The sequence below is a fragment of the Neovison vison genome, chromosome 2, assembly GCF_020171115.1.
Source record: "Neovison vison isolate M4711 chromosome 2, ASM_NN_V1, whole genome shotgun sequence".
Lineage (NCBI taxonomy): Eukaryota > Metazoa > Chordata > Mammalia > Carnivora > Mustelidae > Neogale > Neogale vison.
The window spans coordinates 19,531,825-19,601,527 of record NC_058092.1 but is presented as its reverse complement, the minus strand read 5'-3'; the positions used below and the strand labels follow the sequence as shown (position 1 = coordinate 19,601,527).

Here is a 69,703-nt window from a genome sequence, read left to right as displayed (position 1 = left end):
GGAGAAGAGGCCGCTACATCTTCCCCAGCACAATAGCGGTGGGAGGGCCCACGGCTTTTCAAAGGCTCCCAAATTCTAAAAGACAATGACCCAACCCCCCGCGGGCAGCCCCCTCCCCTCCCCTCCCTCTTCTTTCCCCTCCCTTTCCCTCTGGCTCCAGCTCCGGCCCTCCCCCATCGTTGTGGTCTCTGACACCTCTGGGGTGTCTCTTCTCTGAACCTTGAGGTTTGACACCCCCTCCCCACACACACATCTGGAGATGGGGGCCGTCAGCCCTAGAAGTCTTGAGTACCCCGGAATTTGTTATCCTGCACTTTAACGACTTAGTGGGGGCCCCCCAAAGCAGCATACAGGTGGGGGGCTTATGGAGGGGAGTAGTTCCAAAACCATGTGACTGCTCCCACACACACTCACACACCACCCCCACCCCCCGCGCAGATAATTATACATTCCAGAGAGTTGGGGGAGGGAGGTGTGAGCCTGGCAGCCCTGGCCAATCAGAGACTCAAACCACCTGTCAAGGGAGAAATGGATGAGCCCTCCCCCTCCCCCAGCTCTTGAGCGCCCCTCCCCCTCCCTTCCCCTTCAGGCCTCCGAGCTGACCCGGCTGCTTGGCGCTGACCCGCTCTCACCCCCCACCCCCGTGTGCTTAGATAGACCTGGAGTTCAGGACATTAGGAAGCCTGGGATGGGGAAGGGGGGGGGGAGGCTGGAGACGCAGCAGGGCTGATCTCCAGTCCTGACCAAGGCGCTTCCTCGAAAGGGGCTGTCTCTGACTCACTGAATGTCTCTGCCTCCCTGAGTTACGACTGTTTCTCTAGATCTCTCAAAGTGCTCCTAATTGATTCTGTGTAAAAAATCCTTTCCTTCCAAATCTGTGTCTAAAACTGACTCCACGTGGTGCTTCCTGGGCGAGCAGGAGAAATCCAAAAAGTGTTCCTCCCTCATCCAGCTGTCCTCATCCTGTCTCCATCCCAAACGCGTCCCTATCCGCGGGAGAGGGACTAGGTGGGTAGGTGGATGGAGGCATTTCGTGCAGTACTCCGGACACTCCTGGGTTCCCAGACCCTCGTCTTTTCAGAGTCCCACCTCAAAGTGCGCTTCCCTCCCCAAGGAGTGGGGTTGGTGGGAGAACTGAAGTATAGGATTTCCTTACTCGAAGAGGTAGCCTCCCTTTCTAAGAAATAAAGAGGGTTGGTCAAGGGGGTGGCTAGTGCCCTGGTCGGAGATGGACAATGGCCGGGGGCTCAGTGCACGGCCCTGGCCCTGCCCCTTCACTTCCGGTGCTCAGTTCAAACTGGACAATGCCAGCTCCGGCCAGTTCCCCTCCCCCACTGCTACAACCCATTTAAAGAGACAGAGCCTGCTTTCGGGGGCATCCGCTTGCTCGGAATTCAGTCTTCTCCACCAAGTGTGCAGAACCTCTCGCGCTTCTCACCCTGAGCCTGGGTGTGTTTGTGTGTGTGTGTGTGTGTGTGCGCTCGCGCGCGCGTGCGCCCCCACATGTGTATTTGAGAAAGAGAGGGAATGAGTGGGGGTAGGGAACGGAAAGAAGAGCAAGGAGCTGTGGAGAGATTATTTTTTCTCTTTTCTACATGGAATGCTCTTCAAGAGACTAAAACTTGAGTGTAAGGGATGGTGAATTGGACTTTGGGTGATAAAGAGGACAACCGCGGCCTTTTGCTACTCCGCCTAAAAAATACATATGATTAACAAATGTCATTAGCAGTGCCCCACTCCCAACTGAGAACCTTACATCAGCCAAAGCCATTTGTATTTATATAATCCTCCCCACCTCAGAATCTTATCTCCCCTCGTTACTAGCGCCTTTAAAATATAATGCACTCCCTGCATCTCTGTCCTTAAGATCCAAGAGCAGGTGACTGAGGTCTGGCTGAAAAGATGGAAAAAAGAGTTTAGCGGTTTGGTTTCACTTGGTCCGTTCCCTAATCAGAGTTGTTTCCTTGGCAAAGGCGACTAGCCTCTCTGTCCAAGGTCCTGAGAGTGTCAGGAGCCCTGTCCACGGTGCTGAATAAGGCCAAGCAAGCTTCTCCTAGCTCCTAGCTCCTAGCTCCCAGCTCCCAGCTTTGAAAATGCCTTCTTGACTTCCCACCTCCAAGTCCTTCCCAGAAAACCCAATTCTTCTCAACCCTTCAGTGATGCTGACGCACTTGAAACAAGTGAAGGGATTCTCTTGAATGCCAAAAAGAGGGCATTTCCAGCAATACGACTCTGTGAGAGCAGAGCAAGTATCTCAAGCTCCCTTTCAAAAAAATGGATATAACTATTCATTTGGCCACAGAAGATGAGGAAAGAGGAGATGATATTTTCTGATTCAAAGGAAACCAGAGTAGGGGCACCTGGCTGGCTCAGTGAGTAAAGCATCCAACTGTTTATCTCCGGGTTGTGAGTACCAGGCCCACATTGGGTGTAGAGATAACTTAAAAATAAAAGATATTTTTTAAAAAATAAAATCTCTGGGGTGCTTGGGTAGCTCAGACATTAAATGTCTGCCTTTGGCTCAGGTCATGATCCCAGGGTCCAGGGATAGAGCCCCCTGTCAATACCCGCATGGGGTTCCCCGCTCAGTGAGAGGCCTGCTTCTCCCTCTTCCATTCTGTCTGCCTGTGTTCCCTTTCTTGTTGTGTCTCCCTCTCAAATAAATAGATAAAATCTTTTTAAAAATTATGTCTTAAAAAATAAAATAAAATATTTTTTAAAAAAGAAACTAGAGCAGGAAAAAAAAAAAAGAAAACCAAAGTAGAAGAGAGACTAACCTTTGTTTTCTATTTATTTTCCTAATTAATAAGAAAATAGAAGCACAGGTGTTGGAATCAACTTGCCCATGTTTGAATGTCGAGTCTACTTTCACAACTCTGTGAAGTGGGGCAAATTTTTTAACCTCTCTACACCTCAGTTTCCTTCTCTGTCCAATGGAGATAATGAGAATATCTAACTCTTACAGTTATTATGAGGATAAAGTTAGATCATACTTGTAAAGCTTTTAAAATATGTCTGGGGTGCCTGGGTGGCTCAGTGGGTTAAAGCCTCTCCCTTTGGCTGAGGTCATGATCCCAGGGTCTTGGGATTGAGCCCCACATTGGGCTCTCTGCTTCAGCTGGGAGCCTGCTTTCCCCCTACCCCCGCCTGCTTCTCTGCCTACTTGTGATCTCTGTCTGTGAAATACATAAAAATAAATAAATAAATAAAAATAAAACAGTGTCTGTGATGGCTTTTAATAATATAAACTATGGGGGCGCCTGGGTGGCTCAGTGGATTAAGCCTCTGCCTTCGGCTCGGGTCATGATCCCAGGGTCCTGGGATGGAGCCCCGCATTGGGCTCTCTGCTCAGCAGGGAGCCTGCTTCCTCCTCTCTCTCTGCCTGCCTCTCTGCCTACTTGTGATCTCTCTCTCTGTCAAATAAATAAATAAAATCTTTAAAAATATATATAAACTATGACTATTTTTTAAAATTTTATTTATTTATTTGACAGAGAGAAAGATCACAAGTAGGCAGAGAGGCAGGCAGAGAAAGAGGGGGAAGCAGGCTCCCCGCCAAGCAGAGAGCCAGATGTGAGGCTCGATCCCAGGACCCTGGGATCATGACCCGAGCCCAAGGCAGCAGCTTAACCCACTGAGCCACCCAGGCACCCCAAACTGTGACTATAATTATAGCTACTGTACATATGATTGTCTCTATGAGCCAGAACCTGCTGGGTCACTTACTTCTTAGGACTAGGGCCCTTCATGTGTTCTTTCTTTCTGCATTGTCTCCCACATCCTTACCAGTACCCAGCACAGTGCCTGGCTCATAGAATACTCTCAAGAAGAGTGTCCTGAATAAGCTTTAATTGACTTTAATGGTATTGACAATTAATAATTAATTGATAATTAATAATTTAATAGTAATAATAATTAAATTAAATAATAATTTAATAGTAAACATCGTTATAATACTCCTAATATTTATTCCCCTGGATTATCTCGCTCAACTCTAAACAGTGCAGCACAGGAGGTGCTAGGATCTCATAAAGTTGCATATGTAGAGGCAGAGGATGCTTTAGCAAGGGACATATGGCTCTCAACATAATTGGCTCTTCATCCCCAGTGGGTTGATTCTATGTGGAGATGAGAACTCCTGACCAAACCCTTCTTCTCTTGGGTCCTTAACTCAGTGAAAACTTATTAGATATCTACTGTGATCTGGTCAATGTGTTAACTCACAAGTTCAGTGGAAGAATCAGATAAGTAATATGCACTAAGTAATAAGATGAACAAAAATGTACCCCCAAAATGTAAACCAGAAACATGCCCACAACACCCAGCTGTTTCAGTTGGTAGAGCATGTGGCTTTTGAGCTTGGGATCCTAAGTTCAAGTTCCATGTTGAGAGCAGAGTTTATTTTTAAAAAGAAGAAGAAGAAAGAGGAGGAGGAGGAGGAAGAGGAGGAAGAGGAGGAGGACGAGGAGGAGAAGGATGAGGAGGAGGAGAAAGAAGAAGAAAGAAAGATTGATTCTCTGTGTTCCAAGTTACAGTCTGATTAGGGAGACAAGACATCATATAGCTAAGTATTACAAGTTTCTTGTGTTTTTCTGGGAATGATAATATCTAGGCAAGAAGAAAAAGGGTTTTTTATTTTTTTAAGATTTTATTTATTTATTTGAGAGAGAGAGAAGGAGAAGCAGGCTCCCCACTGAGCAGAGAGCCCAGTGTGGGGCTTGATCCCAGGACCCTGGGATCCTGACCTGAACCAAAGGTAGATACTCAACCAACTGAGCCACCCAGGTGCCCCCAAAGGGCTCTTTGGACAAAGGTATTACAGTAACACAAAAAACATCTAAAGTATTTTGTCCAGTTTCTCTTGTATAGGTTCATATCTTCATAAAAGGAAGCGCTGGAAGAAGTCTAAGTAACAACTCACTCAACATTTTAAAAATATTTATTGAGTACTCCCATGAGGCAGGCATTGTTCTAAGTGTTGGGAATACATCAATAAACAATAGGAACAAAAATGCTGCCTTTGTGGAGCTTATATTCTGACAGGCAGTAATAACAACTATTATTTATCAAGAATAAAGGGGGGTACCTGGGTAGCTCAGTGGGTTAAAGCCTCTGCTTTTGGCTCAGGTCATGATCTCGGGGTCCTGGATGGAACCCCATATTGGGCTCTCTGCTCAGCAGGGGGCCCTGCTTCCCCCTCCATCTCTGCCTGCCTCTCTGCCTACCTGTGATCTCTCTCTCTGTGTCAGATAAATAAATGAAATATTTAAAAAATAAATACAGGCACAGGGGCACCTGGGTGGTTAAGTGGGTTAAAGCCTCTGCCTTCGGCTCAGGTCATGATCTCAGGGTCCTGGGATGGAGCCCCACATTGGGCTCTCTGCTCAGTGGGGAGCCTGCTTCCCCCTCTCTCTCTGCCTGCCTTTCTGCTTACTTGTGATCTCTCTCCCTCTCTCTCTCTCTCTGTCAAATAAATAAATAAAATCTTAAAAAAAAATACAGGCACATTTTTTCACCATATTGCACATCTGAAACTCACATAACATTGTATGCTAACTAAATGGAGTTAAAATAAAAAATTAAAAACAAAAAAAATATAAAAAGAAAAAGAAGAAACGCATGTTTCTTATCTCATTGAAGCCTGTCAGTAACTCTGAGTAATAGGTATGAATATTCTCACTTTGTAGGAGAGGAAACTGAAACTCAATGAATCAATATAACCTGCCTAATGTAGTTCAGCTAATATGGCAGAAGCAAATTTAAATTCACATGTTTGACTCCAAAGCTCATATTCTTTCCATAGTCCTAGCAAGGTGTGACTGGTGCTGTCCCCATTTTATCAATAAGGAACAAGATATGTATAAGAAAAAGTCTGTGGAGCAAGACTACATATTCAATATGATTAATACATATGACCCAATTGTGATTCCTTTTCCCTGAGCCACAGCTCCTCTGTCATTTTTATTTATCAACACCCCAAAAGTCCTTGGCTTTGTAAATCAAAGAGCTGGCCAGAGCCAAAGCAGGTCTTTTTTGGGCAGTCATCTACATCCAACCCCCATTTCTGAAGCGTTCTGAGAACTCTGTGGTAAGGTCCAGGGTGGTGATTTGGAGTTAAAACCCTGACCATCTGCTAACATGTGTGCATTTGAGAAAAGCACTTCCCTCAATATGTCCATCAGGAAACTAGTTCCATGGGATGATTAATACATCCTACTATTTTTTTTAAAGTTTCCATAGTGAAATATTTGGAAGATGGTATGTTAACTAGATTTCCTATGCAGGACTTTTCAAAGCCTTTAGTATGACTCATCAGAAAGGGAATATGATGCGTGCAGTGTTCCCATTCATCTACTCAACCACCTAACAAATATTTATTGAGCATCTATTATTTGTCAGGTGGTACTGTTTATTTATTTATTTATTTATTTATTTTTAAAGATTTCATTTATTTATTTGACAGACAGAGATCACAAGTAGGCAGAGAGCAGGCAGAGAGAGAGGGGGAAGCAGGATCCCTGCTGAGTGAGCAGAGAGCCTGATGTGGGGCTCCATCCTAGGATCCCGGGATCATGACCTGAGCCAAAGGCAGAGGTGTCTTTAACCCACTGAGCCACCCAGGTGCCCCATGGTGGCACTGTTTAAAGTGCTGATATGTCAGTGAGTAAAGCAGATGAAATTCCTACCCTCATTGAGCTTACATTCTAGAGGAGAGGGACAGACAATAAAGAAGCAATTAAGTAAAATGTATAGTATATAGAGTTCAAAGTTGTTAATTTGCTCTGTTACCTCAAGAAAGGCACCCTTGTTTTACCCTTTAAGGGTAAAATGAGGGGGTGGATTAGTTGTTAGACAAATGTTTCTTCCAGTTCTGACCTTCTAAAGTGTTATTTGCATGGGATGTGTGTGTGTGTGAGAGAGAGAGAGAGAGAGACAGGGACAGAGAGAGACATTCCTAATTGCAGAGAGAAGCAATCTGTTTTCACCCATGCTGTCATCTTCTTCCCACTCTAGGGACTAGGGCTTCCTACATCAAGTGGGATTGTGTACCTCTCACCTCCTACGCCTGTTGAATTGGCAGAAGGAGGATGAGCCAAGGGAGTCCCCTTCCTTCTTTCAGTCCTGCTCCCCATGCGGGCCTTGCTTCACAGAGCAGGACGCCAGGCACTTGCTTTCACCAATAATGGCTTCATTACATTGAAAGGAGACAAGAGTGACCTCAGTGAAATAGACTTCCTGACCCCAGCTGACCTCTGACCCTCACCCTGACAGCCTCTAAATCTTTTCCTTCTGACACATCCCCCACAAGGTACAAGCAAGAGGAGGAAATGATGAGCCTGCTTTAGCTCCCTGTGCAGTGACTGTAACTCACCAGATATCCTGTTGCATGGAACTTGCCGTGGCCAACCATAATTTACTCCATGGCTGCTGATCAAAACTTTCAGTGATCTTCACTGTGACTCTAGTCTGGCCCATGGGTCCCAACTCATACAACTGTCATTCACCTGGTATCCGTTTGTATGTGCCCAATGATTGTCATGTGTCATGGAGGTAGGAGGCAAGGTATCTAACCAAATGCTGTCATTTCCTAATACTACTTCAGCCTCGGCCTTTAACCTACCCTTTCCTGACTCTGTAGGTACTGTTTATTGAGAGCTGATTATATGCCAGGCGTGCACTAAGTGCTTTGCGTGTATTGTCTCTTTCTGTCCTCAACCATCCTAATCTGATCCCCCATTTCCCTGGAGAGGAAACTGAGACTTCGTGAGTAGAGTTAGGTGATTTGCCTTGACTCACAAATCACAAAGGGTGCACCCCAAATCTATCTCACTCCAATAGTCCACATTTTTTTAAAAACAGTTAAAATAATGCACGTGGTTTAAAAAAATCAATTAGTATTGAAAGAATTATTATGAAAAATAATAATCCCCAGACTACCCTACCCCTTCTGCTCCCATAAAGCAACCACTCTTTGAGTCCTTTTTTTCTGGAGGATATTTCCATATCTCTAAATAATATGCCTGCCCTTCTATTCCTTGATTTATCAATTTTAAATATTATGGATTTCTTATTATAGTAGATGAGGATTTACCTCTCTTATAAGACTTGCCTCCCCTTTCCCTTCTTCCTAGTACAGTTAAATCACTACTTTCTCTTTTTTAAAAGACTTTATTTATTTATTTGACAGAGAGAGGGAGAGAGATCACAAGTACGCAGAGAGGCAGGCAGAGAGAGAGGGGGAAGCAGGCTCCCTACTGAGCAGAGAGCCTAATGTGGGGCTCGATCCCAGGACCCTGAGATCATGACCTGAGCTGAAAGCAGATACTTAACCCACAGAACCACCCAGGCACCCCTAAATCACAACTTTCAACCAAACTGTTAACCAATGTTTATATTGTTATGATTATGGATGGAAATGTTCAGCATATTACTAAGTTGTATACTAAGTAGGAAAAAGTTTCTTTTCTTTACTACATTTTATTTTTCCTAGGCTCTCTAACCACCTTTCTTTCTTTCCTGCAATAGTTGTTACTAAAATATCCTCAATTATTTTCAAGGGATCCATCACATTATCTTTTCCACTTAGCCCTCATTTTTCCCAGAGCCTCTCTCTTGAGGCCTTCCTTCCTGGTTGTTCTCTGGGCATGCTTCTCTGGACAGATTGTCACTCTCTCACCTTCATCACAGTGGTTAGAGCTGCTGATTGTTGGACCCCATGTCAATCTCTTTCTTGGTCACACTTAAGGAACACATTCTCAAGTAACTGCCTATGAAAAGGTCCATGGGAGAGAAATTTTCTGGACCTTGCAAGTCTAAGTGTGTTGTTTTTTTACCTTTGTCTTTTTTTAAAATATATTTTTAAGGATTTCATTTATTTATTTGACAGACAGATCACAAATAGGCAGAGAGCAAGCAGAGAGAGAGGGGGAAGCAGGATCCCTGCTGAGTGAGCAGAGAGCCTGATGTGGGGCTCCATCCTAGGATCCCGGGATCATAATCTGAGCCAAAGGCAGAGGTGGCTTTAACCCACTGAGCCACCCAGGCGCCCCCCCCTTTTTTTAAGATTTTATTTATTTATTTGACAGACAGATATCACAAGTAGGCAGTGAGTCCGGCAGAGAGAGGAGGTGAAAGCAGGCTCCCTGCGGAGCAGAGAGCCCAATGCAGGGCTCAATCCCAGGACCTTGAGATCAAAGTAGAGGCTTAACCCACTGAGCCACCCAGGTGGGGTACCTTTACCTTTTTGATGTTAACAAAGCCATACTTTTGCTTCTCTGCTATGCTGACCCCTAGCAAAATGAGAAAGATACTTGGCTTGCTTTGAGGACATTGAATTTGATGATGACTTTTCTAGATTCTGAGGTTGTGAACCCAGTTATCAGTGGAATAAAAATTATAATAGTTAATGCTAATTTTGAACGTTCACTATGTGCCGGACAATTGATGAGTGGTTTACATAAATTATCTCATTTAACCTTCTCACCAAAGTCAGAAGATAGGTATGGTTATTGTTCACATTTTTTTTTACGATTTTATTTATTTGACAGAGACAGAGAAATCACAAGTAGGCAGAGAGAGAGAGGGGAGGAAGCAGGCTCCCTGCGGAGCAGAGAGCCCGATGTGGGGCTCCATCCCAGGACCCTGGGATCATGACCCAAGCCGAAGGCAGAGGCTTTAACCCACTGAGCCACCCAGGCGCCCCTACTGTTCACATTTAAAGATGAAGCTGAGCACAGAAGGGTTAAAGTAACTGGTGACACTCATGGAGTAAGTGACAGACTCAGAATTCAAACCCTGGTAGATAGGTTGACTCTGGAATCCATGTTCATATTCAGTAATTTACATTAGGAGAGACTTAAAAATTAGTATTTTCAGACATTATCTTCCTCCCACCCATTTTGTCAATGTGGAAAAAAGACCTAAAACCTAAGTGACTTGTTCAAGGTCCCATTGCTGGTGAATAACAAGAACTAGAGGGTGCCTGGGTGGCTGAGTGGGTTAAAGCCTCTGCCTTCCGCTCAGGTCATTATCTCAAGGTCCTGGGATGGAGCCCCGGGTTGGGCTCTCTGTTCTCTCTGCTTGGTGGGGAGCATACTTCCCTTCCTTTCTCTCTGCCTGCCTCTCTGCCTACTTGTGATCTCTGTCTGTCATATAATAAATAAAATCTTTTAAAAAAATAAAATAACAAGAACTAGAAACCCAGGTTTCCCAGTATCACCTTTTCAATCAGGGAATGGCGGGGTGGGGGGTCAAATTCAGGATTCGTTTCTGAAATTTGGTTTCCCTGTCTGTTTAGTGGGGAAAAAAACTCTATCTATATCTATAAAAGATTTATGTCCCATCAGATTGTGGCTGGGACATATAACATAAGCATGCATGACACACTGTGGAAACAGTGAAAGCTAACTCATAGAATATGTTATGGAAGTCTTCACAGGGAAGGTGTCATTGCATTAGACCTTGTACAGGACTTTGAAACCCAAGGAGGGCAGGGCATTCCAGAGGAAAGGCACAGCAGAAATGAAAGCCAGGACGATTGAAAGTGAACAGCTTTTTTGAGCAACCATCGCAAAGTTTGGTTCCCACATTGGCAAGTCCTCTGTGTTCCTGTGAAGACATACAGAGAGACACGTCCTCCTTTCATTCACCTTCAATGACACATTCATTCAACATTTGTCCGTAAGAGAGATAGAAAGGTACAGTAAGGATGTTCCGGGATCTAGTCTTAGCTCTATCAATAATTCTATCACCAAGTGATCTTGAGAAACTCTCTGGGCCTTAGTTCCCTCATATACCAAATAGGAAGAGTAGACATATGGTCTCTACGATCTCTTCCTGCATTTGTGATAATTGGAGAGTGAGAATAGGCAAAAGATAGCTAAGCGTCATTGACTCCCCTCCTTTGGAGTAAGGAGGAAAATAACCTTTGTTAGTTTCTGCTAAGTGCTGGGCATGGCCCCCTCCAACCACCCTGTGAGAGAGGTGTTTTCTCACCATTTCACAGAAGAGAAGATTGGAACTCAGACTATTTGAAACATTTCCGCAAATTCTCCCAGCAAATAACAAGAAAAAATAAGAGCTAAAATGTTTACCATGTGCTAGACACCCTTCTGTCAAGACATACATTAGCTCATATAATCCTCCGACAACCTCATGATGTGGGAATTATTGTCTCCATTTTCAAGATGAGGAAACAGAGATTCAGAAATTAAACAATTTATTTGGGATATCTCTGACAGTAAGTGACCCAATTGGGTCTACCTAATGCCACAATCTCTGCTTCTTCTTTTTTTTTTTTTTTTTAAAGATTTTATTTATTTATTTGACAGACAGAGATTACAAGTAGGTAGAGAGGCAGGCAGAGAGAGAGGGAGGGGGAAGCAGGCTCCCTGCTGAGCAGAGAGCCCGATGTGGGGCTCAATCCCAGGACCCTGGGATCATGACCTGAGCCGAAGGCAGAGGCCTTAACCCGCTGAGCCACCCAGGCACCCCACAATCTCTGCTTCTAATTACTAGGTTATACTGCATCCCAGTGAAGACACCACACTGCCTGTAAGACACTCCAAAATCAAGGCTTCCAGATGACAAGGGACTGGCCCTTTCCTCTCCTTACCACTAGGCACTTGTGATTTGGCCATGGTGACGGAAAAATGACAGAAGGACAGACGCATAGAAGCTGTCCTTTCTCAGGCACCTGGCTGGCTCAGTTGGTAGAGCCTGCAACTCTTGATCTCAGGGTTGTGAGTTCAAGCCCCATGCTGGGAGTAGAGATTACTTAAAAATAAAATCTTAAAAACAACAAAAAACAAAAAACAAACAAACAAACAAACAAACAAAAAACCCAACCTGTCTTTTTCTCCTGTCTGGCCTCTTCTGAATGCAAGCAGCCCCTTGAGGTTCTGAGAAGAGATGCCCCCACTGTTATCCAGTTAAAGGAGAGAGTATAGAGCGAAGAGAATGGAGACCCAGGATCCTTGACTCCAAGATTCTCAGGCCAAAATGGACCTTGCAGAATGGCCAATGCTCTCCCAGACCCTGAATTTGACACCTTGACACCAGCCATTTTCTACACTCAGATTGCAAACCTCCAGCAACTGGGAGTTTATAGCTTCTGGAAACCTTGCCCATCCCCTTATAGTTTGGATTGTTAGAAAGTTCTTTCTTCCATTGAATTGAAGCTGATCTGTATAGCCTTTAACCAACTTGTCTTTAGAACAAGTCCCCTCCCTCTTCTGCAAAGACTCTAGGACCAAGTTTTCTGTTCGAACCCCAGTACTGCTCTTCCCCAGTTGTGTGACCTTGGGCAAATTTGTTAGGGGCTCAATGCCTTAATTTTGGTTGATTTCCCCACTGTTCCTCTAGAAGCTAGCCTGAAGCCAGATTTACCCAGCTTGATCCTCAGCCTCTTTCCATTGTCTGTGCATTGCTCTGTACAATGCTTTTGCCACCGCAAAGTGTTTTCGCATGCATTGCCTCACCAGACACTGGAAAACAGGGCTGCTGCAAAAGGAGGGAGGAAGGATGGGTGTGTGGTTATCTCAGTTTTGCAGATGACACAGGTCTCTACCCCAAAATACCACACTTACCTCCAAACTTTCACTCCTGACTCCCATCAGGGAGACTTCGGGGGCCTCCATACCCTTGTTCTCCCTTTCTTCCTAGTGTTTTTACATGCTTACCCTCTGCTCAAACCACCATTTCCCTTGCTTCACTTTTCCTTTACTTCGTCGTTCTTTAGGCTCCAATATAGATATTACTTTGTGCAGGGATCTCTTTGCCTTTATCCACTCGCTAATCTACTACCCCTATTACTTGTTCTTATAGTAACCTATACTTTTTTTTTTAAGATTTTATTTATTTATTTGACAGAGAGAACACAAGCAGGGGGAACAGCAGGCAGAGGGAGAGGGAGAAGCAGGTGCCCCCTTCCGAGCAGAGAGCCCGAGAACTATATGGCACTCAATCCCAAGACCGTGGGATCATGACCTGAGCCAAAGGCAGGCACTTAACCGGCTGAACCACCCAGGTGCCCCAGTTCCCTATACTTCTACAACAGAGTATTTTCCCCACTTTGTTATATTTGGCTATTTGTCTTTCTTTCCCATTGACTACCGTAACGTAACACCATGAAGTCAGGAACTATGTCTGTCTTGTTCATTGTGTACCCAGAATACAGCACAAAGCCTGGAAAAGAGGGACCCCTGGGTGGCTCAGAGGGAGCTTGCTTCTCCCTCCCTCTGCCTGCTGTTTCCCCTGCTTGTGTGTTTGCACTCTCTGGCAAATAAATAGATAAATAAAATCTTAAAAAAAAATGTTTGGAAAAGAGTAATTGTTTACTAAATGTTTATTAAATGAATAATAAATGGCTTGCTCAGGATTCTATGGCTAATAATGGCCAAGAGTAGAATCCAGGTTTTATTTCTAAGTCCAGAATTCTTTTTAACATCTTTTGAACCTAACCTAATTCCTACTCTTAACTCCCACTGTCAGCCCCTGTCCTCACTTAATTCCTTAGAATCTTAGACTGTTTATCTGGAAGAAATGTTAGCGCTCATCTGATTCAACCCCTTTATTTCATATATAAGAAAACCATTAAAAAAAAAAAAAGAGGGGCACCTGGGTGACTCAGAGGGTTAAGCTTCTGCCTTCAGCTTGGGTCATGATCTCAGGGTCCTGGGATCGAGTCCTGCATAGGACTCTCTGCTCAGCAGGGAGCCTGCTTCTCCCTCTCTCTGCCTACTTGTGATCTCTGTCAAACAAATAAATAAAATATTTTAAAAAAAAAAAGGAAAGAAAAAACCAAACCAAAACAAAACATAACTGTTAAGAGACTTGCCCAAGGCCACACAGCAAATTGCAGTGGTCCTTCCTGACCGCCAGAGCGACTTTTCCAGAACTCACCAATGAGTTCATGGACTCCCAGGGCTTTGTCTTGGGGGTGGGGTACTTGCAAATAATTCCGTCAGAGTCCCTGCTTTTATGCTCTTTAGTTGTTCAAAAGTCCAGATACCAAGAGTTTTTTCTGAGACATCTCACAGGCAGAAGTTTCAGGCAAGACAGGATGGAGGGGACACATATGTGTTGTGGGGAGGAGTGGGGAGCCAAGGATGCAGACATAAAATTAGGCTGTGCAGCACAGCCCCACGCTGTGGGGTCCCTCGAGGCCCCCACTGTGGCAACACCACTCCCTCTGCCCCTGATGCTGACCTTTGGGGCCAGAGATCAATAACCTGGGACTTTGGCTTCAACCCCCTTTAGCCCTCCAGTGACCAGAGGCTGCTCAGAAGAGCGAGCAGGACTCAGGGTCATTAAGTAACTGTCACTCTTGGCCCCAGCCCCACTTGGGGCACTGCTGGGGGAGGGGCCAAGAATGGGAACCATTATGGAGAGACATAGGTATGGTTGCTTCTCCCCACCCAGCGGAGTGACTTCTATCTCTTCTTGACCACTACCCTTTCCCTGAGATTAAGTCCTGCCCTCTCTGTCCCATATTCTCAGCACTGAGGCTCCACTCCCCTCACTGAACCTCCAACCTCTCTTCAAGCCTCCATCCTGTTCGCTGAGCCCCATGCCTTTCTCGCTGATACCCTGTATTTCTCTTAGCCTAATCTCCCATGACTCCTCCACTACACACAGACTGCTGTATAATCTGGAGATGTTTTACTCTTTTTCAGTGAAGGCAGCAGACAGGAATCCCTCAACCATCATTGGTTAAATATCTCAGGTATCTTCTCCTCCTCCGCCTCTCCCCAAGAGTATATTCACTCTTCTGGCCCTAACACTAACAGGATCATGTTTCAGAAACACACTCACCCACCCCAGCCCCATCCCCCCAACTTTCCATGATCCCTGCCCACCATTCCTTCCCCACATCCACCCTAATGCCCCAGCCAATCACTCCTGATTGATTGATTAAGGAGGAGGAGAAAAGAGGATCGATGGAGAAATCTGGGACTATTCTTATTCAAAACTAAAGGTCCAAGCGGGGAGGATATTAATTGTGGGGAGGATCAGAGATCGGCACTATGGAACGGGAGAAGGGTGAGGTGGTTCCCGTTGTGGGGAGGATGGGTGTAGGGCTCGGACTATTCCCTGGAGGTTGGGAGCAGAGTTGAGGTGGAACTCACAGAAGTTAGAAGGCATAAACCAGCGGGAGTCATAAATGAGGTTAGAGTCCCCAGGACTACTCCTCTGGCGAGAAATTTACCACCCTCATTCTTCCCCAAAGGAGTCCTGGGTCCCCGCTACGCTGGGGTCCAGCAGGGGGCGCTCTGCCTTAACATTTCCCCTCTATTCACCCACCAGAACCAAGCTCCTTTGTTCATTCATTCATTCAAAAATACTAAGCCCCCACCGTGTACCAGGCACTGTACACCAGACGCTGTGCCACTGGATGGCAAAAATGCAAGCACGAACAGACAGACAGACAAACAAGGTCCCAGACTTTGTGGTGCTAGCAGAATAGAGTTACAGTGAATAAATAATTATAGTGATTTAATTTAAGGGAAAGGAGATTAGGAAAGCTTTCCTGCGAAACTGACTTTTAAATTGAGACTTAACAAATGCCTAAATCTTGACCAGGTGACAATGTGGAAAAGAGGGTTAGATGGAGTGTGTAGGGGGTGCGTTTCAGGCAGAGAGAACAATGTGCAAAGACCCTGAGGCAGGAAAGATCAGGACCCCTTCAGAGGGAAGGAAAGAGGCCAGCATGGTGGCTGCATTCAGCTTTGGTCAGAGGTTTAACCCTTTGTATTGTGGAACACACACAGCTGGAGCCCTCAGCTTTCTAAGGCTCAATTTTCTTGATAATTGCTTTTTTTTTTTTTTTTAGAAAGGGAGGAGGGAGAACCAGCAGATCTCTAGGGCCTTTCTAGAGTAACCAAGTTGGAAGAGAGAATTTCTGTTCATCCCCTTCCTAAGCTCAAAACTTTTTGTCTAGAAGGAGCAGAAAAGAAGCAGATTTAGTTTTAGCAGATTTAGTAGATCTAGAAGTAAATTGAAGCTCGGGGCCCCTCCCACAGCTTTGGGGAAGCCACGTCACATGCTCATGTATTTTTATAACATGTGCACAAATGAGTGGCACCTGGGTGGCTCAGTCAGTTGAGCATCTGCCTTCAGTGAGGGTCATGGTCCCAGGGTCCCACGGTAGGCTCTCTGCTTGGAAGGGAGCCTGCTTCTCCGTCTCCCTCTGCTTGCTGGTCTGTCTACTTCTGCTCTCTCTCTCTCAACTAACTAATTAAAAATCTTTAAAAATAAATAAAGTACACAAATGAGATATTTTAATCACAGCTGGGAATTTGAAATGTGACATACCATCGGCTACTCTGTTAAAAAGTAGTATAGAAGTGTGCCAGGCAGTTAAAAAGTACAAACATTTTGTGGCATTTGTGATATTTTTTCAGCTTTTAAAAGATGCGATTTATCATGACTTCTTTTTTTTTTTTTTAAGATTTTATTTATTTATTTGTCAGAGAGAGAGCAGAAGCATAGAGAGCTGCAGGCAGAATAGGCAGAGCAGGCAGAGGGAGAAGCAGACTCCCTGCTGAGCAAGGAGCCTGATTCAGGACTTGATCCCAAAACCCTGGGATCATGACTGGAGCCAAAAACAGATGCCCAACCAACTGAGCCACCCAGGTGTCCCTTATCATGACTTCTTTTCTCATTCTAAATAAATATTCACTAGGGGCATCTTGTTTTCCTTTGTTTAAAGAGGACCTCCTAAACTGTAAAAACTCCCAGCTCAGTAGACCTGGATCTGCCCCAATAGGACCCCAGAGCCCCGTCTTCTGGCTCTCCCATCTTAACTAGCCCCTGAACCCTTCCTCTCTCTTTGCTCAGTTTCTCCTACCCCTGTGATCTACACTCCCTGGGTGGATGGTTCATGGGTAATGAAAATGCCAAGGGAATAGAGCAGCCCTTTGGTTCCCAGGGAGAAGCACGTGGAGGGGTACACAGTGCTGAACTGCCCCTCACCAGCCCCTCCTGAGCTGGTCCCCAGAAGAGGAGCCCTCTAGTACACTCCAAGGTCTTTAGGCTGAAATGAGACACTATGGGAGTGCTGCTCTCCATCCTCTCATTAGTTCCTTCCCTTATCCTGTTGACCCATCCAGAAGCTCAAAGAGGCCTTGCTGGCTTTGACATCCGCTTTACAGGTGTGTGTTAGTCCTGAGTCAGAGGCGTCTCAGACAGACCTATTTCCAGGTTGTGCTGCAGACAAAGGAGGCTGAGTCTTACTCACAGGAGTCCTGTAGATATTTTGAGATGGGGAGAGGGGAGGTGAGAATGGTTTAAATGATGTGATTTCTTAGGCTCTGAGCAAGGAGTGCATCCCCAGCACTGGGGGATACTGATCCTTCAGACCCACATGGAAGAGCCTTGGGCCTGAAGCTTGGAGATCTGGGTTCGAATCCACCACTAACTTAACAGCCTACAGAAGTACCCTCATTTCTCTAAACCCTTGGACCCACATTTGTAAAATAAGGATGTGGTAAGACCTTCTTTTTCAACTTCTACCTGAAGAGCCAATGAGATCATTGAGGGTCAAATGTTTCAACTTTTTATTCTGAGAGCATTCCAGATTTATAGAAAATCTGCAAGAAGAATAAAAGAAGTCTTGTCTCCCCTTTACTCAGATTCTCCAAATATTAAAAATCTACCTTGGTGCGCCTGAGTGGCTCAGTCATTAGGTGTCTGCCTTCGGTTTGGGTCATCATCCTGGGGTCCTGGGATTGAGCCTGGCGGGGAGCCTGCCTCTCCCTCTCCCACTCCCCCTGCTTATGCTCCCTTTCTCGCTGTCAAATAAATAAATAAAATAATTTTTTAAATAAAAATAAATAAATAAAAATCTAACTCATTTGATATTTCCTCTCCTCTCCCACATCCTCTACACTCAACTATTTCAGAGTAAATTGCTGACCTCATGTCCATTGTCCCTAAATACTTCAGAGTGCTTTTCCTAAAACTGCAGGGACATTCACAAAGATAATCATAATACAATTATCAAAGTCAACATGCTATCATGCAATCTGCAGATCTTACTCAAGTTTTTTTTCAATTTTCCTACCAAGATTCCTACCAATGTTTCCTACCATTTCTAACAATGCCATTTCTTGTTTAGAAACAATCCAGAATTTAATTTCCATTAAATTTTCACACCTCTATCCCTTTAATCTGGAATAATTCTTCGTATTTTTTTGGTTTCTCATGACCTGGCATTTTAAGGTTTATTTTCCACCCCGTGTGGGGATCGAATTCACTGAGCCTGAGAGATCAAGAGTCCTATGCTCCACCTACTCATCAGGAGTCCCTCACGACCTGAGACTTCAAAAAATTATAAGCCAGAGGGCGCCTGGGTGGCTCAGTGGGTTAAGCCTCTGCCTTTGGCTGGGGTCATGATCTCAGGGTCCTGGGAGCAAGCCCCACACTGGGCTCTCTGCTCAGCAGGGAGCCTGCTTCCCTGCCTCTCTGCCCACTTGTGATCTCTGTCTGTCAAATAAATAAATAAAATTCTTTAAAAAAATAATAAGCCAGTTATTTTGCTGAATAACTACCCTTCAGTTTGGGTTTGTCTGATATCCCCTCATGATTAGATTCAAATTTTGCCATTTGGCAGGCATATCACAGAAAAGATACCCCTCTCGCCGTACATCGCATCAGGAGGGAATGTGATTTATTTGAACAATTACATGTTGAATTTGAATTGTTTGGCTGAGGTGTCAGATTTCTCTACTGTAAAATGCCAGTTTTTTCCCTCTAATAATTGTGTAGGGACGTATGCCAAGATGACATAAATATCTCCTTTAAAAATAAACTTTAGGTTTATTTTTATTTATTTATTTATTTTATATATTTCCTATATAATTATTTATATAATTATATATAAATATATATTATTTTTATTTATTTATTTATTATATAAAGTTTAAAAATAAACTTTTACCCAGTAGTTTCAGCATCAGTTGGATGCTGAATTTTGTTTTGTTTTGTTTTGTTTTCTTTTGTTTTTTTGTGATGGATGCCAAATGGTGATTTTCTTTCTTTTTTTTAAAAGATTTTATTTATTTAGTTGACAGAGAGAGGGAATACAAGCAGGGGGAGTGGGAGAGGGAAAGCAGGCTTCCCACAAGCAGGGAACCTGACGTGGGGGCTCGATCCCAGGACCCTGGGATTATGACTTGAGCTGAAGGCAGAGGCTCAACGACTGAGCCACCCAGGTGCCCCCAAATGGTGATCTTCTAATTGCATTATATCCATATTTACTAGGAGAGATTTGCCTTCTCCCTTTGTTATTCACTTATTTGTATCAGAATGGACTCAGGGATTCCATTTTTCAATAGCCTGTAATCTATTTTTATCATTTATTTTGATGCTTAAATTGTCAGTTAGGCCAGTAGGAACTGGTGCCTGGGTCCTGGGTCCCCATCTTTCTTGGAGCACTTCCTTGCTTTCTGGCCCTTCAAGCCTTTCTAGGCTTACCTACACTTTTCCAGCCCAGTGCTGGGATCAGCTATCTCTTCAAGGAGCCAAGTGTTTAATAAACTGAAAGTGATTGGCAGGAGCTGTGTTCCTACTCATTTAGGACATTAAGTTTATAGGACTCAACATCTCAAATTTCTTAAAAAGTCTTTGACCTTAGAAAAGGGCTGAATTGGGGCACCTGGGTGGCTCAGTGGGTTAAAGCCTCTGCCTTTGGCTCAGGTCATGATCCCAGGGTCCGCAGGGAGTCTGTTTCCTCCCCTCTCTCTCTCTCTGCCTGTCTCTCTGCCTACTTGTGATTTCTCTCCCTCTGTCAAATAAATAAAAAATCTTAAAAAAAAAAGAAAGAAAAGGGCTGAATTTTCTTTTTTTTAAGACTTTAGTTATTTATTTGTCAGAAAGAGAGAGAGCACAAGCAGGGGGAGCAGCAGGCAGAGAAAGAAGCAGACTCCCTGCTGAGCAAGGAGATTCCCACTGAGCAGGGAACCCTATACGGGACTCCATCGCAGGACCCTGGGATCACAACTGGAGCTGAAGGCTGACGCTTAACCGACTGAGCCACCCAGGCATCCCAGAAAAAAGCTGAGTTTAAAGTTTGCTTACTGGCTTTAGGAGCCTAGGTCATATGAAACAGGAGGAATAATGCCAAGCCCCCAGAGTTGTTGCGAGGATGTCAGCTCCTAGAGGGTAAGGATCATAGTCTGCTTTTGACTATAGTGTCTCCAGCACCTAGCCAGGGCCGGTGTGCACAAGGAGCTTGAAGGCATGAGCTGAGATGACAGGTGTAGAGTGTTAGCATCGTGCCTGGCACTCAGCCAGCCTACAGGCAAGGGTGGCTACTTTGGTGTTGGCATGGTCTACTTTATGGACTGTTTGTCCATGCCTGGAGTTAGAGCTGATGGTCAGGAGTGTGCTGGTTGCCTCGAGCCCTCTGCTCCTTTCAGCCTGAGTGTGCTAGGAAGAAGGCAGGAAGACGGCCGGTGCAGTCCCGGGGGAGGCTGCCGGTAACAATGAGCCGGCAGAACTTCCAGAACTGGAAGCGGTGTGTCAGAGCTGGACCCGTAGCAGAGGACAGGGTGGAGGGCACTGAGAGAGGCAGACTTCTGGGAGATGGAAAGAAGCTTTGCACTAGTGTTGGGGAAATATGTGGGCAAGGCTGCATTTTGGAAACCCCGTATTAAACCTCAGATTTAATGCATGACACAGAGCCCACCCTGGGGGACCTCCTCATCCTGAAGGCCAGGACATGACAGTCTAAGAACTCCTGGTCGGATGGGGGAGACACAGACCCCACTCTTGGGGATCTCACACCCCGATCTTGCCACCACTAACCTTGCCCCCTCCTCCTCATTCTGCTTCCTGAGCCTCCCTCCAAATCTGATTGGACCTTCAGACTCTTGTCTTGTCCCCTATCTGTCCAGGAGGCCTTACAATCTTGCACCAGACAACATTTCTTAAAAACAGCCTCCTTCACTTAGCTTCTGGGGGTTTCCTGGAAACGGGGTGGTGCTGAGTCGGCTTCAAAGTGGCCAGGGGTTGTTTTGGAAGGTGACACCTTCCCCCTGTCTACCACAGCCCCCTTCCAAAGCCTCTACTAGACTTTCCAGCACCCACAGCGGGGACCACAAGTGCAGAAGCTGAGTCATTTTGCTCAGGAAGGCCACAGGGGGAGGGGGTAGGGAGCTAGGTCTCCGCTTGGCATGTCCTAGTGGGCACAAGGTGGGAGAGTAAGACCAGCACGCTCTGATGCTACAAAAGTAGTCACACGGTCATAGAGTTCTCTGCCCAGGAGTCTGTCTCTAAGGGACGCTGAACAGCAGATCCCCAGAGACAGGCATGAGCCTCTCTTCTTTGCACCCATTTTAAGGTATGGAAACTAAAGAAATGACGAAGAAGTTCCCAGAGCAAGTCAGTGACAGAATTAGGCTAGCACCCGGATTTCCCACTCTGTCCTGTATCTCCTTTTCTTTTTCTTTTTCTTTTTTTTTAAAGATTTTATTTATTTATTTGAGAGAGAGAGACAGTGAGAGAGAGCACGAGCGAGGAGAAGGTCAGAGAGCGAAGCAGACTCCCCATGGAGCTGGGAGCCTGATGCGGGACTCGATCCCGGGACTCCAGGATCACGCCCTGAGCCGAAGGCAGTCGTCCAACCAACTGAGCCACCCAGGCGTCCCCTGTATCTCCTTTTCACAATCCCAATGATCCTCGGTTAGGAGTCCATGGAATTCAGAATTTTCCAAAACGTTTTTTGAGACTTCATGTAGTATTCTAAAATTTTCCCTTTTAAAATTTATTGGAAAAATATGTCCATAAAAAAAAGAAACACATTTCTATGCTTGGTCTTGCGGTGACATAATCCTTGCCTTTAATAAATGGTCGTGCATGCCCCAGCTGTAATGGCAGAAATCCCTTGCCACACTCTCTCCAACGCCACGCTTCCAAGGACTTGCCCCCAGGCAGTGACTGAGCCGGCAAGAACTGGAAGCCACAGACTTGGGAGATGAAAAGGTCCTCTGATGGGCAACTTTGGATTGTGGACAGCCGCTTGACTCAGCCGAAACTTTCTTAGAATTGCACCGCAGTCTAAGACTTTTTCTGCCAAACCTTCCTTCCTCCCTTCCTCTGTCCTCCATCCGGGTCTCACGGGCGCCATCTTCTGACAGCTCTCAGCTTCCTCCAGCTCTTTACCCATTTTCCCTGACAAGTCTTTTTCCCAACAAACCCATCCCACATCTATTCCCCTCTTGACATTTACTTCCAGGAAGGCCTGAACTAACACATCACTAACGCATCAAGAATTCCTACAAGCTTCGTGAACTATTCCCCAGTGCAGAAATGCACTGTTTCATTTCAACAAATATTTCTTCCCTTTTTTCTTACTGCATTCCCCAACCACATACTGACTTGCATTTAAGATATTTGATCAATTTACTGTGTCTTACAACTAGTCTTATCGTTTCAGTGATTGTGGTACTCAATGCTTACTGTCTATTCAAAATAGGGATACAGTTTTTATCATTTTTTCAAAAAGGATTTTATTTATTTATGTTAGAGAGAGAAAGCACAAGCACAGGGAAGCGGCAGAGGGAGAGGCAGAAGCAGAAGCAGACGCCCCGCTGAGCAGGTGAGCCCTCCTCAGGGCTCCATCCAGGACTCTGGGATCATGACCTGAGCCAAAGGCAGCCGCTTAACCCACTGAGCCACACAGGTGCCCCCATTTTTTATCATTTCTGAACAGCAGTTAATTTGTGACACCTGTTTTGTGAGACCGTGGGATGTCTCCTTTAATCTGGAGGTCATGACCTTTTGCTAGTGTTCTAATATATTCTTACTTTATGAGTGTTCTACGGGAAAAGAGTCTGTGAAGAACGGGCCCAAACCCATTGGGAACATGTATATCTTCTCAGTTCCTGACACTGCTCAGGGCAATGGGCTTTAGCTTCTTCTGGTCGAGGGCAGAGTCTGGCATTGCCATAACCCCCAGGGAACAAATTCTTCTAGAATCTGCCCATCCTGGGCAGAAAAAAAGATGATTTTGTCAGCCACCTTGTGTTGACCTTTTTGGTTTTCTTTGATGTGTTAAGAATGACCAAATCTAGTGGTATTAATACCGCTGAATGCCTTGGGGGTTTTGATCAAGATGAGGAGTTCTATTATTATTATTATTATTTTTAGTAAGCTCTACACCCAGTGTGGGGCTTGAACTTATGACCTTAAGATCAAGAGTCACATGCTCTACTGACTGAGCCAGCAGGGTGTGGATGAGAATTTTTTTTTTAAAGATTTTATTTATTTAACAGAGAGAGGAAAGAGATCACAAGTAGGCAGAGAGGCAGGCAGAGAGAAAGAGGAGGAAGCAGGTGCCCTGCTGAGCAGAGAGCCCGGTTCGGGGGCTCGATCCCAGGACCCTGGGATCATGACCTAAGCCGAAGGCAGAGGCTTTAACCCACTGAGCCACCCAGGCGCCCCTGACATGTAGGTTTTAATGGAGATTTCATTGAGGACTCATTTCTTGGAGCTGCCCTTCCCGCAGGAGGCATTTATGGGAAACTCCAAGAAGACATCCCAACGTCAGGAAAATAAGGGTATACTCATTTTTTTTTTTCTTTTTCTTAACAACTTTAAAATACAATACATACATTTTGCAATTCATACATTTGCAATTCATCCATTCAAAGTGTGTAATTCATTGGTTTTTTCGTGTATTCACAGAGTTGTGCAACCACCACGATCTACTTTAGAATTACTAAAAGTAGACACTCCCCATTTGCACCCAAATCCCCCTACCCTAGGCAACCACTAATCTACTTTCTGTCTCCATAGATTTGCCTGTTCTGGACATTTCACATAAATGGAATTGTATGTCACCTTTGTGTCTGGTTTCTTTCTTTCATTTCACATAATGTTTTCAGTGCTCATATTGTAGCACGTGTAAACACCTCATTCCTTTTATGGTTGTAGAATATCCCGTTGTATGAATATACCACATTTTGTATATCTGTTCATCAGTTCTTGGATGTTTGGATTGTTTCCACTTCTTAGTTTTATAACTAATGTTGCTATGAAAATGTGTGCACAAGTTTTTGTATGGACATATGTTTTCAATTCTCTTAGGTGTATCTGTCTAAGTAGACCTGTTGGGTCATATGGTAATTCTGTTGAACTTAACCCATGCTGGGTGTGGAGCCTGCTTGGGATATTCTCTCTCTCTCTCTGCTCCTCTCCCACTTAAAAAAAAAAAAAAAGGAGAGGGAGGCACCTGGGTGGTACAGTCAGTTAAGGGTCAGACTCTTGCTTTTGGCTGGGATTGTAGTCTCTGGGTCATGGGATCAAGCCCTGGGTCAGACTCCAGGTGGAGTGCAGGATCTGTTTGAGAGTTTCTCTCCTTTGCCCTCTGCTCCTCCTGCTTGTTCTTTCTCTCTCTAAAATAAATAAATCATTTAAAAAACTTACAGCCATCCTAGGGTGAGCGAAACAGTATTCATAGTGGTTTTGATTTGATTTTTCCTAATGGTGTGTGATGTTGAACATTTCTTTATATTCTTACTGGCCATTTGTATATCTTCTTTGAAGAAATGTCTGAATGAACATTTCTGCCCATTTTAGTTGGGTTGTTTGTCCTTTCTTTTTTTTTTAATTTTATAAAAGATTTTATTTATTTATTTGACAGAGATCATAAGCAGGCTTAGAGGTAGGCAGAGAGAGAGAGATGCAGGCTCCCTGCTGAGCAGAGAGCCCTATGTGGGGCTTGATCCTAAGACCCTGGGATCATGACCTGAGCGGAAGGCAGACTTAACCCACAGAGCCACCTAGGTCCCCCTATTTATCCTTTCTTATTGAGTTATAAGGGTTATTGATGTACTCTGGGAACAGATTTCTTATCAGATATATGATTTGAAAATACTTTTTCCTATTTTGTGAGTTGTCTTTTCACATGTTTAAACACAATAAAATTCTGGGATGTCTGGATGTTTCAGTCTGTTACCCATCTAACTTCAGCTCAGGTCATGTCCCCAGGTCCTGGGTTGAGTCCTGCATCCCATGGGCTCCCTGCTCAGTGGGGAGACTGCTCCTCCCTCTCGCTCTGCCTGCTGCTCCCCCTGCTTGCTCTCTCTCTGACAAATAAATAAATAAAACCTTAAAAAAAACCACAATAAAATTCACATCACATAAAATTACCCATTTAAAGTGAACAATTCACTGGTATTTAGCACATTTCATAATGTGCAACCACCAGTTTTATCTAGTTCCAAAACATTTCCATAACTCCAAAGTAAGATCTCTTAGCCATTAAGCAATTTCTCTCCATTCTCTCTTTCCTTTGGCCCCTGGCAATGACCAGACAGCCATCTCTGTGGATTTATCTATTCTAGACATTCATATAAATGGAATCATATCACATGCGACCTTTTGTGTCTGATTTCTTTCACCTAGCATAGTGTTTTGGAGATGTATTCACATTGTAACATGTATCAGTACTTCGCTCCTTTTTAATGCATGAATAATATTACACTGCTTATGTATACAACCACTATTTATCCATTTATCTGTTGATGGACATCTGAACTCCTTTATTTTTTGCTACTGTAGAAAATAGTAAAAAATAGACTTTATAAAATTAAAAATGTTTGTGCTTCAAAGGATTCTACCAAGAAAGGAAAGAGTAGCTGTAATTAAAAATAAAAGTAAAATAAGTGTTGGCAAAGTTGTAGAGAAATTGGAACACTCAGACATTGTTGGTGGGAATGCAAAATGGTGCAGCTGCTGTGGAAACCAGTTCAGTGGTTTCTCAAAAAGCTAAACAAAGAGGGGCGCCTGGGTGGGTCAGTGGGTTAAAGCCTCTGCCTTCAGCTCATGTTATGGTCCCAAGACCTGGGATGGAGCCCCGCATCGGGCTCTCTGCTCAGCGGGGAGCCTGCTTCCTCCTTTCTCTGTCTCTGCCTGCCTCTCTGCCTACTTGTGATCTCCGTCTGTCAAATAAATTAATAATAATAATTTAAAAAGTTAAAGAATTACCGTATGACCCAGAAGTTCCCCTTCTGGCATATACCTCTAAGAAATGAAAACAGGTGTTCAAACAAGCACCTGTATGTACATGTTTGAAGGAGCATTAGGATGGATGTAATTAAAAAATATATATATATAATAAGGGGAAGCTAGCTGTCTCAGTCCATGGAGCATCTGGCTTCTCTACATTGTTGCCAACACTTGTCTTTAATTTTATATATATATATATATATATATATATATATATATCTTTTTAAGGATTTTATTTATTTATTTGACAGAAAGAGAACACAAGTAAGCAGAGAGGCAGGCAGAGAGAGGAGGCAGCAGGTTTCCTGCTGAGCAGAAAGCCTGATTTGGGGCTCCATCCCAGGACCCTGGGATCATGACCCGAGCCGAAGGCAGAGGCTTTAACCCACTGAGCCACCCAAGTGCCCCTATACTTACATTTTTAGTTTATGTGCTGCTGAAGCGAGCACAACATTTTTAAATAGTAATCTCTATACCCAGTGAGGGGCTCAAATTCATGGACCTGAGATCAAAAGTCAGATGGGGACATTAGTAATTCTTACTATAGAAGATTTTTTTTTTAAAAGATTTTATTTATTTATTTGACAGACAGAGATCACAAGTAGGCAGAGAGGCAGGCAGAGAGAGAGGAAGGGAAGCAGGCTCCCCACTGACCAGAGAGCCTGATGCAGGGCTCGATCCCAGGACCCTGGGATCATGACCTGAGCCGAAGGCAGAGGCTTTAACCCACTGAGCCACCCAGGCGCCCTAGAAGATTTTTTTTTCAACCTTGAAGATTTTGCAGAAGATTAAATGAGATGACTGTCAAGCGGTTTAGCATGTGGGAGTCACTCAGTAAATGTACCCCTTGGCTTTTCCTGGCTGCACAGTATTTTGTTGCATGGATACACATTATATGTAACATTCTTCTAATAGTGGATAGGTGGACTTCAGTTGTTCCATTTCCTACAAGGGTGCAAAGGACATCCATGTGCACAATAGGTAGCATTGCATAGAGGTTAAGAGTATATCAGTCCTACTGGATTTGAATCCAGTGCACAGCTGGGGGATGTAGCTCAGTGGTAGAGTGCGCGCTTCGCATGAATCCAGTGCACGTGACTTTTTTTTTTTTGCCTCTGATCCTCTTGGAATGGTTGAGATGAGAGGATGGGTGGAATGAATGCACATGTTGTTTGAAGACATCTCTTAATTTCTTGTACCTTCCCCTGCACCCACCTAGAAGGTCACAGGTGGGTGCAGGGAAGATACAAGAGTCTTGAGGCCCTTCTGCAGATGTGAAAGCTGGTGCACCCTATCTCAGGATCTCCCCACCCAAGGGTGTGAAGCCAAAACGAACTCATTGCACTTGACAGACTGTCCAGGGAGATGAGATAAGTGGGTGTCGGCGGGGGTAGGAGGTGTCAACCACAGAGCAGGGTGAGGTGAGAGCATGGAGCTCACCACCCTTAACCCTGTCCAGAGTCAGCCACACAGCTGCTTAACCCTCTGAACCAATGACAGTCCCAGATCCCCTCTTGACCTAGATTCCTTAGCTGGTGTCCTTCAAAAGCATCCATGAGGGGCGCCTGGGTGGCTCAGTGGGTTGAGCCACTGCCTTCGGCTCAGGTCATGATCTCAGAGTCCTGGGATCGAGTCCCGCATAGGGCTCTCTGCTCAGCGAGGAGCCTGCTTCCTCCTCTCTCTCTGCCTGCCTCTCTGCCTGCTTGTGATCTCTCTCTGTCAAATAAATAAATAAAATCTTAAAAAAAAAAAAAAAAGCATCCATGAAAAACAAAGCTTCAGGACCCATGCACTGAGCCAGCAGGGAACTCAGCTGGCTGGCCTCAAGGTTGGCCGTGGCCATCGTTGTGGATTGGAGAAGCTTTTGAGGTTTTCAAAGAGGAAGTAGGGCATTTGCTTGTGGTTCCATTGTTTCTCCCTCTTAATGCATGAGACAACTCGAAGCCCAGAGTGGAGTGTGCCTATTCTACTAATAATAAGTCCTGAGAATTGCATCCCACTTTCTATTTCAGCAACATCCAACAAGCCTTCTGATAACTGAGCTGTGAATTTCCAGGGACTAGGTCATATTTCCATGGGTGATAATCCCAGCGACTTGTCCAAGGCCTGAGACATAGTTCTCATAGTCCTGAAAAGAATACAGACTCTATTGTACCACACCGGTGGCTCTTTTTACATCCTCAAGGTGTCCCCCTAGCAATTCTTCCTTGAAATCTCCTTCCTCTCTGGGACATGGCAGTCCCAACTTGGGGCATGTGATCTTGAGTCAGTCACTTTCTTTCTCTGAGTTTCAGTTTTCTTGCCTGTAAACCGGGAGTAAAAGCATTCATCTGGAGGGTCCTTGTGCTGATTGAGTTAAGCAAAACATGTCAAAATGCTTGGCAGTGTTCCTGGCACATGATGAACACCCAAATGCCAAAAGCTATAATTACTGTGGTGTGCAGAGTGGCGTGGAGGGGTAGAACAGCATTGGGTGAGTACAGTGTTCTCCAACTAGGGGCTACAGAATAAAATGGAATGCAGTTAATCTTTCCAGGTTTGATGCTCAAATTCTGGTCTTCCAAAGTGAGTCAGGAACATTTGTCACTTTAACACTATTAGGAAGCTGACTTGCAGATACTTGCCTAACTAGGCAAAGATTAATGTACAATACTAACATTAATCCACATTTGTCAAGTGCTTTCTTTGGGCCAGGCACTATTCTAAGAGCTTTACATGAATTAACTTGAGGATTTCTCAAAAGAACGCTGTGAAGCAAATACTATTATTATCCTCATTTGACAGATGAAGAAAGAGGCACAGAGGGGTTAAGTGACTTGCCATAAGGTCACAGAGCTGGGATTAAGTCCAGCAAAGCTAATATTCTGCATCACTCCACTTATTACTTCCATATGAAGGTCTTTTCCAGTCTTGCGTGGAACAGGATAAAACTGGGAGTCCACAATACAGGAATGCCACATAGTTTGTCCATCCCTCCAGAGGAACACTATATTGTCAGGAAAAAGCAGAAGGCAGTGGTGTATGTTCTTTTTTTTTTTTTTAAAGATTTTATTTATTTATTTGACAGACAGAGATCACAAGTAGGCAGAGAGGCAGGCAGAGAGAGAGAGGAGGAATCAGGCTCCCCACTGAGCAGAGAGCCCGATGCGGGGCTCGATCTCAGGACACTGGGATCATGACCTGAGCCAAAGGCAGAGGCTTTAACCCACGGAGCCACCCAGGTGCCCCAGCAGTGGTGTATGTTCTGCATGAAATGATGGCCACAACAGACAGTTGGATAGAGAGAGCTGCACAACAGTATATGTATGGTGTAATCCATGTTGTATAAAAATAAAATTTAAAAAGTTCATTTACTTGTTTGTAAGTTCATACATAAATGTCTAGAAGGATAAACACCAAAAAATTCACACTGGCCATGGGGATATTGCAAAGGAGAGGAGCTTCCATTTTTGTCTTTTCATTTTCTGCTGTTTGAAATGTTTACCCTCAGTATGTTTTATTTTGTCATTCACAAAAAGAGGAAAAAGTAAGTGTGTATGAGCCGGGAGCCTGATGACCCCTGTCCAGCCTTCCAGCTCTTGTCAGAGTCCTCTCTGGTGTCTCCCGCTGACCTCAGAAGGACCTGAATCCTATTTCCTCTCCACAAGCACTTGCCAGTTCCCTCTGCTCCCTGAGGACTTGGCTCAGCCCGAGTCCAGGTGTCTGTGCAGGTTCCCTGGCTAAGTGGCTGTGGTCCCCTGCCTGTGTCACCCACCCCAGGGATGTCAGACATGGTGACATTACAGTTGGGCTAATGACATCATAGTGGACCCAGAGGCTGACAGGACAGAAGACCTAGCAGGTCCCAAGAGATGGGGGCAAGGAAGGGGTTGACAGGTAGAGGCTGTTTGGGGCGGGAACTTGAGGGACGGTGTCCTCAGCCCACCTCCCAGAACATCCTAGTCAGGCCTTTCAGGGGTTGGAGATCCAGAAATCTCCAAGGCCGATTCCCTTTTTGTTTCTAATCAAGAGGTTATCCAGACTTTTTTGAGAGTTGGGAGCAGAGTGTGATGTCAGCAGGAGATGGAGTTGGCAGGTGGAAGATGGGAACCAACCGTGTGTGTGACTCCTCCTCGGGAGATGGGACTGAGGGCTTCTGTGGGTGCTCCCCTGTGATTCTAGCAAAGAGGTAAGGGAGGCAGGCCTGTGGCCTTGGAGGCTGGGAAGGCCCTGGCTTTTGGTGCATGGAGTTTGGGTGGATCAAGACTTCAGAGGGTGCTGCAGGAGGAGCTCCTCCGCTGATCGGGGAAAGGCAGGAAGCTGTCTGTACAGCTAAGTCACCACTGACTGATCCTCGACTCTTCCAGACTGAAACCTGTGGCTTCATCTTCTGTGCATATATTATGCAGGATTCTCAGTTTAAGCTATAGAAACCCTTTTGGGAGGATTTAGGAAAAGCAATTCATTTAAAAGTTGTTGGGGAAACTCACAATATCTGGAAAGGCTGTAGAGGCAGGCTTGAAGAACAGGCTGGGTCAGGGGAGGCTGGGAGCCCCAGGACCACACACCTCAGAATCAGCCTCGAGAAGATTCTGCCACCTTCTCTGAACCCCTTTCTCTCCTCTGCCGCCCCAGAAGCCCATGTGGCATCATGTGCAGAGTGGACTCTCCACGAAGCTGTCACTTCAGGGCCACTGACTTCTGATCCCATCTGGACAGGGACATCCAATCAGTCCAGTCCATGTCATGTGTCTGTATCATGTGCTGGGAGTGAGAGGTTGGAATTAAGTGTGTGGCCACAGTGGCTTTTACTATTTTAAAAGATTTTTATTTCTTATTTTGGCTTTTATAGTGGGAGTCGCCTTCTGCCTCCCCCCAGACTCATGTCAGGGAAAAGCTCCCCAGGCTGGGCATACAGAAAACCCAACAGATGGGGGCGCCTGGGTGGCTCAGTGGGTTAAGCCGCTGCCTTCGGCTCAGGTCATGATCTCAGAGTCCTGGGATCGAGTCCCGCATTGGGCTCTCTGCTCAGCAGGGAGCCTGCTTCCCTCTCTCTCTCTCTCTGCCTGCCTCTCTGCCTACTTGTGATTTCTTTCTGTCAAATAAATAAATAAAATCTTAAAAAAAAAAAAAAAGAAAACCCAACAGATGTCTGCATGGGAAACAAAAATGCATAGACAGTGGTCCCTGTCCTTGAGACGCTCCCAGACATGCAGGAGTCAGTTATGTGGGAAGATAATTATGATAGGAAGTGATGGAGGCCACAGTGGAGGTGGTCAGCAGCCAGGGGCTGGGTGGGCAGGGAAACACCGATAACATGCCCCGGCCTATGGCAGACAGTCCAAGATGTCCCCATGTGCTTCAGGCCACTTAGACGGAATGGCTGGGTGGAGTCTGATGACTGGTTGGGGCTGTGTGTGACACAAACATTGTGTGACACAGACACACCCACTGGGCAGAATTTGAGTCTCTAGAAATGATGCACCTTTTCTTGCTCACAGAAATAATGAACTTGCTTGGTCTAAAAAGCTACTTCCCGATTAATGGAGCTTCCCTTTCGCTATCTTGTCATGCCCTACAAGCATTTTGCAATGTCCTTGAATTACCTCTTGTCCCTGTTGGGACCTCAGTGCTGTATCTGGATTAGAGAAAGGCTCTTGGATAGGCAGACCAGAGTTGGGACAAGAAAGAGGAAGGTGTATCTGCTGCCTCGTGGGCTTCTGCTCTGTGGCACCAGATTCCTACTCTCTACCCCATGTCCTTCTGGGTTACATGCTCTATCTGTGTCTGTGCCCATTCCTGTCCCTGCCTCACCATCACTGTCTTTGCCATCATCACCACTACCTGCCTCTATCTCGGCTGGCCCCCACCTATAGAGGGACCCCAGCTCCAGCCTTTCAGCCCTGCTCTGTCCCTCTTGGACTCAGTCACATGGGTTCTCTAAGAACCAGACATAGCAATCCCCATACCCCCCAACCCCCCACGCTGACCTTCCAGTAGCCCCAGCTCAGGTGGTCCCAAATCAGCACCTTGTCCTGTGGAGTTGCCACAGGTGGGCAAGGGCTGGTGGGTGGCTCCCTCTTACCAGGTCCTGCAGGGCCCCCCAACCCCGGCCTGCCCGCCTACCCCCTTCTTCCTATTTGTGGCGACTTCAAGTGTAACACCTTCCTGTCATCTCTGACACTCCCTTGGGCCCCAGCCGCAGCGGCTGCCCGCCTGCCCACTTCCTTGCATCCCCCAGAGGGAACCTGTGCAGAACTAGGTGACGAGCCTCGCGCAGGCAGGTGACAAGCCTCTGCTGGGCAGGGCTGGGAGGAGTCCGGGAAGAGAAAAAGGAGTCTGGGCTTTGCAAGGCTGAGAGACCCGAGGCAATGTGCTAGGGTCCCGGGTGCGCTGGAGAAAAGACGTGCGACTCCTGAGAATGGGAAGGAACCTTGGATCACTTGTTGAGCTGAGGTGGTCCCTGTGCTGTGAGAGAAGGTGGAGAAGGGGGCCGCTGGCTGAGTCGGCAGCAGAGGAATCGGCGCATCATCCTGTCAGGCCAGTCAGGGGACCCAGAAGGTTCTTGGCCTACTCCCTCGGACGCTTCCTGCTGAGGGAGCTGAGCCTGGGCAGTCCGGGTGGCAGGGCCCTTAAGGGTCCCTCAGCTGCCCAGAAAAGCCGTGTGGATGATCAAGGGTGCAGGGACACCCACTGGTGGGGAGGCTGTGGTTGGCAGAGTCACGGAGGCAGAAGCCTTTCCCAGCATGGAAGGGAGCGGCTTCTCAATTCCTGGTATTCTCCAGAAAATCTGGAATGTTCCTTCAGGTCTCTGAGTTCGTTTAAAGTAACCTCCATGAGGATCTTCCTCTCGAGCCTCCTCTTCCCTAGGGATGAGGATAAGGCCGGCTCTGCTCCTCACCTCTGAGTGTCTCCATTCAGTCCTCTTCCGGCACCTACCAAGAGAGCTGTCACTGACCTCTACGTGTCAGTACGAGTCCTCACAACCTGTCCACCCCTCGTGTTTTGCAGACAGGGAAGCAGAGGCCAGGAGGGGCAGCAACTGGCTCAAGTCACATGATGGCTTGGTGGAAGGGCCGGCTCTAGAAGCCAGGCTCCTCTTTGAAGGTCCTTTCCTGCTCACCGGGACTGACCTGTCTTCCCAGGGCATGAAGGTGAGGGCATGAAGGGGGAATCTGCTCCAGACTTGCATTGCTGCCAGAAGGCTCAGCCTCTAGGGCAGACAGGGGGCTCCCTGTCCTCCAGCCTGGACTTCCAGCTCTGCCAAAGTGACCAGGTAAGGAGGGATCCCAGCCTCCTCTTTGAGGTCAGCCTGATTATGGAAGGGAGAGGAGGTCAGGATGAAGTGGGGAAAAATCTGAAGGAACCAGATTCCCATTGTTCCCTGGTCCTGGGCATCCCCACCCCACCCAGCACATTGTGGCAAAGGGCCCTTGAGGTGCCAGAGGTCCTCTCCCAGGCCCCAGGGGCTGGACTCCTCCTGTGGGGTGTCAGAAGGGTTGGGGCCTGTGGGATGCTTGGCTTAGCATGTGGTCTGGGCCTTAGCACAGGGCCACCTTGGGGGCTTTCAGTCTTTGATGATGATTTTCTCCAAGTTCATCTTGGCTCCATTCAAAGCACAGTTGATGGTCTGAGACCCAGTGGGGCCAGGGTGGTCAGGAAGGGAGGGTGGGAGAGAGCACATGGCTAGTGAGAGGTTCTAGAGGGGAGGGAGAGGGCAATCCTGGCATGGGCATGAAAGTCCCTGAGGAAAGAAATTTTCAGTTGAAGGTTGGGGAAGCCATTTGAGTGACAGACGTGGTGGAGGGCAGGTCTTAGCTTTTCTTCTCCTTTTGGAAATCAAACTAGAGCTGGAACCACTCCGGGGACACAAGTGCCCCAGCCTCACACCCCGAAGCCCCTTGCCTCCTGCTCTCCAGGTCTTCTCAGCTTGCAGGCCACTCTCTGACACAGTGGACTCCCGTGGCTCATCCTGGGCCAGCTGGTTGCACCCCTTGCCACCGGCACCAGCCCCCCAGGGCCTGGACCTGTACCTGTGGACCCTGGAGCTGACACCACTGAGCACAGCTCCGCAGAGTCTCAGAAGTGATGTCTTGAGTACAAGTAAGCCCAGGGCAGAGGGCCGCACCTGGCTGGAGGTGGGAGGCAGGAGAGGGGGCTCCTAGGTTCCAGGACAGGAAAGCGAGGGGACCCAGTGTCCCCGATGAGGACAGAGCCTCAGGCATGCTTTACTTCCACATTTTGACCTGGAGTCCTAGCCTTGGTGGGGGGTGGTTTCAGGGCGACACCTGAGCCACAGGCGGTGGACGGGGGCTTTCTCAGGCAGGGAAATCTGGAGTACATGTAGCCAAAGTCCCAGGCATTGACGATGACGCTTTGTTGGCCTAGAATCTGTGAGCGAGAGGGATCCTTATTATAGGACAGGAGCGCAGAGTGGGAGCCAGCGAACGGAGGTGGAGTCCTGGTTCTGCCCCTTCTGGCTCTGTGACTTCGGCCACATCGCTGAGGCCAGTTGCTTCTTGCGGGAGTGCAGGAGCTGTTCTAGATTTGTTGCACTGTAATGCACCTTTTCATTGCACACTTGTGAACTCGGGAGGGTGGGAACCATGCGGCCACGTCCCGCATTTCCCCAGCACCGAGCACAAGAGTTCAGCGAGGTTGGCTGAGTGAATAAACGAGGACCCAAGCAGACAGTCTACTTTGTGGCATTTTTTTCTTTTTAGTATTTCATTTGAGGTCTCTCCTCGCTTATTATCTCCCTTCTCCCTGGCTGTTCCATCTCCCGTCTCCCTTGCTAGCTCCTCTCTACTTAACCTCCTAAATAATCCCATGCTCCGGAACTCAGCCCAGAGCCTTCTTCCTCCTCTCCCCTGCTCTGGTCTCCTCTCTCCCCTTCTTTCCCTCCTCTCCTCTCTTGTCCACTTCCTGGAGCGTAGCACGGTCTGATAGAACTTCCTGCAATCAGGGACACTCATCTATTCTTGTGCTCTTTGCTACCATACCTCCCGAGCCTTTTAAATGTGGCTAATATGAGTCAGGAGCTGAGTTTTTTATTGTACTTATTTTAATTAATTGAAATGGGGTCACATGTGTCAAGCGACTACGCATTTTGGACACAGCAGATCTAGCTGACCCTTTGGTGGTCTCATCAGGCAGGGCCCCAGGCACCCAGACGTATGTCTTCAGCTTGGACCTCTCTTTTCAACTCTAAACCAGCCAACGAACCAACCAAACTCCAAACCGATTCATCCAACTGCCTACTTGACTTTTCCACCCGGATGTCTAATAAACTTCTCAAATCATTTTCTCTCCCTAAAACGCTCGAGCGCTACATAAACACTAGCTTTTGTTGGCAAGTGCAGACCAGGGAGGCCCCGAGAAGGGGAACTTCTGTCTGAGTCATCCAGCAGGCTGGCAGGCCAGAGTGCTCCCCCACCCCCAGCTAGCTAGGGGGCCGGATAGATAAGGAGCAGAACTTTCCACCAGGCTGCTGGGCCTTGACCGTCTTTCTTTTCCTGCTCAGAGCACCAGCCACCAGGGCTGCAGGCCAGCTCCACTGATGATGAGAAACTCACGGCCAAGTACCCTGCGAGCAGGGACAAGAGGGGAGGCCAGCAGGAAAGAGCTGGCGAGGGGGCTCTCCTCTGCCCATCCCTCTCGCCTTACAGCGGCTCTTCCCCAGTCCCCTGGCAGAACAGGAAGAGCCCCAGGCCCTTGGCCATCTGCTCCTGCCCACTGCCTACTCCCATCTCCGAAGAACTCCCATTCTGCCTCTACCCCTTCTATCCTGGGTATCCACTTCTGCCTCCACCTCACCTGTTCACCTACGGGGCCCTACCTTCTGTCCAATGTCCCCCCCTCTTCATGCTGCCCCCAGACCCCTCCTATGCCACCAGCTTGCCGATGAGTGTCAATGAGGCTGGGCACCCCGCTTCCCAGGGGGAGACCCTGTATCCTTACCCAGGGGCCTCCCAAGCCTCTGGCCAAAGCCAACCTTCCCCGGCCTGGGATCGAGGTCCTGGAACCGCCAAGACTCTCTCCCCTGGGCCAAAGCTCGTGGGCAGGGCGGCTCCAGCAAGGCGGGCAACCACAGGCTCCCGGCCAGGCACCACAGCTCTGCCTTACCCACTGAAGAAAGAGAATGGCAAAATCTTGTACGAGTGCAACGTGTGCAGCAAGAACTTCGGGCAGCTCTCCAACCTCAAGGTATCCACCTCCCGGGCTCTGTTGCTCCCCTCAGCATCTTTCCATGGCCCCCTCCTATCCTGCTTCCAGAATCAAGGACCTGAAAGCTGGAGCAACTTCTGGGCAGCCCCTAGGCTGTGAGCTGGAATGGTTCACTGGGTCCCTCACTGTCATGTTTGCAGAAAGGGGATGCACGACAAGATGGTCATGAATGTCCTCTCCACCCTAAGACACTGTCTTTGAGCACATCTCATTTCAGTCAAAAAAGGGGGAAACTGAAGGAAAGGTTTGTCTGAGGTCACTTGGACTTCAGGGTGAGGTTAGGCCTTGATATTAGCCTCTCAAGGTCTACTGCAAACCTCTTTCCTGAACAACTACCTTTTTGGATCTCTCGTTAAGCCTCCTCCTGCTTATTTGTTTGAAGGTCCAGTGGGGGAGTGGGTAGATTTTAGTGAGTCTAGAGCATGGATCTGATGACCTGACAACCAGCCTTTTGCACCCTACAAAGCAGCGTGTCACTGTGGGTGTTGTCATCCACATTGCCCGGGGCACGGGCACCAGGGCCCTTGTCTGTGTGTCAGGGCTCTCTGCACGTGCTGGTCACACTGAAGTTGAAGAACGGCCCTTTGCGGTCCTCCAGGGTGTGAGTTCTTAAGCTTTAATGAGATTCAAACCTGAAGAGCTAGGAAACATGCAGATTCCTAGGTCCCAGCCCTAGAGATTTTGGATTCAACTGGTCTGGGGCAAGGCCTGAGAATGTGCATTTTCCACACGCTCCCAGGTGGTGCTGATGCTGCTGGTCTGTGGATCACACTTTTTTTCCTAAGATTATTTGCTTTAGGAGGCACCTGGGTAGCTCAGTTGGTTAAGCATCTGCCTTGGGCTCAGGTCATGATCCTGGGATCTGGGATCAAGCCCAGCTTGGGGGGTGGGGTGGGGTTCCCTGCTCAGCGGGGAGTCTGCTTCTCCATCTCCCTCTGCTTCTTCCCTCTGCTCGTGCTCAAAAAAATAAATACATGTTTTTAATTAATTAATTAATTACTTTAAAAGATTTTATTTATTTGACAGAGACAACAGTGAGAAAGGGAACACAAGCAGGGGGAATGGGAGAGGGAGAAGCAGACACCCCACTGAGCAGGGAGCCCGACATGAAGCTCGATTCCAGGACCCTGGGATCACAACCTAAGCTGAAGGCAATGTTCAATGACTGAGTCACCCAAGTGCCCCTAAATAAATGTTTTTTTAAGATTATTTGAGGGGCACCTGGGTGGCTCAGTGGCTTAAAGCCTCTGCCTTCAGCTCAGGTCATGATCTCAGGGTCCTGGGATCGAGCCACACATAGGGCGCTCGGGTCAGCAGGGAGCCTGCTTCCCTTCCTCTTTCTCTGCCTGCCTCTCTGCCTACTTTTGATCTGTCAAATGAATAAATAAAATCTTTAAAAAATTTTTTGAGAGAGTGAGGGAGAGCAGGGGGAAAGGTGAGAGAGAGAGAGTCCAGGCTCTCTGCGCTAAGCATGGAGTCCAATGAAGGGCTTAACCCTGAGACCACCACCTGAGCTGAAACCAAGAGTTGGTTGTTTAACTGACTGAGCCACCCAGGTGCCCCTGTGGACCACACTTAGAGCAGCACTGCTCAGGAAAGATATACATGGGCTATCCCTCACCTAGCCTTCTGATCACTGTCCCCTCCCAGCCCACAGGGCACCAGAAAGAGTAAGGGCATCCTGAAAAAATGGAAGAGAGGCCACGAAGGCAGTGATAGGGTAGCAAGGGCCCTCAGAAAACTTGATGCCAAATAGCGGTCCTGTGGGGATGTGGGGAGAGATTTAGACAGGACCTGCTGGAGGCTTCTGGGCAGTTGGCAGCCTTTCTCCCACACCTGGCTCAGGTCCATCTGCGTGTGCACAGTGGGGAGCGCCCTTTCCAATGTGGCCTGTGCCAGAAGAGCTTCACCCAGCTCGCCCACCTGCAGAAGCACCACTTGGTGCATACGGGGGAGCGGCCCCATGAATGCCTGGTGAGACCCTCCTTCCCCTTCCCTGTACTCCTGCAGGCTGGTGAGTAGTTCCAGGCTCTTGGACGGGTGGCCCCTGTAGCCTGCTCTCCCCAGTGCTCCTGAGCAAGTGGAGACAGGACTGGAGGCAAGGGTGGAGGCAGTGAGGGAGGCGGAGGGAGGTGACAATGACCCCTGTCCTCCTGGAAGGGCCAGAATGTGAACCCGGAGGTCCCTCCCTAGGCCTGGAGCACGGACAAGAGATGTGTGTCTAAGGGAGGAGGATAATAAAGCTGGGAGGTCCCAGGGAGTGGATTCTGGTAACCTACTTCCCAGGGTTGCTGGAGAAGGAGAAGGCCTAGTGCTTGCGAAGTATGCAAACACTAGAGATAACAGCAGCTCCTGCTCCCTCTGAGTCCTGATACATCCCTTGGGAGGTCAGAACAGCAGGAATTCTTTCCCCAGGCATGAAAGAAGCATCGTAATTCTCAGTCTGGGCTACTTGGGTACAGATCCCAGCTCTCCCTCCAGGTTGTGTGACCTTTGACTAGTGGCTCTCCTCCTCTGAGCCGCTGCCTTCTCACTGTATTAGAGGAGTTACACGAGGACTGAGTCATGCTTCTCCAGGGTCCCCAGGAAGACTCTGTGAAACCAATTCCTGGCATGTGGCAGCTCCCAGTAAATGTTAATGACGCCCACGAAGGCTATAGGCCCATGCTTAAGGGTCCTGTGTGATGATCTCATTCGGTCCATCATACTTATGAGGTTAGGTATTAATAGTCACCAATTAATAGTTACCAATAAGGAGAACAAGGCTCAGACAGGAGATGTCACCTATGTGAGGTCACACAGGGAGTAAGAATCATGATACTAACCCAGGTCTGCCTGGCTCCAATGTGCCAGACACTGTGCGTCCCAGGAGAAATCATGGGTCTGGGCAGGCACAGGGAGGTGGTGGTGGTGGTGGTGGTGGTGTGGGGGAGGGGTGTCCAAGGTAGGGAGTGGGAGCAGAGATCTGGAGCCAGCCACGTGGGCAGAGCTGACACCTGTGTCCATTCTTGGCAGATGTGCCACAAACGCTTCAGCAACTCTAGCAACCTCAAGACCCACCTGCGCCTGCACTCTGGGGCCCGGCCCTTCCGGTGCAGTGTCTGTCCCCGGCGCTTCACCCAGCACGTTCACCTGAAGCTGCACCACCGCCTGCACATGCCACAGCCTCCCCACCTAGCTCACGCCCACCTGTCCCTGGCGTCTCTTGCCTGCCTTGCCCGATGGCACTAGGAAGCCCTAGATCTCGTGGCGCTGCCATCAGAGAGGCAGACGGGCTGGGATCTGGAAAAGGTCAAAGCGTCCTTGGCATCTGGGGGAAAGTGCGGGCAGCCAGCCTGAGCCCTGGTGCCAGGACTGCCCTGGGGAGGGGGCGGGAGCAGAACAATTAAAAGATTTTCTTTGCGACAAGTTGAGGCCTCTGGGACTTCATCTGCGGAGGGGAAAGCCACTGTGTATCTGTCAGATTCCACACCTCACCTGGAAGCAGGCCAGGGAACGCAACCAGAGAGAGCCTGTGATGCCTGCTCATGGGGTGGGGGCTCTGGCAGCCATCCACATCCAGCTGGATTTGGGTCCTGCTCCCTGACCTGGTCCTGGCCCTCCCATCTCAGCTTGCCAGCGGGTGGTCCAGCCTTTTGGGACTCAGCATGGTACAGACTGTGCTGCCAAACACTGGGCACATTGCTCTCTTTCCTGAACAAGGGTTCCAGCACCTGCCCAGATGTTCGTCTGCTGCTTCCCATCACTTTCCTCTCAGTTTCTAGGAAGCCGGTGTGCCTGCTTCGCTGGTACTCCCTGCCATGGTCCAGTGGGGTGTGCTTCACCCTCTGTACATGCCAGGATCGAAGCCCCCAATCACCATAGGGGTGGCGGAGCAGGAACACAAGGAGGTCAGCGTCCATTCATAACCGTTCCAGCAAGGGGCTCCGTTCGCGCCCCCGTGGGTATGAGAGCTGCTTTCCCGCAGGGGACTGAGCGATCTTCACGCTCAGTCTCACGCCCTCCAGGTGCGCGCGAGAGAATGTTCAGGAGCCCACGGCGTCCAGGCAACGGCAGGCTGGGCTTCGGCCTCCTCCGCCCAGTAATTGAGGTCACGGTGTAAAGCCCACCCCGTCACCCCTTTGGCCCTGTGCCATAGGCCGAACACTAGGGCCTTGCCCTACCCACTCGACAAGATCATGCCCCCTCTGGTCTTGACCCCGCCCCTTCGTTCTAGCCCCTCCTCCTCGGGGGACAGAGACCCCCGGTTCAGCGCCGCCTCGCTGGCCCGAGGTTCCTCCTTCCCGCCCCCCTCGTGCAAGGCACCGTGGGGGCTGCCGGCACGCGGTGCCCCTGGAGCCTCCCGAGGCCTTAAGAAGTAGCGCGGTCCATGCGGAGAGCACAGCAAGAGCGGGGAGAAGTGGGACTCAGGCGGTGCGACCCCTGCAGAACGCACCCCGTGTCCTGGGGCAAGGGCCGCCTCGGGGTCAGTCCCCCGCCCGAACAGACTGCGGGCGGGGCCGCTGTTTGTTCAAGGGGGCGGGCCGGGGAAGGCGTTTCTCTGCGGAGGAGCGGAGAGGAGCGGATCCGGGTGGCCCCCGTGGCCCCGGAGGGCTGTAGTGCCGGGGAGCCCGGGGCCTTGCCCTTGCCATGGCCGAGCCGCACGCGGGGCTGGGGGCGCTTTTGGCCCGCGGCTTGGCCAGGCTAGGGCTGCGGAGGGAGCGCCGGGGGAAGCGGACCCGGGAGGAGGCCAGAGCCCCGGATAGGTGAGGGGGATGGAGGCGGTCTGCAGGGGCACCCCTGGGCTCTAGGGGTGTGTGCGTGCGTGTGTGTGTGTGTGTGTGTTAGAGGGTAGTGAGTATTCAAATAAGCGTGTACGAGTGTCTGAGAGCATAAAAATACACGTGACAGTGTACTACGATTTTGGATATATGACTGTGAATATGGTTTTTAGATACAACCTGCGCTCTTTTTTTTTTTTTTTTTTAAAGATTTTTATTTATTTATTTTGAGAGAGAGGCAAAGTGAGAGAGAGCATGAGAGGGAAGGTCAGAGGGTGTAGCAGACTCCCCACGGAGCTGGGAGCCCAATGTGGGACTTGATCCCAGGACTCTGGGACCATGACGTGAGCCGAAGGCAGTTGCTTAACCAACTGAGCCACCCAGGTGCCCCCAACCTGCGCTCTTTTGAAACTTGAAAACAACTTTTGCAATTCCTGAAGTCAGGCGGCGGCAGGGGGGATGACTTCCTCTCCGGAGACAGTTTAAAGGCAAACGTAGCCCCCACCCCCCCGCCGCTGTGGACTTTGTCACATCCCAGGCCAGCTTCCCTCTCGTCTTCATTCCTTGTCATGAGCGTGACAGGCCCCTGAGGTGTCGCAGACCGCGCTGCGTTTGCCCTCAGATGGGACGATTTCCTCTATCTCCCCAGACCGTAGTAACAATAAACCTTTATTTGCCACTTTCTTCTTGCCTTACCTCGACTATCTCATTTAATCCTCACAGCAGCGCTATGAGGCAAGTGTAGTTCGTGTGATTCAGATGTGGAAATGGAGGTTCGGAGAGGTGAAGTCACCTGCGCAGTCACACAGCTACGAGGAGGTGGGGCTAGGTTATGCGCTTAAGCAGTCTGACTCCGGAGCCCTATCCTGAAGCACTGGGCTGCTCTGTTGCCCGGAGAGATTCCAGGACTGCAAGCCGGTGGTGGGGGGCTGGGCAGAGCTCCGTCCTAACCCCAGCTGCCGCTGGCCTGGTCCCCTTGAACGTATATACTGATTCCTCTCTCTGAGCCCATTTGCTGGTAGCCACCGTCGGAGTGGAAGGAAAAAGGCTCTGCGTGGCGAAGCTGAATGGCCCGGAAGGGGACAGTGAAGAGGACCCCAGTGGCTCAGAGGCCCCGTATCGGAAAAGAGCATGGAATGTGCTCGCATGGAATGTGCTCGCAGGCACTGGGGTGTTGTGTCTCTAGGTAGTTACCAGGCAATTTGTTCTGATCTTATCATGACACGGCTGTCTTTAGCAGCTGTGGGAGGGGTGGGGTACCTGAGCACCAGGCGCAGAGGGAAAGGAGGGGTTTGTGCTGTTCTCTCACCCCAAAGAGAAAGGGGGAGGGGAGGGCCTAGCCACCCTGGAAAGCCTGGAAGCCTGGGTGCCCCAGGGGGTACCCACACCCTATCACTGCCCTGCCCACCCCAGCAGGGAGATACGCCCTCTCCCATTACCTGGTCTGGCAAGAACCTGCCCTATAGGGCCCAGGTGGCATGGCCCCTCCCTTTCCGCACTTGAGAGGAGGCAGGGTTGGCCTGCTGGTGAGTCAGGGGTTGGGAGGACAGGGGAGGGACTGCGCATGCTCAGGGGCCAGCCTGGAGCTACAGCCCATGCGTGTGCCTTTGGACGCGGTTCTCACCAGATGTGGGAGTGGGACTCCAGCACTAAGGAACAGGCCTCTCTGATCCCTGCTGATTGCCCGGGATTGGGGGCGGGGTGCACGGGGGAGACGGTCAAGGCACTTCCCCATCTTGCCCCCATTAGTGCCATGATGTCCAACCAGCCTTTGGAATGGGATGGTCCTAGTGTCCTAACTCCAAGGCTCACCAGCTGTGTGACTCCAGGCAAGTCACTTCATCTTTCTGGGCCTCAGTTTCCTTATCTGAAAAATAGGGGCATAATATCCACCTTCTAGGATTATTTTGAGGCTCAAAGGAGATCACGTAAGCACCATATCTAAGGCTAAGCCTGGCCCCCAGAGGGCCTCAGTGCATGGCAAGCTTTTGAACTGTGAGACGCTGTCCTTTTTCTGTATTCTGATTCTACTATAGACCTAGTCCCCACTCTTGTCCCAAGCTCATCTGCCTGTCTCGTTTGGGGAGTAGACAGCTGGGGGAGGGAGCAGAGGGGAGGCTGCTGTGTAGACCTTGCCCCACTCCTAAGGTTTCAGAAGCTCAGCATGCCTATGCGCCCTGAGAAAAGTAGGGGAGGGCCCCAGGGTCCAGTCTGAGCGTGGGAGGGGGGAAGGCTACTTCACTCCCTTTCCTGTGCTTCCTTCCTAGGCCCTGGGGTGGCCGGAGCTGTCCTGACCTGGCCCAGGACCTGGGCAGCACCAGCAATGTCAGCCTTAAGGTAAGAGAGAATCCCAAGAGGTGGGAAAGGAGTGGGGTCAGAAGCTCTGGGAGGGGCCGGGCTGGCCCTGAGAACCCTGACTTACAAGTCAGGCACCTGGAGTTCTCTAATCCTCTGCCACTGATTCACTGTGTGACCCTGCGCAGATCACTCCCCGCATCATTTTCTCTATCTGCAAAGTGGGGACAATAATGCCGCTCAGAGTTGTGAGAAAGAAATTCATAGATGTAGAACATCCAGCAAGGGTCTAGATGTTCTGGAAGCCTGAGCTTCCTAATGCTCAGGCCCTTTGGGAAGCCGGGAGGGCCAGTACCTTTACCCAGGAGCCCTCTTTCTACACTCCCTTGTCTCCTCTCTGGCCTCTTTTCCCCAATTCCTGACTTGCAACCCCAGGGGCAAAGCTGAGCTGGTGGTTTAACCTTCTGGGCACAGTTCCCCGTTTTCAGTGGACCTGAGGCATGGCTCGAGCAGTGACAGGGTGCCCTCTCTTTGGAGGAGCAGAAGGCCTCCTCGAGGTGGCTCAGCAGCCGTGTGTCTGTGGTCAAGAATACCATTCGTAATCACTCACATTTAATTGAGTACTCATTAGGTGCTGGTTACTCTGCATGGCTTATCTCATTCAGTCTTCACAGCACTCCCAGGAAGCAGGTACTGTTATTATCATACCCATTTTACACACAGGGACACTGAGATTGTGGCTAGGAAGTAGCTGATCTGTGATTTGAGCCTGGATTGCCTGGCTCCAGGCCCCCACATTAAGTCATGGTGCCCTCCTGTCTCTTGAGGTATTTAGCCCCTGGGGAGCAAGAGGCTGTACCTATTTCTCAAATGAGTAAATTGAGGTATTTGGGATCAAGGGCCCCTGCAGAGAAGACTTTTGGCCCCAGACTTGGCTCCTCTGTTGCCAAGTACACAAGCCTGCTCCTGAGAATTCGTGGTTTGGGGAGCAGCGTCCATATGGGCCCGGGATCGCTGGCCCTCTGCCCTCCCTCCCACGGCCAGGCTGGGTCCCAAGGGAAGAGAGTAGATGGAAGTTACTCACTTTCGGGGGAACCCTCTTCCCCGACTCCCTCATGGCCCAGGTACATCTCTATGCCCAGGTGCCTCCTCCCGGGTGTGCTTGGCAATCTCAGGCTGTGAGGGTCCCAGGGATAGGGGAGGCATCTATAAGCTCTCTGAAAGTTTGCAGGGGGCTGAAGCTCTAGACACTCATATCGTGCACATCCACGCAGCCTCTGATCCCCAAAGAAGCTGCTGCTAAAGGGCCAGAGGCCTGTGGATGCTTGGGAAGGGGGCAGTTGGACTAAGAGTAGGGCTGTCACTGAGTGACTTTGGTCAAATCAGGTTCCTCTCTGGGCCTCACATCCCTCATAGGCAGAATGGGAGGGCGTGAGTGAAATACTGAGCGGCTTCCCAGAGCTCTGCCCTTTTGTCCAGTTCTCGTGCCGAGGACGACCGTCCAGGGTGTTGAGGGGTGCTGGGAGGGGAAGGAGAAGTGCTGTCACCAGTCGCCTGCCCCTGCTTTCCCTAGGCCCAATCCCACAGCTGCTCAGAATGGGACCTTCGGACAGGGAGCCGTGGTTCCTGGCTTTGGAGGAGACGACACAGCTCAGGGGAGCCCCATCAACCCCTGGGGCGCCTGCAGAGGCCAGCCGTGGGCAGTGCCTCTGACCTGGCCAACTACGCCTCTGTGGGACTGGAGAGCCCCTCATGCCCGGCACCAGCTCCCGGATGTGTGGAGCAAGGGACCCCAGGCTGCACTTGTCTGCAACCGCCATACCCTACCCCAGGGGTTCCTGTGAGGCCTGAGCCACCCGGCAACCTGGGAAACCTGCTGCCCCGCCCAGCACCCTTCCCCACAGGAGAGGGGGCAAAGGGCGAGCCTGTCACACCGGGGCCAGTCCTGCCCGATCCAGCCCAGACCCTACACAAGTGTCCCTCTGCCAGGAGGACCCGCTACCACATCGCTATCACCCTCCAGGGCCACAGGCGGGCACCTGGGGAGGAGGGTGGAGAGCCTAAACCTGCCCAACCAGCTCTCCACCCCTGCGGCCCTGAGGAATCCAGGGGCTGGCAGGAGCCTCCCCAGGGGCCCCGCCCCATCACGGGGTGCCTGACAGACCAGCCCCAGGAGCCCCGGCTGAGAGCCCCACCGCATCAGGAGTTCACAGCCCAGCAGCAGGAGCACCAGGCCCGCTGGACGCCCGGCTCCCCACACAGACGGTGAGTAGACATCAGGCCCCACATGGGGCGATGATGGGAGGGGAAACTGGCCTGGCTGCCCACTTTTGGGTCTCTGCCTGGTGTCTGGGCTTTTCCAAACCAAGGCCCATTCATTTGGCTCCCCAAGCACGAGCTAACTCTGCCATCTTCTGCCCACTCAGCTCTGCCCTCCTCTCCCTCCCCTCACCCACAGGCTACATCGGGGGAACTGTTGCTGCTCTTCCCTGTCTGCCCGAGGAGAGGCAGAGCTTGTCATGGAGGGGTTGGGGAGAGTGACCTTCTCCTCAGTGATACCCACCACAGACTCAGTCTAGGAATAGGTGCCCAGCCAAAGTGCTGGGTGTCCTGGGACCAGCAGCTTAACCTCTCTGGGCCTTGAGTTGTTGAGTAGATTTGGTAGCTGGAGGTGAGGAAGGAGGAGGTGGTCACAGGACGTGCTTTGAACTCCAGGGAGCTGGGCTGCCCAAATAGCAGGAATGCTTATCATTAATGCCACAGTCGCAGCGATAATGACCCCACCTGGCTCTGGGGTGGCGACCTCGGGAACAGGCACGAGGTTCCCAATCCTTGGTGTTTATTTGCATTGAAATGACTCCCCTGGATCTGCCTCATAGGCCCAAAGGGGAAGGATGGGTCTCCTGAAACTCACTGAGGAGGGGTGATGTCTCTAAGGTCACCAGGAAGGGGCACTGGGGCTCAAATAGGGCTCTGAAAAGTTCCTAATGATGATGGTGGTGACTGTTATTTATGGCTTGTTTTTTTTTTGTTGTTTTGTTTTTTTTTAAAGATTTTATTTATTTATTTGGCAGAGAGACGGGCACAAGCAGGGGGAGTGGCAAGCAGAGGGAGAAGGAGAAGCAAACTCCCTGCTGACTAGGGACCCCCCCCCATGCAAAACGGGACTTGATCCCAGGACCCCGGGGTCACTATGTGAGCCAAAGGCAGACACTGAATGACCAAGCCATCCAGATGCCCCATAGCTTGTTTTCTAAGCTTAATTCTTATTTTTAAAATTTTACTGTTTTAAAAGATTGATTTATTTTAGAGAAAGAGCATTCTAGCATAGGAGGGAGGGGGAGAGGGTGAAGGAGAGAGAGACTCTCAAGTAGACTCCCTACTGGGCACAGAGCTTGAGCCCATGACCCTGAGATCATGACCTGAGTCAAAACCAAGAGTCAGACACTTAACAGACTATACCACCCAGATGCCCCGTAAGCATAATTCTTTTAAATCCTCAGAAAGCCCCATGAAGCAGGACTAATCTTATTGACTGCCTTCACCGCAATAGGGAAACTAAGGCTTAGGGAAATCACATCACTTGCTCAAAGTCAAGTAGAAAGTGAGGGGGTCGGAACTTGAACCTGGGTGCCTGTGCTTTAACCACTGCTTCCACCTGCCTCTCCCAGAGGACTTGCTGGCCTTATGCCGTCCATGCAGGGTTGACTGGTTGCTGTACAGGGTTTTCAGTGACCCCATGGAAGTGGGTTTGGCAGCATCAGAAGTGCCCAGGCCCCTGAGCAGGAGTCAGGGTAGCTTGTCCTGTGGTAAGGGAGGGGGAGAGGTGGGACCCTGGGTGGCCCAGAGCCCTGCTCAGGTGCCCCAGCTGGGAGAGAAGGACTTCGGAGAGAGGGAAGGTACGCGGAGGAGGCAAGCCTTAGAGAGGAGAAGGAAGAAGCAGCAGGTTTAGCTGAGGGGGCTGGGGCTCTTCCCTGCCACTCCCTGGCTATTTTGGGACCAGGTAGCTAATGACAGACTCTGGTTGGAGGCTAGGGGATCACTTAGAGAAGCAGGAAGTCGACCTCTGGGGATACCGGACCTCTGTGACCCCTTTCTGGGGGAAGCATTCCCTGGATCAGGACTGGCAGATGTTGGGGCAGGGAGGTGGGACACAGTCGGGGCTGCATGCGGGGCTGTGTAAGACATATATGCATTCATGTGTGGCTGTGTTGAGTGTAGGCAGATTTCCCGAGCAGGGAGGAGGGCTGTGAGTTGACCGTGTGTATTGTGAACATGGGCACATGTCACTGTGTCTGTGTGTTTCTCTGTGTGTGTGTGTCTGATGCGTGTGTCCACTGTGTCTCTGAGTGTGTGTAACGCTGTGTGTCTGACCGTGTCTGTCTGTGTAAGTGTGTAGGTCTGGTTTTGTGCCCGTGTGACCCGGTGGGTCTGTGCTGGTGTCTGTCTGGGTGTCAGTATGTGTCTGTGTGACGCAGCATGCGTTTGTGGGCCTGTGGACTGGTTTGGCCTAGTTTGGGGGTGACTCACAGGTAAGCGGGGAGAACCCAGGACTTGTTCGGTTAGACCAGGCTCTTTCCCACACTCCCCCCGCCCCCTCCTCAGCCTCTCCCTTTCCCGGCCCCACACACCTTTTTTGGAGGTCACAGTCAGCCTGCCAACAGATCCATTTCTGGTCTGGGGCCCTGAAGAAGAGAGGGCTCTGGGGCTGAGGGCTTCTGCTAGCCTCGGAGGCATCCTGGGCCATGGGAGTGTGTTGTGTCTTCAGAGCAAGGATGAAAGGGGGGAGCTATGGGCAGGCAGATTCCAGCACAGTTGGAAGAACACTCTAACAGTCATGACTGTCCAGGGATAGGACAGATGTCCTATCAGATGCTGTCAGATGGTGACCTCTGTATCCCCAGAAGTGTGCAAGCAGAAGCCAATGACCACATGTTTATGGAATGAGTGACTGTCCCGGCTGTTGTTCAGGGGCTGGGCTGGCTTGAGAAAGGCGTGGAATTTTGATTGCTGGGAGGTCATTTACAGTATCTGATCTGATGACCAATGGCTTCCTTTGAAGCTGCTCTCTTGTTGCTTTGCCAAAACCGATGTGGTTCTTGTTTTTACGTCCGGTTCTTTGGACCGCAGACTCCTAGAACACCGCCTTTGGTTCACCCAGGGCCCAGCACATCACCTAACACAATTAGCCCTGAATGAATGAATGAATGAATGAGTCAATCAATCAATCGATGACTTAGAACCCAGGCTCGGCTACTTAATAGCCTCAGGGGCATAGAATCTCAGGGAAATCCTAGTTATTATTGCAGAAGTAAAGAGGAAACTCAGTGGGGGGCTCAATGAGAAGGTGGGAATCCCAACAAGAAGGCCATGGTTCTGTTAGAAGAAAAGGGGCTCCTTAGTGAGGATGGGAGAGGGTCATGGCCTCAGGCAAAGGGCCCTGATCTAGGGCCTCAGGTGTCTGGCTGTGCCCTGCTCTCAGGAATTCTGGTCTGGGGAAAGGTCTGGGATTCATGTCAGCTCCCTCCCTTCCCCAATATGCCACTCAGACCCTATCATAGCTCCCAAGGTTCCTGGAGTCAAGTCAGGCTTCCCTGGGCCTCAGCCCCTTTCATCTCTGTTCCTCATAAAACCTGAGTCATTGCTAGGGCCACAGAGCAAGATCAAAGTTCTGGGTTCCACTGGCTTCTCAGGTGAGAAGAAGATAGAGATGGGGGAGGGAAGTTGGGGGTAGGGGTGCATTTCTGGTCGTAGCTTCCCTTAAAATGGCTGGGGGCTGCCTCTTGGGTCCTTGGGATCTGAGAATAGGATTGTCCTGGTCAGCACAGCCTGGAAGTGGGAGTGGGGGCTGGGTGGTCCCTCCAGGACTACTGTGGCCCCCTTTAAAAGTAAATCTCTAAACCACAGAGCTTGGTTCACCAGATACTTACATTAGGGAGTTTAGTATGGTGGTCAAGTGCTTAGGGTTGTGGTTCAAGTCTTGCCTCTGCCACTGTGTGATTCTGGATAAGTTTCTTAATCTCTCTGAGCCTTCTTTGTCCTCATCTGCAAAATGGGAATGTTTGTTTATAATTGATTCTTTGAGGTATCAAACACATGGGATTCTTCTGAAGATTCAGAAGGACAATGACTATTAAGCAGTTAGCAAGGTGCCTGGCCCATGAAGCCTGAAGGGGAGAAGTGGCTGTGGCCCAAGGTCATCCAGTTAGTAAATGACAGGGTCAGGGGAAACTTAGCTTTGCCAGAGGCAGTAGCCCATCTTTCCTTTCCTCCCTTTATCATGGCCAGGAACAGGGTCAGAACAGTTGCCTGGTTTTCTAGGTTTTGGTTTCCAGAGGACTAGATCCAGGGCTCCTTGGGTAGAGTCACAACCCCACCCATATGCTTTTTTGCTCTCTCCCTTTTCTCTCCTTCCAGGCTCAGGCCTCAGCTTCACCCCTTGAAGGACCCTGGCATTGGGGATCATCTGAAAGTGGGGAGATGGTGGGAAAGCTGGGAGTATCACGCCCATTTTACAGATGAAGAAACAAAGGTCCAAAAAGTCCAATGGGTTGCCTGGGGTGACCAAGCCTGAGCTTGGCAGGGGTCATTACTCTGTACTGCTGAGAGCCAACCTCATCACGCCCTGACCCTGTCTCTCTTCTTCCCGGCACCATCTGCAGGGAGCTGGAGCACAGTGAGCCAAGGACACCTCAAGACAGGTCGCCGGGGCCCAACATGGAGGAGGCTGGTGGGCCCCTGGCTCAGGCTGAGACTCCCGTGGTAAGCACCACACTGACATGGCGGCGGCCACCCCCTGCCCACGAAGAAATGAGACACCGTTTTCATAAGGTGTCCCTGGTGTCGGGGGCGCAGACAGAAGCCCCCCGGGAGGAGGTGTTTGAGCACAGCCACTGTCGAGAGGAAGTCAATGGCTTTGTGACACGGGAAGAAACGACTATAAATTACCAGGGACCCCGGGATGGAGCCGGCTCCAAGAGCTGTCAGAGCCACGGGCCCATCTTTTCCAAGAAGTACACACTACTCCCCAAGGAGAAAAGGCGAGTGGGAAGGCTGAAGGAGGCTATAGACCAGGGTGATGGCAGCCCCCCTGAGCCCAGGACTGAGCCAACACACCTGGGAACCATGGCCAGGAATGAGATTTTGGTGCCCTTGCCTGGGCCCCGTGAGCCAAGCCCCCACCCAGGTGTAAGTCTCATCAGTGGGAGCCCCCGGAGCCTCGAAGAACGTCGGGTGACACGCACCGTGCAGACCACTGTGGTGGTGGGAGGGCACACGGAGCGACGGGTGAACAGCTCTGTGACCGTGGGGCCGGTGCTGTCGGGCGAGGCCCCGCCGAGGGGCCGCAAAGTTGTTCGCACTGTGCGGACAGTGGTGGTGAGTCCCGAGGCCGAGGGCTCACCCAGCCTCAGCCAAGCCCGGGAGCTGCTAAGTAGCCTTGTCCCTGCTGAGCGTAGCCCCGCCGCCAGCCGGCTTCCCAGGCCCACGGCTATTGTGCCAAGGAGTCCGGGTCTGGGCAGTGCAGGGGACGCGGGCTTAGGGCAGCTGCCTGAGACAGGGACAGCAGAGCCAAAGGACAAAGCTGCTCTGGTCCCTGTGGGCATCCCAGAAGATGTCCACCCACCTTGGAACCAGGATGTCCCTGCAGCTTGCCCAGACCAAGACCAGAGCAGAGCCCCTGATGCCAGAGCCCACGAGGTCCCAAGGGATCAGGGAGCCTCCAGTCTCCCCCAGCCCCCTCTCCAGATTTCCCAGGGCCAGGCACTGTCACCTTCCTCTCCTAGACGCCAGACTCCCACCCCCTCCCTGGACCCAGTCTGCCCCTCGGAGCAGCCTGTGGTGCCCACTCACCCCAGGACCCAGCTCACTGTCAAGTCCAGGGGACCCCAGGCACTACACTCTGTGAAAAGGGAAGGGCTCACGGATCCCTCTGCTGTCCCCATCCTGCCCAAGGTGAAGAGCGAGGTGGCTGTTACAGTCCCTGGACAGCCTCTTGCTCCATCCTCTACAAGAAGGAAGGCTGTCCCCAGCTCAGGAGGGCTTTCTGCTCCCTCCTCCCCACCGAATAAGCTTGTTGAAGACTCTAAAAATGTCCCTAACTTCTCCCTTACCCAGGAAGAGGTAGCGCAGGGCCCTGGGGTCCATGCTGACCCATCCCTCGCCCAGAAAGAGGTTGTTCAGGGTCCTGGTGTTCCTGCTGCCTCACCCCCCAAGCCCACCCAGGTTGTCCAGGCCCCAGAAGGCAGCCCTCGCACCCAAAAAGAGGCTGTCCACGGTACTAAAGACAGTCTTGCTTCTTCTCTCAGCAAGGACGAGGCTGTTCGAGGCCTGACTGCTTCTTCTATCCCATCCCCCCAAAAGGATGAGGTTGTTGAGGGCTCCGAAGTGAGTCCCACCTCATCTCCTACCCAGAAAGAGGTTGTCCAGGATCCCAGTGCTTCTGCTACCCCATTTTCCACCCAGAAGGTGATTGTCCAGGATGCTGTTGTTCTCCCTGCCCCCTCCTCAGGGGGCGAGGTGTCCCCCAGCCCTGGAGCCCCTCCTGCCCTAGCGCTGATGGGAGCAGAGGCCAGCCCGGAGTCCCGGCTTGTCCCGGACTCTACTGAGGGCGAGATGGTCCCAGAGACATCCCTGGAGGAGGTGGCCCTGGCTGCCGACCTAGAGATTTTCCTGGATACGCTGCGGAGCATGGAGCCCCCTGAGATCCTCCGCACTCATCGGCTGCCACGAGCCCCCCGCTCCTCCTACCTGGCCATGTACGCTACGCTGCCCGCCATCGAGGAGGACCAGCCTGGACCATGGGTGCTGGGACCCAGTCCCCAGGAGGCGCCCACACTAGAAGGGAAAGAGGAGGAGGAGGAAGAGGAGGAAGATGAGGAGGAAGAACCAGAGAATCCCTACCTGAGCGATGACGAGAAGCTCCAGCGCAGGCAGGAGAAAGCTGGGCCCAGCCCCTCCTGGGATTCTCGCCCTATGAGGCCCCCCCAGGTCTCTCGTTCTCCTCTGGAGATGATGAAGAAACATGTGGCAGATGCCAAGGGCGCCCCCTCAGCGCTGGGGCCAGACTGGCAAGCAGGGAGCAGGCCCACTTCCCGTCTCGGAGGCAGCCTTCTCTTCGGTGGGCTGGTGGCTGCCCCCCAGGAGGGCCCCGCCTCAGAACCACTGGGTACAAAACTATCTGCCCTGCCGCCCCACGGGACACCGGGACTCAGGAAAGTGCCAGGACAGCTGCCCCTGCTCTGCAGCGAAAGGTCACCGTTGGAGAAGCCTGCTTATGCCTGGCCTCCGGAGGGTTGGGTGAGTGAGGCCTTGGATGAGCAAGGTGGTGGGGGCGGGGGACAGCTGGACTCACCTGGGGCAGGGTTTGAATGGTATCAGGACCGGGACACTGGGAAGAGAGTCTCGAGAAGCCAGAGCCTTGAGTCTGATGTCTGGTTTAGTGTGATCTTATACAAGCAACATCCTTCTGGGTCTCAGTTTCCCTATTCACACAGCAGAAGGCTTGCACTGTGGAGCTCAAAGGGCTTGGTGGTTCTGATCTCTTGGAAGCTGGGGGAAAGGAGTGATAGGCACCCACACCCCTGGGATGGGTTGATGAGCTCCCTGGAGGTTGGTGACATCCTCTGTGGGCCAGTGGAGTGGAGGCCAGTAGGGAACATGTGGGATCCTTGGAATGACAGATTATGGGGAGGCAGTAAGGAGGCCACACCATAAGACTTTTTATCACCTCCCTCCATGCCAGAGCCCAGCATTAAAGACCCAGGGCAAGTTGAACATCAGGCCTGGAAAGGTAAGGGGGGAACGCCATGTGGGGTGGGTGGGGGGAGGGCTGTGGGGGGCAGCAGGAGGCCAGGATCTGGGGATGGGGCCTGAGGATTCCCTCTGTGTCCTCTCCAGATGATCCTCTTCTCAGAGCCTGGCTGCCAAGGCAGCCGCAGGGAGGTCTGGGAAGACATCGCCGACACTTCCGGGTGGGCCCACGTGGCCTCCGTAAGGGTAGTTCGAGGCTGGTGAGTGCGGACTGCCAGGGCGAGGCAGGGGGCTGCTTGTGGACCTGGGGGATTCCAGGATGGTGAGATGTGCCTAGGCCAACCTGGCTGAAACCCCTTCAGCCACCCTGCTTTGTGGCTACACCCTCTCCCTGCCGGTGACCCTGGGTCTCTGTGCCCACAGCTGGGTGCTCTACGAAGAGCCCGAGTTCCAGGGCCGGAAGCTGGTCGTGGCTGAAGGAATGGTGGATTTAGGAGCTCCGGAGTCTGTGTGGAGCACTCAAGGCATCGGTTCCCTGAGGCGAGTTGTCCGGGTGAGTGGCTGGGAGTGGACACCAGATGCTGCCCCGTCTTCCCCAGGTCCCAGCCCTTGAGGACAGGGACAGCCTCAGGTGCCTGGAGTTGGAATGTCCGGGAGAGCTCACGTGGTTGAGGGCCTGAAGGGAGCTCACTATGGACTCGCCTGTAGAGTCCTGATCTCAGAGCTCCACCTGGGGAAGAAAGGAGTTCTGGGGTGCTCCACCTGCTTTGGGGAGGCAGGAGGCAGACAGAGGCCAAGCCCCAGCTTGGGAAAACAGCCTGGGGAAATTGGAGCTGGCTTGAAGGGTCTCGTGAGAGCAACAGAAACGGTTGGGAGTGGCTGCACGTGCCAGCCCCTCTGCCCTGGGCCTGGGATCTCAGGCCCAAGGTCAGAGCCAGGGTGCCACGGATGTTTGTGCATTTGCTCACAGATGCTGGTTAATGTCTGCTGTGTACCAGGCACCGTGCCAGGCAGCGGGTGGGCGGGGGAGACCTGCTCTCTGCCCTGTCAGACTCATGGTCAAGCTAGGGTATGAGGGTGGGACCTGAGGCAGGAAAGCCATATAATCAGATTAGGGATTCATAAACATCCCTCTGGCTGGGGGGAGGAGAAATCTGGGACTCAGGAAGACCAGGCAGGGCTGTGATTTCCAGGTGAGGGGCACCTCTGAATTTGGAGGGAGAAATGCGTGGTTTGTACAGGCCCAGTCAATATTATAGTTCCATATCTGTAAAGTGGGGGAAAAAACAAAAAACAGTTTTTGTAACATAAATGTACAGACTACCGAAATTAAGCTTGACAAAACTGTCTTGGCCAGTAGGGAGACACAGAAGAGAAAGCCCAACCCTAAAAGCAGGGCCTATCATACCTTTTTTTTTTTTTTTTTTTTTTTTTAATTAAAGCATGAGCACCTCCAAGACAGAGCTGTTGCAATCCTCCCAGTAAGAGGGCGAGAGCGGACGAGTCTTAACCAGGGCAGTGGCCCAGCTATGCAAAGGAGGAGATGGTTTTGAAAGCCTCTCCAGAAACACACAAATGTTTGTGGACGATTTATTGTGAGCTTCTCACAATAAATGCATCTTCATGTAGGAGGTAACGAGGTAGAAGAGAAAAAAACGAGAGCTTTGAAGTCGGGCGGACCTGGTTTCATTTCATTCATTCAGCCTGGACTGGGCTCCTCGTATGTGCCAGGCACGTGGGAGGGGTTGGTTGCAACAGTGAACACACACTCCGTGGGTCTGTTCTGTGCTCTGCTATGTTCGGGCTGTGTGCCCGCAGGCAGGCCGCCCAACTGCACAAATCCTCACTTTCCTAGCCTGTGAGTGAAGTAAGAGCGCCCGCTGGGAGGGCCGGCTGAGATGGAGTAAGTCATGCCCTTTCCATGGTGCCTTGCCCTCAGCAGATGCTTCATAAGCGTTTGCTGAGGGAGAGAGGGAATGAAATGGTCTTAGCGGGAAAGAAACACCCAGAATGCGGAGATCATCCGCTGCTGCCTGGGATGAGATGCAGGTAGAAGCCAGTGTGGACTAGAGCAGGAATGGTTTACAAAGGAAGAGCCGAAGTTAGACCTCAGGTGACAGCTGTCCATTTTCCTTCTCTCTGGGTTGGATTTTCAGGCTACCCAGAGGCAAGGCGAATGGCATGGCAGTTGGCAGGCTCCCACTGGGAACTTTGGTCACAGGTACCAAAGGTCCAGCACCAAAGAGAGGGCTTTGGTCTCAGGCTTGTCTGGCCAACCTTGCAAAGAACACCCCAGTCACCCTCCTGGCTTCTGTGGAGATGGCCACGGAGGTCTTCCAGAAGCACCCTGGGACCCTGGCTGGACAAGCTTGGGGAAAGCTGTTAGGGGCGGGGGGGGGTCATCTCTGAGGGGGGCTGTTTACATACCCTTTTCCACCTCTGTCTTGCAGGACTACGTTACCCCAGAGATCATCTTGTACTCTGAGGAGGGCCTCCAGGGGGAGCAAGTGAAGCTAATGGATGCCTTGGAGGACTCCCAGGGCCTGGATAGGCCCCTGCAGGTGGCATCCGCCACTGTCTCTGCAGGACTGTGAGTCTGGGCAATTCTGGAATCCCTTCCTTTAACATTCATTGTGCAGGGTGCTGGGGACACAGAGCTGATAGGACACACTCCTTCCCTCGGGCAGTACTTACTCTACTGGAGGGGACAGGCAAGTAAGAAGGCGGTGGTGATCAGAATCCTGGGATGGGGGAGCACAGAAAAGCACCAAACCAGCCTGAAGTCAGAGAAGCCTTCCTGGAGGAAGAGACATCTCAGCTGGGATGAGTGGGCCACAGGAGAATCTCAGCGTAAGGAGAGCAGGGCAGGAGGGATTGCCCTTGTTTTGTTCACCACTGTCTCCCTGATGCCTGAAGCAGGGGCTGGCATGGGATAGATTCCCCTAAATATTTGTTAATTGTATGGGGAAGAGTATATCTAGCAGAAGGAATAGCACCTGCAAAGGCCCAGAGGTAAGAGAACTAAGCCTTGAAAGTTCAGTCTGGCCCAAGAAAGCAGAAGGTGAGGAGATGTGAGGAGTCAGGAAGGGAGACATAGCGAAGGGCCTCTGTGCAGCTGGACTATATAGTGGGGCTAATAGGGAACTACTGGGGGTCCCTCAGCAGGTATGTGTGCGGGAAAGAACTCTCCAGCTGTGTGAAATTAGCGCCAGGCCAGAGGAAGGGGGTGAATGGAGTGGCTACTGCAAGAGATTATGGAGGTCTGAATTGTCCTTCCGCATCGTCTTGATGGGGGCTTCTTCCTCCCTCTCAACATTTCCCCCATCACCAATCTGTGTCCCTGGGTCTCTGGGGTACAGCTCTCTCTCTATCTCTCCCCCCAGGTGGCTGTTCTACCCCAAGCCCTACTTTGAAGACACTCCCTGCATCCTGGAGCCTGGAGAGTACCCCACCTCAGAGGCCTGGGGTGCCTTGGACCCTACGGTGGGCTCCTTGAAGCCCATGAGACTGGTAAGGAGCAAGTGGTCACAAGTTACCTTGCCCTGCAGGTTGTGGGGAAGAGGCAGGGCCTGGGGGTCTCCTGCGATAGGGGGAATTAGCCCAACAGCTGGGGCAGAGGGAAGACAGGGGGTTGGCCATTTTTAGGGATCTCAGGACCAAGTAAATCCTGGGTTACCCGTCCTCCCTCTTCTTCCTCTACCTCTGGTTTGGTGTCTCAGCTCTGTCTCCTCTGCAGGGCTGCCCAAATGTGGAGAAGCCAGGGGAGCCCAAGGTAAGAGTCTGGGCTGCAGGGTCAAAGAGGGCCTTTGGGTGGGGTGTGTGGGATTTGCGGGTGGCTATCACAGCCTGGACCGGAAGACAGGGGAGGAGAGTGCGGGGGGGAACGGAAGCTGGGTTTGGGAAGGTGGAATCTTATGGGCTCGCTGGAAACTGGCTTTTGATGTAAGAAGCAGATCAGAGGTCAGAGAAAAGAAACAGGAGTTACCTAAGAGAATGGAGCTCAGAGTGGGACGACTTAGCTCTGGGCTAACTAAGGCAGGGCCTCCCTGGCTGGCTGGGTGTGTTTCAGTCCACATGGCTCCCCAGCACCCTCACACCACCCGCTTTTCCCCAGGTCGTGGTTTACGAAGCCACAGGCTTTCAGGGCCGGAGCTGGGAAGTGAGCAGAGACATCTACAACCTTCAGCAGCCAGAGGACAGCCAGAGCCCCCACCTGGCCTCTGTGGGGTCCCTGCGGGTTCTTGGGGGCTGGTGAGGACTCAGAACCTTTCCTCCTACTTCATCCTCCCCTCTGGCCTCTACAGTGGGGGCTGGGGAATGGCCCCGTCTGCGTAGGGGAGGGGGGCAGCTGTCTTACACAGCCATGGGCCTTCCATGACCAAGTCTGTTTGTCCCTCCGCCTTCCTCCAGCTGGGTGGGCTACCAGAAGGCAGGCTTCCGGGGCCACCAGTACCTGCTGGAGGAGGGGGAATATGCTGATTGGTCACACTGGGGAGGCTATGACAAGGTGCTGACCTCCCTGCGGGTCATCCGGACGGTAAGCAAGAACAATTGGGCCATCTCTCTGCCTGTGGCCACAGCCCCTCACCCTCGCCCCCAGTACAGTCTGTTGAAAGAAGAGTTTGTGCCGTCTCTCCCAGTTCTCCAGAGCGCCTGGAAGTGTTCCCTGAGGAACACTTCCCTGAGGAAAGGCCTCTTGCCTTTCTGCTGTTTTTTCCCAAGCCATACTGATCGCCTCACTCCAAAATCCCTTGGTGGGCTGCGTCCCCGGGGTCTGGGCACTCCCGGGGGTTTCCGTGGGTGGGCAGGAGAGATCTTGACTATCCCTGGGGCCCAGGACTTTGGGGACCCGGCCGTGGTGCTGTTTGAGGCCATGGACTTCGAGGGGCATGGAGTGGAGGTGAGAGAGGCATTGCCGGACGTGGAGCTGGCGCGACACGGCCCCCACACGCAGGCCATCCACGTGCTCAGCGGCGTGTGAGTGACCCGGGCTCTGGGAGCGCGGCGGGCCAGGATCGGTTCCCGCGGAGGGGCCGACCCCGCCCCGCTGACCCGCGCCCCGCCCTCCCTGCAGGTGGGTGGCCTATGAGAAGGTGGGCTTCTCCGGGGAGCAGTACGTGCTGGAGAAGGGCGTGTACCGCAACTGCGATGACTGGGGCGCCGGCAACAGCGCCCTCGCCTCGTTGCAGCCGGTCCTGCAGGTGCGAGCCAGCCGCGCTGGGCGGGGCCCTGGGGGCGGGGCCCTGGGTCTTGGGAGGAGCCCACTGCTGGGGGGCGGGGCTGAAAGGGGCGGGCTTGGAGCGCGGGGCGGGGCCCTGGAAAAGGGTCGGGAAACTGAGGCTAGAGGCTAGTACCCTACCTAAGTCTCGAAACTTTGGGCCCTCTTTTAGGTCAGCGAGCACAATCTGCACTTTGTCTCAAAGGTAAGGAGCTGGTGGGGGGGGCCTGTCTCCTCTTCCCATTCTCTCTGTCCCACTCCATCGCCCTCCATTCTCCTCTCTTCGTGTCTCTGCCTGCAGATTCAGCTTTTCTCCGGCCCCGACTTCCTGGGCGACCATATCTCCTTCGAGGATGACCAGGCCTCCCTGCCCGCCTCCTTCCAGGCGCAGTCCTGCCGAGTCCACGGGGGCAGGTGAGGACATGGGGAGAGGGTAGAAGTGGGGCCCACTTGCCCAGAGCACTTAACTGAGCTTGGAAATCCAGGCTGCACGAGGGTCTTTCTGTGAAATAATTTTTCCTCCTCGAGATTAGCTCTTCTGTCCCGAATCATTCAATCTTAAAGCAAAGTAAAGTTTTTTTTTTTTTTAAGATTTTATTTATTTATTTGACAGAGAGAGAGAGAGAGAGAGAGAGTCACCAGAGAGAGGGGGGAAGCAGGCTCCCCGCTGACCCGCTGAGCGGAGAGCCTGATGCGGGGCTCAATCCCAGGACCCTGAGATCATGACCTGAGCCAAAGGCAGAGGCTTAACCCACTGAGCCACCCAGGTGCCCCAAAGCAAAATAAAGTTTTAATGGAAAACATAAAACTTGTAGATAGTATAGCATAAAGAACCCCAATCTTGTTTCATCTATCTCTCTGCCTTTTTTTTTTAGTGGAACATTTTAAAATCCCCCGACCCAACATAAAATTGCACAGGCAAATACTTAAATATATATCTCTAATAAGAAAGGACCTTCCCGGGGCGCCTGGGTGGCTCAGTGGGTTAAAGCCTCTGCCTTCAGCTTGGGTCATGATCCCAGGGTCCTGGGATCAAGACCCACATCAGGCTCTCTGCTCAGCAGGGAGCCTGCTTCCCCCATTCTCTCTCTCTGCCTGCCTCTCTGCCTACTTCTGATCTGTCAAATAAATAAATAAATAAATAAAATCTTTAAAAAAAAAAAAAAAAAAAAGAACCTTTCTTGGGACACCTGGGTGGCTCAGAGGGTTAAAGCCTCTGTCTTCAGCTCAGGTCATGATCCCAGGGTCCTGGGATTGAGCCCCACATCAGGCTCTCTGCTCAGCAGGGAGACTGTTTCCTTCCCTCCACCCTCCCTGCCTACTTGTGATCTATGTAAATAAATAAATAAATAAATAAATAAAATATTTTCTTAAATAAAAGGACCCTCCCCAACCCACACAGCCACAATTTATTATCACATCTAATAAAATTAACAGTAGTTTGTTAATATTACCTAATGTCCAGTCCATGTTCAGATTTCTCCCACTGTCTTAAAAAAATGCCTTTGTGAAATGTGTTTGTTTTTCTCAGGATCCAAACAAGGTCCACACACTGCTTTTGGTCAATTTGATCTTTAATTTATAGCGGTTCTGCTCCTTTCTTTTTGTTTTATACCATTTATTTGTTTAAAGAAACCCAATAGGGGGTGCCTGGGTGACTCGGTTGGTTAAGCCACAGATTCTTGGTTTTGGTTCATGTCATGATCTCAGGGTGTTGAGAGAGAGAGAGCTCCACGAGCCCAGTATCTGGTTCCTGCTGGGGATGGAGCCTACCTGAGATTCTCTCTCTTCTCCTTCCGCATCCCTCCTTCTCTTTAAAAAAAAAAAAAAAAAAAAGGAAAGAAAGAAAAGAAAAGAAAACCAATAATTTGCCCTGTAAGTTTCCCTTCTTCTGAATTTGGCTTATTGCTTCCTTCTGGTGCCTTTTTCCCCTTTGTGTCCTGTATTTCCTACAAACTGGTAGGCCTGGATGCTTGATGAGGGTAAGGGTGTTTTGTTCCATTGACAAGAAGACTATATAGGTGGTACCTTGTACTTCTTACTGCATATGTCAGGCACATGCCTGGTTGTCCCACTTTTAATGATAACAAGATCTCTACATTGCGGGTACCTGGGTGGCTCAGTGGGTTAAGCTGCTGCCTTGGGCTCAGGTTATGGTCTCAGCGGGAAGCCTGCTTTCCCTTTTCTCTCTGCCTGCCTCTCTGCCTACTTGTGATCTCTCCCTCTCTGTCAAATAAATAAATAAAATATTTAAAAAAAAATAAAATCTTAAAAAAAAACTCTACATTGTAAGGTTTGCCATGTAAAAAAAATAAGATTTGCCATTTCTCTCTCATCTAATGGTTTTATTATCCACTGATGATAATTGCCTAGACTCACTGTTTCTTTAGAGGTCACAAAATGATGATTTTAAGATTTTTCGTATTCCTTCTACATGTGTTAGCTGGAATACATCTATAAAGAGCGTTCCCTTTTCAACTATTTGTTTACCCAAAATAGTTTATACAAAAAAGGCAGTTTGATCCTTTGCCAAGGATCAATTTCTTTTTACCAATTTTCAGAATAATTTCTGGATTGGTGCCCTAGCAACCTCCAGAGCTGACTAAAGAAATTTTTTTTAAAAGTATTGTTATGAACTCATGGATTTAAATGTAATTGAAATGCCTCCATCCCCTGGAGTAACTAATTCTCTTGTGTGCCCTAATCATTCTGTCTTTGGCAGTTGGGAGCCCCTTCAAATTGTCTGCTTTTTTTTTTTTAAAGATTTTATTTTATTTATTTATTTGACAGACAGAGATCAGAAGTTGGCGAGAGGCAGGCAGAGAGAGAGGAGGAAGCAGGCTTCCCACAGAGCAGAGAGCCCGATGCGGGGCTCGATCCCAGGACCCTGGGATCATGACCCGAGCCGAAGGCAGCGGCTTAATCCACTGAGCCACCCAGGCGCCCCCAAATTGTCTGCTTTTGATATGACTCCAACAGCTTTTTTTATAACTTCCTTGTTTTTCTGGTACAATAAGATGCTCCAGGATAATTTTGTACATTTCTGCCTTAAACTTGAAATCAGTTATCTACCAAGGGATTCCAATTCCAGTGGTATTTATATGGAACCCGAATGTTTCAAAACTATAATACTAATATTACTACTAACTGTGAAAAGCATTGAATGCTGTTTGAGGTTTCTTTGTGGTTCTTTTTGTCCTCAGGACATTCACCAACATCCCACTTCAAAATATCGTTGTTAAGACATTTGAAATAATACTTCTCGTGTGTGTGGTTATGCCACCAACCATATTGGTATACACTCAGGTTCCTTAATTTAACTTAATTTATTTAAATTTTTGGAATACTTTACATTTTTACTTAATTGTTTTTTAATTAAATAAAAAAATTAAAGTGTCCCTGTCTTAGCTTGGGCTGCTACAACAAAATATCATACTCTGGAAGGCTTAAATAACGAGAATTTATTTTCTCACAGTTCTGGAGACTGGGAAGTCGGAGGTCAAGGTGCAGGCCCATTCTCAGCTCTTTGGGGAGGGCTCACTTCCTAGCTAGCAAAGAGCTGATTTGTTCCTATATTCCCGTGTGGTGGAGAGAGTGCTCCTGTGTCTCCTGTGTCTTCCTTTCCTTTTTTTCCTTTTTTAAAGATTTTATTTATTTATTTGACAGAGAGAGATCACAGGTAGGCAGAGAGGCAGACAGAGGGAGAGGGGGAAGCAGGCTCCCCACTGAGCAGAGAGTCTGAAGCGGGGCTTGATCGCAGGACCCTGAGACCATGACCTGAGCCGAAGGCAGAGGCTCAACCCACTGAGCCACCCAGGTGCCCCTCCCCCTATTTTCTTACACAAAAAGATGTACACTCCAGCCTGGCAAATATACTAGAGACCACGGAATCGTACACTTGAAAGAACGAATTTTATGCTATGCGGGTTCTGTCACAGTTTTTCAAAAGGGAAGCATGCTACAGACACTGTTCTGCCCTTGTTTGTTTTCCCTTAACAGTGTGAAGATCTCTTTTTATCCCTTTAAGAGCTCTTCCTCATTCATTTTCACTGCTATGTTATTATACTCTACATTCTTAGTGGGCTTTTGTTTTATTTTTTGGTGGGCTTTTTCGGTGTGCAGAATGGCAGTTTATTAAGGCATGGGGACAGGACCTGTGGGTAGAGAAAGCTGCTAATTTATATTCTTAGTTTAACTGTCCCCTCTTGATGGGCCTCCCCATGGCCACGGCCAACAGCGCTGCACGAAGAATTTTGTGCAGGTGCCATCTCAGGTTTTTAAAGGTTTCAAGATTGCAAGAAATGGGGTTGCTGAGTGACTGTACATAGAGCTTTGCTTCGTGTTGCCTGATTTTCCTCCCTGGGGTCTGTACGATTTTATCCAGTCATTTCTGAAGTTTTTTTTTTTTTTAGATTATTTACTTATTTATTTGACAGACAGAGATCACTAGTAGGCAGAGCAGCAGGCAGAGAGAAAGGGAGACGCAGCCTCCCCTCTGAGCAGAGAGCCCGATGTGGGGCTTGATCCCAGGACACTGAGATCGTGACCTGAGCCGAAGCCAAGGGTTTAACCCCCTGAGCCACCCAGGTGCTCCATTATTTCTGAAGTCTTGACTTCAGTCTCTTGCTGCAGCGCCTGTCCACCCTTGGCCTCTCATGGGCTTGGGGGCGTGGGGGTCACAATCAAGTCTGCCTCCACTCTGCTGCATGTCAGAGGGTCTGGCAGGCCAAGTACAGGATGGGCCAATCTCAGATACCTACTCACATCCCCCCGTTTTTCCCCTTCCCCAGCTGGATCCTGTTTGATGAGAAGAACTTCGAGGGTGACCAGCACATTCTCTCCGAGGGCGAGTTCCCTACTCTCACGGCCATGGGCTGCTTAGCCTCCACGGTCCTGGGCTCTCTCCAGAAGGTACCCCTGGTGAGTCACCTTGTCTGGGTCAAGGCATCCCCTGAGGCAGCGGGTGCTGCTGGGTCCCAAGTCTCTTCTCACTGTGGGCGAGGCTGCCGGAGCTTGGAGCCAGTCTTCGTCAGAACTGCCCAGGTCCCTCTGCGCCCCTGGCTTCAAAGGCAGTTCCCCTCACTAGAGATTTATGGAGGGCCCACCGTGACAGGTCCTGGGGACGCTGAAATGAATCAGACCCAACCCTGCCTTCCTGGAACCCACGGCCATACTGACATAAAGATGACATTGCAGAGTGGTGTGTCCAGATCTAGAGGTGGTGTGGGGACAGGAGGGAGCAGCACTCGGGTGGGCTGGGGGCAGGGCCCGGAGCGCGGACTGGGAGTTCTGTGCAGGGAGGCCGACGGAGAGCCAGCTCTGCTGTGTGGGGAGGGTGGGCTGGTGGGGATGAGGCAGTAGGGCTGCTGCTCCTGTAGGCAGGAACAAATGATGATGTCCTGGACCAGGGAGGAGATGGAGGGATGTGGCCCATCCATAGTAAGGAACCGGAGTCTGCAGGACAGGGTGGGCTGGCCGTGGCAGCACCGCGGAAGCTGACTGCGGAGCACAGACGGGCTCCAGGCAGCATTTAACAGGCTTCCCCGGCACTAAGGCATTTAACCCCGTGAGGTTGGTTACTGCCATTATCTCCCTTCTCCAGATGTGCATCTGAGGCACAGGGAGGTCATGCGACTTGCTCCAGGCCACAGAGGTGATAACAGGCAGAGCCGAGTTCTCCCAGAGGCAGCCCAGCTGCTGAGTCCAAGCTTCGCAAATATACATCGGGTTCTGAAGGCAGACAGATGTGGTTCTGAAGCCCAGCTCTAGGAACTTGAGCAAGGGGTTTAATCTTCTCCAGACTCAGTTTCCCTTCTTTTTTTTTAAAAGATTTTTAATTTATTTTTTTGACAGAGATCACAAGTAGGCAGAGAGAGAGGAAGGGAAGCAGGCTCCCCGCTGAGCAGAGAGCCCGATGCAGGCCTCGATCCCAGCACCCTGGGATCATGACCTGAGCCGAAGGCAGAGGCTTTAACCCACTGGGCCACCCAGGCACCCTGCTCAGTTTCCCTTCTGTTAAGCAGGGGTGATAATACTAGCACCTACCTTAGAGAAATGTCGAAAAGTTGTAAAGAAATGAGGGAAAGCACGTAGTGCAGAATCTAGCCAGTGGTTAAGCCCTAAACACGTGAGAACCGCTGTAATTACTGCTGTCATCACTGTTCTTAGAAGTGCCATTCACTGGGACTGGGATGAGATTTGAGGGGGCGGTGGGGTTCCAGTCTGGCACCTGCTGCATCTGAGAGTCTGCGGGATACCCCGCTGCCAGTGTCCAGGAGTCCAGGGCCCTGTGGGGCGGAGCTCAGGAGGGAAGAGGGCCTGAAATGCGGATCTGGGAATTGGAGTATCTGGAATTGGGGGCCAAGGCAGGGGCCAGGGCTCTCTCGGCCTCAGCCCTTCTCCATGCCCCCACCCCCCGGCCCCAGTACTTTTCAGAGCCCTCCATTTTCCTGTATGGACTGGAGTGCTTCGAGGGGAAGGAGATTGAGCTGGACAGGGAGGTGCGCAGCCTACAAGCCGAGGGCTTCAACAACCACGTGCTGTCCGTGCGGATCAGGGGGGGCATGTGAGTGTGTTGAGGGGGGCCCAAGGGTGGGGGCTGCCGGGGAGTGAGGGCTTGGTTCCTGGCCTCTTGTCCCATCCCTCTTCCCTTCCACTCCCCACCCCACAGCCAGGAGGGAGGGAGTGGGTTAGTGGGAGGAGGGCCTTGGACCCCCCAGCCTGGATCCTCTAGGACCCTCCTTTGTCCTGCAAATCCCAAATCTACTTCCCGGTACCCTCTCCCCACACTTGAGACCCTAATACCAGGCAGAGAAGTCTCAGTGTGAGAGAAAAGGAGGTGGAGAATGTTCTGACATCTGTGCCTCCTCCCCTGTCTGTCTGTCTGTCTTCCCCTCTGCATCTCTGGCACCTGTGGGGCCCAGCTGGGTGCTGTGTGAGCACAGTGACTTCCGGGGCCGCCAGTGGTTGGTGGGCAGCTGCGAGATCACCAACTGGCTGACGTACAGCGGGACGCAGAGGGTGGGCTCCCTCTACCCCATCAGGCAGGTGGGTAGCACGTCGGCTCACACGTGCCCGTGCCGCTCTGTCGGGCTGTGCACTTCCCATGTTGCCCAAACTCAGAACTGGGGTACTTCTGTCACAATTTTGCCACATCGTTGTGCCTCTTCAAACATTATCTACTCAGTATTTTTTTCTAAACTGACTCAATTTTGTTTTCACTTTATCCTCCTTCTAAGGAGTGATATCCATAAAATCATGGGTGTGATGTGTGTGTGTGTAGGATTTTTCTTTCATTGGCATTATAATAAATGCATTACCGTTAAATTTTTAGCAATACGTTTATCCACTTAGGACTAAAAATCTCAGGTGCAGAGATTGCTTACAAACAAACAGAAAATCTTAGGAAAGAAATAAAATGGGGATAACACATGTGATGGAGTTGTCTTAAGGACTGAAAATAAATAATGTTTGCAAAGCCCTTAGAAGGGTACTCGTGTGGGTAAGCATTCAGCACCTGGTAGGTGAGGTTCTTCTGTTAGTGCCATCACCACAATTCAGGACCCCTGGCTGATCTGTGGCAGAGCCTGGTCTGATGCGTGACAAGCAGGTGTCCGCCCCACCATGGTTCTTCAGCCCAGTGTGTGTGTGCATGTCCGTGTGCCTCCCTGCGTCTGTCCTGTTAGCAAACATTGGGCGTGGAGTCGCCTGGGGGGTGGTGGGCTGTGTGTGCATGGCTGTGTGTGTCCGTGTGTTTGTGGCTGCTGCAAACCTCTGCCCAACCACGGGGACCTGGGGCGTCTCTGCCAACATGTCCCCGTGCACGTGGCCGCAGGTGTCTGTGGTCACGGGTGTGCACCACGGCTGCCCCTCTGATACCCGTGTGTGAGAGAAGAAGGGACTTAGAAGCAGGGCCAAGGAGGGGTTCTGGCAGGGAGGAGGGACTAGAGGGCTAGGGATCCTTGCAGCTCCCCAGCTGAGGGTGTCAGGGGCCCAGCTGGGAGCAGCCTTGCTGGGGGGCCTCTCACTCTCAGCTCCTCTGCCCCCCCCCCCACCAGCGCCGGGTTTATTTTCGTCTCTGGAATGCCGCCCTAAGGGGATTCCTGGCAGTGCCAGACCACGTAGAGGACATGAAGGCGGGCCGTGTGGTGGTCTCGGAGCTCCAAGCGGGAGGCAGCTGCGTCTGGTACTACGAGGATGGGCTACTGAAGAACCAGGTACCAGCTGAGGGGCTGGGAAGGGGACCTCAGAGCCCCAGGCCCTCGAAGGCTCCTTGTGTGGGGAAGTCCCAGCCAGTGGGGACCTGCCATCGGGCCAGAAAGACAGAGAGAGACACACACAGGACCTGCCAGGACCCTCGGGAGGGGGAGACGGCAGGCTCTGCTCCCCTGGGCCATTTGGGCTCTTCTCTGAGCCTCAGTTCCCCATCTGCAAAACAAGAGTGTAGAACCAGACACTTCTAAGGGAACTCCCAGCTCTGATATCCTGGGACAGAACTTGGATCCTATTAATAAGGATAGATTCACTCCGCAAACATTTCCTGAGCACCTACTATGGCTCGGGGCCCGGAATAGAAATGACTCCTGCCTTCCAGAACTGACATCATAGTGGGGAGAGACCGAAACCATTTAAATGAGTAAAACATCTCCATATGTTGGGGGGCAAGAGGTGCACTAGGGGAAAAATTAATGAAAGGGGGATGGGAAGTGGCTGTAGTTCTGACAAGAGAGGGCCTTTCTAAGAAGGCAGCATGTGAGGGAGGCTGCCATGTTGGTGTCTGCAGGAAGTACTCTCCTGGCAGAGGAAACAGCAGCAGCAAGGCCCTGAGGTGGGAACCCGCCTTGCAACAGGACCAGCCAGCTCACATCATGGGCTGGAGTGGAGGGAGGGAGGGAGGGAGGGAAGGAGAGAAGTAGCAAGAGAGGAGATCAAAAAGGTTATAGGGGTATGGGTTTTTGTAGGCCACTGAAGGAGTTACGCCTTTTATTTGAAACGAGAGAGAACCTGTGGCAGGTGCTGTGGTAAGCCCTTCACACGAATGCCTTGTACGATCCTCAGAGGGCACTATGAGGCAGGTCTTGCCATACTCTCCATTTTATAGATGAGGAAACTAGAGCACAGAGAAGTTAAGTAACAGGCCGAAAGTCACACAGGCAATAGTAGGTGAAAGCTTGTCTTATGCCAAGTCTTTTGTTTTGGGAGTCAGTCATGAGAGGCTTCCTGGAGGAGCCATTTTTCCAGACCTTTCACGGTTTTTCACATTGAATGCTTGCAGCAGCCAGCGTGCAGAGATTCCCATCCCCAGGGAACCCAGTGCTCAGAAGGATTAAGAGATTGACCCAGGGTCACAGTCCGTGAGAGCCAGGATTCAAAGCCGGGTGTGTGCTAAGGGTGTCGGGTTTGGCGGAGTCACTGATGACCTCCTGGGGCCTCAGGTGGCCCCAACCATGAGTCTGCAGGTGATCGGGCCTCCCAGCACGGGCTCCAAGGCGGTGCTGTGGGCTGAGAGCCGCCTCCCCCGCCAGACGTGGAGCATCAGCGAATCGGGCCACATCTGCAGCCAGATGTTTGAAGGGCGGATCCTAGATGTGAAGGGTAAGGGGGCCAGTATGTGGGAGAAGGCACCTGAGGGGAGCTGTGGCCACTGGGGTCCAAAGAAGCATCTCCCCATATCTCCCTCCTTCTGCCAGGTGGCCGGGGCTACGACCGGGACCACGCGGTGCTGTGGGAGCTGGCCGAGGACCGGGCGTCCCAGATCTGGACCGTCCATGTGCTCTGACCGCCTCCCGTTCCCCAGCCCTGGAGGCTTTCCATGGGATGAAATATTTTTTGTAGATTTTGTTGTTGTTGTTGTTGTAACATAAGCTTTTTTCTAATATGCTCCCAGGTATCTTCATCTTTGTGCACCTTGATATTTGGGGCTGGGGTGAGGATTTGTTCACCTGCCTCCTTTCCCACGTGTGTGCCCTACTTCTTTCCTCCCAGCCCTGGTTCCATGGCTCAGGTGTAAGGCCTCCCTGGGCCACCAGAGGGAGCCCTGGGCCCAGACGAACTGTGAGAGTGTTTACCTGACCTCAGAGATCTCACAGGCTGCTGGAGGGTTGCAACAGGGAGGGTGATACACTCAGCAACAGGATAAGAAGGGAAGTAGAGGGGTACACAGGGGAGGGACGGGAACCATTTAAGAGCACAGGGCAGGGAGCTGGGAAGAAGGGATAATCGGCTGGGATGTGGAGGAAGGGCAGGGAACAGCTAGGGTAGGGGGTGGCAGAGGAAGAGTGTTCTGGGATGCAGGTAAGTCAAGACATGAAAACTTGGAAGCTTGGTGTGATGGGGTCGCAGCGGATCAGGCAGGAGAGCTGAATGGGAGACCCACCCCCAGGGACCTTGCCTACCAGCGTTCCTCTTAATTTCCCCCAACTCTAGTCTCAAGGCCCACACTTTTTCTGACCTCTCAGTCGAAGAAGCCAGGACAAGGGGTCTGGGTTCTTAACCCAGCCTAGAGAAGGCAGGACATCGAAGAGGAGCAGCTCCCTCCATCCCCCAATCTAGCAGGCACTTCTCAGCCCCTTGGCCAAGGTCCTTTAGAAAGAGACAGAGAAGGTCAAGGCCCTTGGGGCTTCTCTGGGGCTCCCTTCCCTCCTCGCAGCTCCCAGGACCAGCACTGCAGATCCAGGAGCATAGAAGTGGTTAGAGCAGCTGTGTGTCCTTCCTGCCTTCCCAGCCTGGGTTCGGTGGGGAATCAGTGGACGGCCTTCTCTTCATCCTTCTCAGCACCCCTGGTGGACCAGTGTCCAGTGTCCAGTGAGGACAGGAGGGCTGTCTCCCAAGGGGCGAGGCTGGGGGCTGAGACCCCAAGAGACTGCGGGCGGGTGCTTCTCTGAATCTGGCGTTCTGAACCCACCCAGGGATTAGGGTAAGGGACTCTCTGAGCCTCTGCTGCTTGGGATGGCCAGGGGCAGGATGGGAGTGATCCTCTGGGACCGTCATTCCCATCCACCCAGAGATGGGGGAAGCAAATGCGACTAAAAAGGGTGGCAGATTCGGGGCCATGTCCCTGCCAGGTGAGCCTGAGGGGAGAGGCCTCCGCCCTGGAATTTGGGAGCTGGAACACCAGGGTAGGAGCTCTCCAGTGCCATCGCTCCTGCTGACGGGGTGAGGGCAGATCCTTGGTGCTGCTGCAAGCCAGGCTCTCGGAGCCCAGCGATGTCCAGTGACCACACACAAGACCCTAGGCCAAATATCGGACATCTTTATTGACCCCCAGCTGGGTGGCGCTTGCCCCTATGTATGAGTACCTCCCTGTGAGGGTCACTGCCTCCAAGGCACTGCCTCTCAGTTCCTACAGCCTGGTCATCTCTGGCATCAACCCCTCCCGGGGACGTGGTGGCGATGGTGGCGGGGGGAGCTTCTCTTGCTAGTGATGGTGGCCGCTCTCTCAGGGGGCCTGGGGCTAGGGCTG

The 69,703-nt window shown here is 50.7% G+C and overlaps 3 protein-coding genes across 3 annotated transcripts in view; 2 read left to right on the top strand and 1 right to left on the bottom strand.

The window, feature by feature from the left end:
* LIN28A (lin-28 homolog A) overlaps window positions 1–43 on the bottom strand; it is a 12,827-nt gene extending 12,784 nt beyond the window's left edge. Inside the window, exon 1 of the mRNA XM_044237502.1 lies at window positions 1–43. This exon is cut by the window's left edge and continues 114 nt beyond it. The gene's annotated coding sequence lies outside the window, so the exon portion shown is untranslated.
* A 33,097-nt stretch (window positions 44–33,140) lies between these two features.
* On the top strand, window positions 33,141–39,608 carry ZNF683 (zinc finger protein 683). The gene is given in 6 exon segments (XM_044236339.1): window positions 33,141–33,268; window positions 33,912–34,095; window positions 35,516–36,198; window positions 38,065–38,193; window positions 39,235–39,529; window positions 39,532–39,608. Coding segments are annotated over 6 exon segments (1,482 nt in total). The 5' UTR covers window positions 33,141–33,154.
* A 5,711-nt stretch (window positions 39,609–45,319) lies between these two features.
* CRYBG2 (crystallin beta-gamma domain containing 2) lies at window positions 45,320–68,137 on the top strand. Its single transcript, XM_044237501.1, has 20 exons — window positions 45,320–45,539; window positions 49,937–52,571; window positions 53,017–53,064; window positions 53,172–53,284; window positions 53,448–53,577; window positions 55,475–55,614; window positions 56,408–56,534; window positions 56,761–56,796; window positions 57,139–57,275; window positions 57,435–57,561; window positions 57,862–58,001; window positions 58,099–58,225; window positions 58,415–58,447; window positions 58,544–58,656; window positions 63,033–63,162; window positions 64,668–64,807; window positions 65,166–65,289; window positions 66,300–66,458; window positions 67,677–67,836; window positions 67,932–68,137. The coding sequence occupies exons 2-20, from the start codon at window positions 49,992–49,994 to the stop codon at window positions 68,018–68,020; spliced, it is 4,653 nt and encodes a 1,550-aa protein (XP_044093436.1). The 5' UTR covers window positions 45,320–45,539; window positions 49,937–49,991; the 3' UTR covers window positions 68,021–68,137.
* Window positions 68,138–69,703: the final 1,566 nt, after the last annotated feature.

Excerpts from the sequence above, each read along its gene's own strand:
- CRYBG2 (XM_044237501.1), top strand. The coding sequence starts at position 49,992 with ATGGAGGAGGCTGGTGGGCCCCTGGCTCAGGCTGAGACTCCCGTGGTA. Across the intron at positions 58,226-58,414 it reads CGTTGCAGCCGGTCCTGCAG|GTCAGCGAGCACAATCTGCA; the intron begins GTGCGAGCCAGC and ends GCCCTCTTTTAG. Across the intron at positions 65,290-66,299 it reads CCCTCTACCCCATCAGGCAG|CGCCGGGTTTATTTTCGTCT; the intron begins GTGGGTAGCACG and ends CCCCCCCACCAG.